The 71,244-nt window shown below is 46.6% G+C and overlaps 1 long non-coding RNA gene across 1 annotated transcript; it reads right to left on the bottom strand.

Moving 5' to 3' along the window:
• Positions 1 to 17,237: 17,237 nt before the first annotated feature.
• Positions 17,238 to 33,112, bottom strand: LOC142568467 (uncharacterized). The gene is made up of 3 exons (XR_012825433.1): positions 32,797 to 33,112; positions 23,014 to 23,072; positions 17,238 to 18,568 (listed from the first exon to the last, which is right to left on the bottom strand). It is a non-coding gene; the product is annotated as an uncharacterized LOC142568467 (long non-coding RNA).
• Positions 33,113 to 71,244: the final 38,132 nt, after the last annotated feature.

The raw sequence follows: 71,244 nt of genomic DNA, 5'->3' as shown, positions 1-71,244 counted from the left end.
TATGCATGCAAATGGTGCTTTTGGCAGAACGCGCACGTGGATTTCTACCAAACGACGTGAAAAGCATGCCGATGCTGCTCTTTTTAGCACCCGCACATGGATTTGTGCCAAAACGCGTTTTAAGCATGCACATGCATCTTTTGTTAGACGCGGACGCAGTTTTCTGCAAAACCACACGATATGCATGCAAATGGTGCTTTTGGCAGAACGCGCACGTGGATTTCTACCAAACGACGTGAAAAGCATGCCGATGCTGCTCTTTTTAGCACCCGCACATGGATTTGTGCCAAAACGCTTTTTACGCATGCACATGCATCTTTTGGTAGACGCGGACGCAGTTTTCTGCAAAACCACACGATATGCATGCAAATGGTGCTTTTGGCAGAACGCGCACGTGGATTTCTACCAAACGACGTGAAAAGCATGCCGATGCTCCTCTTTTTAGCACCCGCACATGGATTTGTGCCAAAAATGTTTTAAGCATGCACATGCATCTTTTGGTAGACGCGGACGCAGTTTTCTGCAAAACCACACGATATGCATGCAAATGGTGCTTTTGGCAGAACGCGCACGTGGATTTCTACCAAACGACGTGAAAAGCATACCGATGCTCCTCTTTTTAGCACCCGCACATGGATTTGTGCCAAAACGCGTTTTAAGCATGCACATGCATCTTTTGGTAGACGTGGACGCAGTTTTCTGCAAAACCACACGATATGCATGCAAATGGTGCTTTTGGCAGAACGCGCACGTGGATTTCTACCAAACGACGTGAAAAGCATGCCGATGCTGCTCTTTTTAGCACCCGCACATGGATTTGTGCCAAAACGCGTTTTAAGCATGCACATGCATCTTTTGGTAGACGCGGACGCAGTTTTCTGCAAAACCACACGATATGCATGCAAATTGTGCTTTTGGCAGAACGCGCACGTGGATTTCTACCAAACGACGTGAAAAGCATGCCGATGCTGCTCTTTTCAGCACCCGCACATGGATTTGTGCCAAAACGCGTGTTAAGCTTGCACATGCATCTTTTGGTAGACGCGGACGCAGTTTTCTGCAAAACCACACGATATGCATGCAAATGGTGCTTTTGGCAGAACGCGCACGTGGATTTCTACCAAACGACGTGAAAAGCATGCCGATGCTGCTCTTTTTAGCACCCGCACATGGATTTGTGCCAAAACGCATTTTAAGCATGCACATGCATCTTTTGGTAGACGCGGACGCAGTTTTCTGCAAGACCATACGATATGCATGCAAATGGTACTTTTGGCAGAACGCGCACGTGGATTTCTACCAAACGACGCGAAAAGCATGCCGATGCTGCTCTGTTTAGCACCCGCACATGGATTTGTGCCATAACGCGTTTTAAGCATGCACATGCATCTTTTGGTCGACGCGGACGCAGTTTTCTGCAAAACCACACGATATGCATGCAAATGGTGCTTTTGGCAGAACGCGCACGTGGATTTCTACCAAACGACGTGAAAAGCATGCCGATGCTGCTCTTCTTAGCACCCGCACATGTATTTGTGCTAAAACGCGTTTTAAGCATGCACATGCATCTTTTGGTAGACGCGGACGCAGTTTTCTGCAAAACCACACGATATGCATGCAAATGGTGCTTTTGGCAGAACGCGCACGTGGATTTCTACCAAACGACGTGAAAAGCATGCCGATGCTGCTCTTTTTAGCACCCGCACATGGATTTGTGCCAAAACGCGTTTTAAGCATGCACATGCATCTTTTGGTAGACGCGGACGAGGTTTTCTGTAAAACCAATCGATATGCATGCAAATGGTGCTTTTGGCAGAACGCGCACGTGGATTTCTACCAAACGACGTGGAAAGCATGCCGATGCTGCTCTTTTTAGCACCCGCACATGGATTTGTGCCAAAACGCGTTTTAAGCATGCACAGGCATCTTTTGGTAGACGCGGACGCAGTTTTCTGCAAAACCACACGATATGCATGCAAATGGTGCTTTTGGCAGAACGCGCACGTGGATTTCTACCAAACGACGTGAAAAGTATGCCGATGCTGCTCTTTTTAGCACCCGCACATGGATTTGTGCCAAAACGCGTTTTACGCATGCACATGCATCTTTTGGTAGACGCGGACGCAGTTTTCTGCAAAACCACACAATATGCATGCAAATGGTGCTTTTGGCAGAACGCGCACGTGGATTTCTACCAAACGACGTGAGAAGCATGCCGATGCTCCTCTTTTTAGCACCCGCACATGGATTTGTGCCAAAACGCATTTTAAGCATGCACATGCATCTTTTGGTAGACGCGGACGCAGTTTTCTGCAAAACCACACGATATGCATGCAAATGGTGCTTTTGGCAGAACGCGCACGTGGATTTCTACCAAACGACGTGAAAAGCATGCCGATGCTGCTCTTTTTAGCACCCGCACATGGATTTGTGCCAAAACGCGTTTTAAGCATGCACATGCATCTTTTGGTAGACGCGGACGCAGTTTTCTGCAAAACCACACGATATGCATGCAAATGGTGCTTTTGGCAGAACGCGCACGTGGATTTCTACCAAACGACGTGAAAAGCATGCCGATGCTGCTCTTTTTAGCACCCGCACATGGATTTGTGCCAAAAAACGTTTTAAGCATGCACATGCATCTTTTGGTAGACGCGGACGCATTTTTCTGCAAAACCACACGATATGCATGCAAATGGTGCTTTTGGCAGAACGCGCACGTGGCTTTCTACCAAACGACGTGAAAAGCATGCCGATGCTGCTCTTTTTAGCACCCGCACATGGATTTGTGCCAAAACGCGTTTTAAGCATGCACATGCATCTTTTGGTAGACGTGGACGCAGGTTTCTGCAAAACCACACGATGTGCATGCAAATGGTGCTTTTGGCAGAACGCGCACGTGGATTTCTACCAAACGACGTGAAAAGCAGGCCGATGCTGCTCTTTTTAGCACCCGCACATGGATTTGTGCCAAAACGCGTTTTAAGCATGCACATGCATCTTTTGGTAGACGCGGACGCAGTTTTCTGCAAAACCACACGATATGCATGCAAATGGTGCTTTTGCCAGAACGCGCACGTGGATTTCTACCAAACGACGTGAAAAGCATGCCGATGCTGCTCATTTTAGCACCCGCACATGGATTTGTGCCAAAACGCGTTTTAAGCACGCACATGCATCTTTTGGTAGACGCGGACGCAGTTTTCTGCAAAACCACACGATATGCATGCAAATGGTGCTTTTGGCAGAACGCGCACGTGGATTTCTACCAAACGACGTGAAAAGCATGCCGATGCTGCTCTTTTTAGCACCCGCACATGGATTTGTGCCAAAACGCGTTTTAAGCATGCACATGCATCTTTTGGTAGACGCGGACGCAGTTTTCTGCAAAACCACACGATATGCATGCAAATGGTGCTTTTGGCAGAACGCGCACGTGGATTTCTACCAAACGACGTGAAAAGCATGCCGATGCTGCTCTTTTTAGCACCCGCACATGGATTTGTGCCAAAAAACGTTTTAAGCATGCACATGCATCTTTTGGTAGACCCGGACGCAGTTTTCTGCAAAACCACACGATATGCATGCAAATGGTGCTTTTGGCAGAACGCGCACGTGGCTTTCTACCAAACGACGTGAAAAGCATGCCGATGCTGCTCTTTTTAGCACCCGCACATGGATTTGTGCCAAAACGCGTTTTAAGCATGCACATGCATCTTTTGGTAGACGCGGACGCAGTTTTCTGCAAAACCACACGATATGCATGCAAATGGTGCTTTTGGCAGAACGCGCACGTGGCTTTCTACCAAACGACGTTAAAAGCATGCCGATGCTGCTCTTTTTAGCACCCGCACATGGATTTGTGCCAAAACGCGTTTTAAGCATGCACATGCATCTTTTGGTAGACGTGGACGCAGGTTTCTGCAAAACCACACGATATGCATGCAAATGGTGCTTTTGGCAGAACGCGCACGTGGATTTCTACCAAACGACGTGAAAAGCATGCCGATGCTGCTCTTTTTAGCACCCGCACATGGATTTGTGCCAAAACGCGTTTTAAGCATGCACATGCATCTTTTGGTAGACGCGGAAGCAGTTTTCTGCAAAACCACACGATATGCATGCAAATGGTGCTTTTGGCACAACGCGCACGTGGATTTCTACCAAACGACGTGAAAAGCATGCCGATGCTGCTCTTTTTAGCACCCGCACATGGATTTGTGCCAAAAGGCGTTTTAAGCATGCACATGCATCTTTTGGTAGACGCGGACGCAGTTTTCTGCAAAACCACACGATATGCATGCAAATGGTGCTTTTGGCAGAACGCGCACGTGGATTTCTACCAAACGACGTGAAAAGCATGCCGATGCTGCTCTTTTTAGCACCCGCACATGGACTTGTGCCAAAACGCGTTTTAAGCATGCACATGCATCTTTTGGTAGACGCGGACGCAGTTTTCTGCAAAACCACACGATATGCATGCAAATGGTGCTTTTGCCAGAACGCGCACGTGGATTTCTACCAAACGACGTGAAAAGCATGCCGATGCTGCTCTTTTTATCACCCGCACATGGATTTGTGCCAAAACGCGTTTTAAGCACGCACATGCATCTTTTGGTAGACGCGGACGCAGTTTTCTGCAAAACCACACGATATGCATGCAAATGGTGCTTTTGGCAGAACGCGCACGTGGATTTCGACCAAACGACGTGAAAAGCATGCCGATGCTGCTCTTCTTAGCACCCGCACATGGATTTGTGCCAAAACGCGTTTTAAGCATTCACATGCATCTTTTGGTAGACGCGGACGCAGTTTTCTGCAAAACCACACGATATGCATGCAAATGGTGCTTTTGGCAGAACGCGCACGTGGATTTCTACCAAACGACGTGAAAAGCATGCCGATGCTGCTTTTTTTAGCACCCGCACATGGATTTGTGCCAAAACGCGTGTTAAGCATGCACATGCATCTTTTGGTAGAGGCGGACGCAGTTTTCTGCAAAACCACACGATATGCATGCAAATGGTGCTTTTGGCAGAACGCGCACGTGGATTTCTACCAAACGACGTGAAAAGCATGCCGATGCTGCTCTTTTTAGCACCCGGACATGGATTTGTGCCAAAACGCGTTTTAAGCATGCACATGCATCTTTTAGTAGACGCGGACGCAGTTTTCTGCAAAACCAGACGATATGCATGCAAATGGTGCTTTTGGCAGATCGCGCACGTGGATTTCTACCAAACGACGTGAAAAGCATGCCGATGCTGCTCTTTTTTGCACCCGCACATGGATTTGTGTCAAAACGCGTTTTAAACACGCACATGCATCTTTTGGTAGACGCGGACGCAGTTTTCTGCAATACCACACGATATGCATGCAAATGGTGCTTTTGGCAGAACGCGCACGTGGATTTCTACCAAACGACGTCAAAAGCATGCCGATGCTGCTCTTCTTAGCACCCGCACATGGATTTGTGCCAAAACGCGTTTTAAGCATGCACATGCATCTTTTGGTAGACGCGGACGCAGTTTTCTGCAAAACCACACGATATGCATGCAAATGGTGCTTTTGGCACAACGCGCACGTGGATTTCTACCAAACGACGTGAAAAGCATGCCGATGCTGCTCTTTTTAGCACCCGCACATGGATTTGTGCCAAAACGCGTTTTAAGCATGCACATGCATCTTTTGGTAGACGCGGACGCAGTTTTCTGCAAAACCACACGATATGCATGCAAATGGTGCTTTTGGCAGAACGCGCAAGTGGATTTCTACCAAACGACGTGAAAAGCATGCCGATTCTGCTCTTTTTAGCACCCGCACATGGATTTGTGCCAAAACGCGTTTTAAGCATGCACATGCATCTTTTGGTAGACGCGGACGCAGTTTTCTGCAAAACCACACGATATGCATGCAAATGGTAGTTTTGGCAGAACGCGCACGTGGATTTCTACCAAACGACGTGAAAAGCATGCCGATGCTGCTCTTTTTAGCACCCGCACATGAATTTCTGCCAAAACGCGTTTTAAGCATGCACATGCATCTTGTGGTCGACGCGGACGCAGTTTTCTGCAAAACCACACGATATGCATGCAAATGGTGCTTTTGGCAGAACGCGCACGTGGATTTCTACCAAACGACGTGTAAAGCATGCCGATGCTGCTCTTTTTAGCACCCGCACATGGATTTGTGCCAAAACGCGTTTTAAGCATGCAAATGCATCTTTCGGTAGACGCGGACGCAGTTTTCTGCAAAACAACACGATATGCATGCAAATGGTGCTTTTGGCAGAACGCGCACGTGGATTTCTACCAAACGACGTGAAAAGCACGCCGATGCTGCTCTTTTTAGCACCCGCACATGGATTTGTGCCAAAACGCGTTTTAAGCATGCACATGCATCTTTCGGTAGGTGCGGACGCAGTTTTCTGCAAAACCACACGATATGCATGCAAAGGTGCTTTTGGCAGAACGCGCACGTGGATTTCTACCAAACGACGTGAAAAACATGCCGATGCTGCTCTTTTTAGCACCCGCACATGGATTTGTGCGAAAACGCGTTTTAAGCATGCACATGCATCTTTTGGTAGACGCGGACGCAGTTTTCTGCAAAACCGCACGATATGCATGCAAATGGTGCTTTTGGCAAAACGCGCACGTGGATTTCTACCAAACGACGTGAAAAGCATGCCGATGCTGCTCTTTTTAGCACCCGCACATGGATTTGTGCCAAAACGCGTTTTAAACATGCACATGCATCTTTTGATAGACGCGGACGCAGTTTTCTGCAAAACCACACGATATGGATGCAAATGGTGCTTTTGGCAGAACGCGCACGTGGATTTCTACCAAACGACGTGAAAAGCATGCCGATGCTGCTCTTTTTAGCACCCGCACATGGATTTGTACGAAAACGCGTTTTAAGCATGCACATGCATCTTTTGGTAGACGCGGACGCAGTTTTCTGCAAAACCGCACGATATGCATGCAAATGGTGCTTTTGGCAAAACGCGCACGTGGATTTCTACCAAACGACGTGAAAAGCATGCCGATGCTGCTCTTTTAGCACCCGCACATGGATTTGTGCCAAAACGCGTTTTAAACATGCACATGCATCTTTTGATAGACGCGGACGCAGTTTTCTGCAAAACCACACGGTATGGATGCAAATGGTGCTTTTGGCAGAACGCGCACGTGGATTTCTACCAAACGACGTGAAAAGCATGCCGATGGTGCTCTTTTTAGCACCCGCACATGGATTTGTGCCAAAACGCGTTTTAAGCATGCACATGCATCTTTTGGTAGACGCGGACGCAGTTTTCTGCAAAACCGCACGATATGCATGCAAATGGTGCTTTTGGCAGAACGCGCGCGTGGATTTCTACGAAACGACGTGAAAAGCATGCCGATGCTGCTCTTTTTAGCACCCGCACATGGATTTGTGCCAAAACGCGTTTTAAGCATGCACATGCACCTTTTTGTAGACGCGGACGCACTTTTCTGCAAAACCGCACGATATGCATGCAAATGGTGCTTTTGGCAGAACGCGCACGTGGATTTCTACGAAACGACGTGAAAAGCATGCCGATGCTGCTCTTTTTAGCACCCGCACATGAATTTGTGCCAAAACGCGTTTTAAGCATGCACATGCATCTTTTGGTAGACGCGGACGCAGTTTTCTGCAAAACCACACGATATGCATGCAAATGGTGCTTTTGGCAGAACGCGCACGTGGATTTCTACCAAACGACGTGAAAAGCATGCCGAGGCTGCTCTTTTTAGCACCCGCACATGGATTTGTGCCAAAACGCGTTTTAAGCATGCACATGCATCTTTTGGTAGATGCGGACGCAGTTTTCTGCAAAACCACACGATATGCATGCAAATGGTGCTTTTGGCAGAACGCGCACGTGGATTTCTACCAAACGACGTGAAAAGCATGCCGATGCTGCTCTTTTCAGCACCCGCACATGGATTTGTGCCAAAAGGCGTTTTAAGCATCCACATGCATCTTTTGCTAGACGCGGACGCAGTTTTCTGCAAAACCACACGATATGCATGCAAATGGTGCTTTTGGCAGAACGCGCACGTGGATTTCTACCAAACGACGTGAAAAGCATGCCGCGTCTGCTCTTCTTAGCACCCGCACATGGATGTGTGCCAAAACGCGTTTTAAGCATGCACATGCATCTTTTGGTAGACACGGACGCAGTTTTCTGCAAAACCGCACGATATGCATGCAAATGGTGCTTTTGGCAGAACGCGCATGTGGATTTCTACCAAACGACGTGAAAAGCATGCCGATGCTGCTCTTTTTAGCACCCGCACATGGATTTGTGCCAAAACGCGTTTTAAGCATGCACATGCATCTTTTGATAGACGCGGACGCAGTTTTCTGCAAAACCACACGATATGCATGCAAATGGTGCTTTTGGCAGAACGCGCACGTGGATTTCTACCAAACGACGTGAAAAGCATGCCTATGCTGCTCTTTTTAGCACCCGCACATGGATTTGTGCCAAAACGCGTTTTAAGCATGCACATGCATCTTTTGGTAGACGCGGACGCAGTTTTCTGCAAAACCACACGATATGCATGCAAATGGTGCTTTTGGCAGAACGCGCACGTGGATTTCTACGAAATGACGTGAAAAGCATGCCGATGCTGCTCTTTTTAGCACCCGCACATGGATTTCTGCCAAAACGCGTTTTAAGCATGCACATGCATCTTTTGGTAGACGCGGACGCAGTTTTCTGCAAAACCACACGATATGCATGCAAATGGTGCTTTTGGCAGAACGCGCACGTGGATTTCTACCAAACGACGTGAAAAGCATGCCGATGCTGCTCTTTTTAGCACCCGCACATGGATTTGTGCCAAAACGCGTTTTAAGCATGCACATGCATCTTTTGGTAGATGCGGACGCAGTTTTCTGCAAAACCACACGATATGCATGCAAATGGTGCTTTTGGCAGAACGCGCACGTGGATTTCTACCAAACGACGTGAAAAGCATGCCGATGCTGCTCTTTTTAGCACCCGCACATGGATTTGTGCCAAAACGTGTTTTAAGCATGCACATGCATCTTTTGGTAGACGCGGAGGCAGTTTTCTGCAAAACCACACGATATGCATGCAAATGGTGCTTTTGGCAGAACGCGCATGTGGATTTCTACCAAACGACGTGAAAAGCATGCCGATGCTGCTCTTCTTAGCACCCGCACATGGATGTGTGCCAAAACGCGTTTTAAGCATGCACATTCATCTTTTGGTAGACACGGACGCAGTTTTCTGCAAAACCGCACGATATGCATGCAAATGGTGCTTTTGGCAGAACGCGCACGTGGATTTCTACCAAACGACGTGAAAAGCGTGCCGATGCTGCTCTTTTTAGCACTCGCACATGGATTTATGCCAAAACGCGTTTTAAGCATGCACATGCATCATTTGGTAGACGCGGACGCAGTTTTCTGCAAAACCACACCACATGCATGCAAATGGTGCTTTTGGCAAAACGCGCACGTGGATTTCTACCAAACGACGTGAAAAGCATGCCGATGCTGCTCTTTTTAGCACCCGCACATGGATTTGTGCCAAAACGCGTTTTAAGCATGCACATGCATCTTTTGATAGACGCGGACGCAGTTTTCTGCAAAACCACACGATATGCTGCAAATGGTGCTTTTGGCAGAACGCGCACGTGGATTTCTACGAAACGACGTGAAAAGCATGCCGATGCTGCTCTTTTTAGCACCCGCACATGGATTTGTGCCAAAACGCGTTTTAAGCATGCACATGCATCTTTTGGTAGACGCGGACGCAGTTTTCTGCAAAACCACACGATATGCATGCAAATGGTGCTTTTGGCAGAACGCGCACGTGGATTTCTACCAAACGACGTGAAAAGCATGCCGATGCTGCTCTTTTTAGCACCCGCACATGGATTTGTGCCAAAACGCGTTTTAAGCATGCACATGCATCTTTTGGTAGACGCGGACGCAGTTTTCTGCAAAATCACACGATATGCATGCAAATAGTGCTTTTGGCAGAACGCGCACGTGGATTTCTACCAAACGACGTGAAAAGCATGCCGATGCTGCTCTTTTTAGCACCCGCACATGGATTTGTGCCAAAACGTATTTTAAGCATGCGCATGCATCTTTTGGTAGACGCGGACGCAGTTTTCTGCAAAACCACACGATATGCATGCAAATGGTGCTTTTGGCAGAACGCGCACGTGGATTTCTACCAAACGACGTGAAAAGCATGCCAATGCTGCTCTTTTTAGCACCCGCACATGGATTTGTGCCAAAACGCGTTTTAAGCATGCACATGCATCTTTTGGTAGACGCGGACGCAGTTTTCTGCAAAATCACACGATATGCATGCAAATGGTGCTTTTGGCAGAACGCGCACGTGGATTTCTACCAAACGACGTGAAAAGCATGCCGATGCTGCTCTTTTTAGCACCCGCACATGGATTTGTGCCAAAACGCATTTTAAGCATGCACATGCATCTTTTGGTAGACGCGGACGCAGTTTTCTGCAAAACCACACGATATGCATGCAAATGGTGCTTTTGGCAGAACGCGCACGTGGATTTCTACCAAACGACGTGAAAAGCATGCCGATGCTGCTCTTTTTAGCACCCGCACATGGATTTGTGCCAAAAGGCGTTTTAAGCATGCACATGCATCTTTTGGTAGACGCGGACGCAGTTTTCTGCAACACCACACGATATGCATGCAAATGGTGCTTTTGGCAGAACGCGCACGTGGATTTCTACCAAACGACGTGAAAGGCATGCCGATGCTGCTCTTTTTAGCACCCGCACATGGATTTGTGCCAAAACGCGTTTTAAGCATGCACATGCATCTTTTGGTAGACGCGGACGCAGTTTTCTGCAAAACCACACGATATGCATGCAAATGGTGCTTTTGGCCGAACGCGCACGTAGATTTCTACCAAACGACGTGAAAAGCATGTCGATGCTGCTCTTTTTAGCACCCGCACATGGATTTGTGCCAAAGCGCGTTTTAAGCATGCACATGCATCTTTTGGTAGACGCGGACGCAGTTTTCTGCAAAACCACACGATATGCATGCAAATGGTGCTTTTGGCAGAACGCGAAACGTGGATTTCTACCAAACGACGTGAAAAGCATGCCGATGCTGCTCTTTTTAGCACCCGCACATGGATTTGTGCCAAAACGCGTTTTAAGCATGCACTTGCATCTTTTGGTAGACGCGGACGCAGTTTTCTGCAAAACCACACGATATGCATGCAAATGGTGCTTTTGGCAGAACGCGCGGGTGGATTTCTACGAAACGACGTGAAAAGCATGCCCATGCTGCTCTTTTTAGCACCCCCACATGGATTTGTGCCAAAACGCGTTTTAAGCATGCACATGCATCTTTTGGTAGACGCGGACGCAGTTTTCTGCAAAACCACACGATATGCATGCAAATGGTGCTTTTGGCAGAACGCGCACGTGGATTTCTACGAAACGACGTGAAAAGCATGCCGATGCTGCTCTTTTTAGCACCCGCACATGAATTTGTGCCAAAACGCGTTTTAAGCATGCACATGCATCTTTTGGTAGACGCGGACGCAGTTTTCTGCAAAACCACACGATATGCATGCAAATGGTGCTTTTGGCAGAACGCGCACGTGGATTTCTACCAAACGACGTGAAAAGCATGCCGATGCTGCTCTTATTAGCACCCGCACATGGATTTGTGCCAAAACGCGTTTTAAGCATGCAGATGCCGCTTTTGGTAGACGCGGACGCAGTTTTCTGCAAAACCACACGATATGCATGCAAATGGTGCTTTTGGCAGAACGCGCACGTGGATTTCTACCTAACGACGTGAAAAGCATGCCGATGCTGCTCTTTTTAGCACCCGCACATGGATTTGTGCCAAAACGCGTTTTAAGCATGCACATGCATCTTTTGGTAGACGCGGACGCAGTTTTCTGCAAAACCACACGATATGCATGCAAATGGTGCTTTTGGCAGAACGCGCACGTGGATTTCTACCAAACGACGTGAAAAGCATGCCGATGCTGCTCTTTTTAGCACCCGCACATGGATTTGTGCCAAAACGCGTTTTAAGCATGCACATGCATCTTTTGGTAGACGCGGACGCAGTTTTCTGCAAAACCACACGATATGCATGCAAATCAACATCTTGAAGGGGCAGCGCGAAAAAACGACGACAGAAGGCAGGAACACACAGGACAGCGCTGAACTCACAACTAACTTTATTCGAAGGCATACATACACTTAAGTACACAACCCATAGCCACGTGCTCTCCCATCCATGGCGTCATATCAGTGCGCAGGCAAAAAACAAAAAAAAAACAAAAAAACACGCGAAACTATTTAATCTAATACTACGTTATGGAGCTGCTTAAAAATTCAAATTCACTATCATGCAAATTTATCGATGGCATGCTTACACAGCGCGACCCTTTTTTTCTGATATAGAAGGCCTCAATAATCTCCCTCGTAATCTGATTTTTGTGCGTGAAAAGTATTGTGGTGTCTTTATATATTGGAGTGCACGCATGCTCAGAGCAATGCCGCGCGACATGCGAGTAGGCATTACCCTACTCGCATGTCGCGCGGCATTGCTCTGAGCATGCGTGCACTCCAATATATAAAGACACCACAATACTTTTCACGCACAAAAATCAGATTACGAGGGAGATTATTGAGGCCTTCTATATCAGAAAAAAAGGGTCGCGCTGTGTAAGCATGCCATCGATAAATTTGCATGATAGTGAATTTGAATTTTTAAGCAGCTCCATAACGTAGTATTAGATTAAATAGTTTCGCGTGTTTTTTTGTTTTTTTTGTTGTTTTTTGTTTTTTTTTTGTTTTTTTTTTTGTTTTTTGCCTGCGCACTGATATGACAACATGGATGGGAGAGCACGTGGCTATGGGTTGTGTACTTAAGTGTATGTATGCCTTCGAATAAAGTTAGTTGTGAGTTCAGCGCTGTCCTGTGTGTTCCTGCCTTCTGTCGTCGTTTTTTCGCGCTGCCCCTTCAAGATGTTGAACCAGTACCAACTCGCCCAAATGTCGATCCTTCTATAATGCATGCAAATGGTGCTTTTGGCAGAACGCGCACGTGGATTTCTACCAAACGACGTGAAAAGCATGCCGATGCTGCTCTTTTTAGCACCCGCACATGGATTTGTGCCAAAACGCGTTTTAAGCATGCACATGCATCTTTTGGTAGACGCGGACGCAGTTTTCTGCAAAACCACACGATATGCATGCAAATGGTGCTTTTGGCAGAACGCGCGGGTGGATTTCTACGAAACGACGTGAAAAGCATGCCGATGCTGCTCTTTTTAGCACCCCCACATGGATTTGTGCCAAAACGCGTTTTAAGCATGCACATGCATCTTTTGGTAGACGCGGACGCAGTTTTCTGCAAAACCACACGATATGCATGCAAATGGTGCTTTTGGCAGAACGCGCACGTGGATTTCTACGAAACGACGTGAAAAGCATGCCGATGCTGCTCTTTTTAGCACCCGCACATGAATTTGTGCCAAAACGCGTTTTAAGCATGCACTTGCATCTTTTGGTAGACGCGGACGCAGTTTTCTGCAAAACCACACGATATGCATGCAAATGGTGCTTTTGGCAGAACGCGCGGGTGGATTTCTACGAAACGACGTGAAAAGCATGCCGATGCTGCTCTTTTTAGCACCCCCACATGGATTTGTGCCAAAACGCGTTTTAAGCATGCACATGCATCTTTTGGTAGACGCGGACGCAGTTTTCTGCAAAACCACACGATATGCATGCAAATGGTGCTTTTGGCAGAACGCGCACGTGGATTTCTACGAAACGACGTGAAAAGCATGCCGATGCTGCTCTTTTTAGCACCCGCACATGAATTTGTGCCAAAACGCGTTTTAAGCATGCACATGCATCTTTTGGTAGACGCGGACGCAGTTTTCTGCAAAACCACACGATATGCATGCAAATGGTGCTTTTGGCAGAACGCGCACGTGGATTTCTACCAAACGACGTGAAAAGCATGCCGATGCTGCTCTTATTAGCACCCGCACATGGATTTGTGCCAAAACGCGTTTTAAGCATGCAGATGCCGCTTTTGGTAGACGCGGACGCAGTTTTCTGCAAAACCACACGATATGCATGCAAATGGTGCTTTTGGCAGAACGCGCACGTGGATTTCTACCTAACGACGTGAAAAGCATGCCGATGCTGCTCTTTTTAGCACCCGCACATGGATTTGTGCCAAAACGCGTTTTAAGCATGCACATGCATCTTTTGGTAGACGCGGACGCAGTTTTCTGCAAAACCACACGATATGCATGCAAATGGTGCTTTTGGCAGAACGCGCACGTGGATTTCTACCAAACGACGTGAAAAGCATGCCGATGCTGCTCTTTTTAGCACCCGCACATGGATTTGTGCCAAAACGCGTTTTAAGCATGCACATGCATCTTTTGGTAGACGCGGACGCAGTTTTCTGCAAAACCACACGATATGCATGCAAATCAACATCTTGAAGGGGCAGCGCGAAAAAACGACGACAGAAGGCAGGAACACACAGGACAGCGCTGAACTCACAACTAACTTTATTCGAAGGCATACATACACTTAAGTACACAACCCATAGCCACGTGCTCTCCCATCCATGGCGTCATATCAGTGCGCAGGCAAAAAACAAAAAAAAAACAAAAAAAACACGCGAAACTATTTAATCTAATACTACGTTATGGAGCTGCTTAAAAATTCAAATTCACTATCATGCAAATTTATCGATGGCATGCTTACACAGCGCGACCCTTTTTTTCTGATATAGAAGGCCTCAATAATCTCCCTCGTAATCTGATTTTTGTGCGTGAAAAGTATTGTGGTGTCTTTATATATTGGAGTGCACGCATGCTCAGAGCAATGCCGCGCGACATGCGAGTAGGCATTACCCTACTCACATGTCGCGCGGCATTGCTCTGAGCATGCGTGCACTCCAATATATAAAGACACCACAATACTTTTCACGCACAAAAATCAGATTACGAGGGAGATTATTGAGGCCTTCTATATCAGAAAAAAAGGGTCGCGCTGTGTAAGCATGCCATCGATAAATTTGCATGATAGTGAATTTGAATTTTTAAGCAGCTCCATAACGTAGTATTAGATTAAATAGTTTCGCGTGTTTTTTGTTTTTTTTTGTTGTTTTTTGTTTTTTTTTTGTTTTTTTTTTGTTTTTTGCCTGCGCACTGATATGACGCCATGGATGGGAGAGCACGTGGCTATGGGTTGTGTACTTAAGTGTATGTATGCCTTCGAATAAAGTTAGTTGTGAGTTCAGCGCTGTCCTGTGTGTTCCTGCCTTCTGTCGTCGTTTTTTCGCGCTGCCCCTTCAAGATGTTGAACCAGTACCAACTCGCCCAAATGTCGATCCTTCTATAATGCATGCAAATGGTGCTTTTGGCAGAACGCGCACGTGGATTTCTACCAAACGACGTGAAAAGCATGCCGATGCTGCTCTTTTTAGCACCCGCACATGGATTTGCGCCAAAACGCGTTTTAAGCATGCACATGCATCTTTTGGTAGACGCGGACGCAGTTTTCTGCAAAACCACACGATACGCATGCAAATGGTGCTTTTGGCAGAACGCGCGGGTGGATTTCTACGAAACGACGTGAAAAGCATGCCGATGCTGCTCTTTTTAGCACCCCCACATGGATTTGTGCCAAAACGCGTTTTAAGCATGCACATGCATCTTTTGGTAGACGCGGACGCAGTTTTCTGCAAAACCACACGATATGCATGCAAATGGTGCTTTTGGCAGAACGCGCACGTGGATTTCTACGAAACGACGTGAAAAGCATGCCGATGCTGCTCTTTTTAGCACCCGCACATGAATTTGTGCCAAAACGCGTTTTAAGCATGCACATGCATCTTTTGGTAGACGCGGACGCAGTTTTCTGCAAAACCACACGATATGCATGCAAATGGTGCTTTTGGCAGAACGCGCACGTGGATTTCTACCAAACGACGTGAAAAGCATGCCGATGCTGCTCTTTTTAGCACCCGCACATGGATTTGTGCCACAACGCGTTTTAAGCATGCACATGCATCTTTTGGTAGACGCGGACGCAGTTTTCTGCAAAACCGCACGATATGCATGCAAATGGTGCTTTTGGCAGAACGCGCACGTGGATTTCTACCAAACGACGTGAAAAGCATGCCGATGCTGCTCTTTTTAGCACCCGCACATGGATTTGTGCCAAAACGCGTTTTAAGCATGCACATGCATCTTTTGGTAGACGCGGACGCAGTTTTCTGCAAAACCACACACTGTAAAAAAAATTTCTTCAGTTTACGGTCAAAGTTGCAGGTAAAACGTTGCCGGACACTTTTCCGTTAAATGAAAAACGGTGTTTCCGTAAAACGGACAGGCCGTAAAAATTATTTCCGTTAAATGGAAAATGGTGTTTCCGTAGAACGGACAGGCCGTAAAAATGATTTCCGTTAAATGGAAAATGGTGTTTCCGTAGAACGGACAGGCCGTAAAAATTATTTCCGTTAAATGGAAAACGGTGAGCTCCGTAGTTGTGATTACAGAATTGACCGTATTTTGCAAATAAGAAAAACGGCGAGTTCCGTAAAACGGAAATGCTGTAAATTGAGCCCCGTAGTTGTGATTATAGTACATGACCGTACTTTGGTAATGAAGAAATGGGGACTTGAATGCTCGTGTTCTCGAGCCAAATTGTTTCGTTCATTGGAATAAGTTCTTTTGGGCAATGAACCACCCAAGTCGTACATTACAACATGGATAACTTGCAACATCATTTAAGATATAGCTGGAAATGGGGCAGAAATCATAGCACACAGGAAATACACCACACAGAACGTGCTGTGTTTGCATGTTTCCTCCTAGTGTCATTGTTTTCTACACCGCTTATTCTTCGTGTCAGTGTTGTCATGTTGCACTTGGGTTCTGCCTCCAACATGTACACAGCATACATACAGATTTGTGTTCGAGAAACAACAAGCCACTTGAATCTGAAAAAACCTGTGTTTATTCTGCTTTACTGAAAAAAGCAGGGTGAGACCGGGCTAGTTTGTATTCCATGCTGAAGTGACCAGCACAAGAGTGAACGCGGGACTCTAAAGAGGTGACAAGAACAGGTGCGAACTTCCAATTGGTGTTTATTATGAAAAGGCATGTATATATACCCTTGTGCACTTGATCATAATCAGTTACAAGAGCGCACTAAGGCCGCCCCAAGGCCTAAGGCGGCCTCCCACATACAGACCCCAGGTATGCAAATTTTTTAATGTCAACGCTAGGGATAATTTGCTAATGCAGTTGCCTTATGCGTTATCTGCCCCCTCAATGATGGGCCTAGTGCTTTCTTGCGCGTTGCTTGCTATGATTTCTGTTTTTTCAGAGTGCATGACATTTGCATGGGGAGTTTTGGATTCCAAGGAAACCCTCTCTCACTTTTGTACTTTTGTATTATGTTCGTGTAGTCTCATATTTAGGCACCTTCCCGTTTGTCCCACGTAACGCTGCCCACAGAAAAGAGGTGTGCTATTCACTACTCCCCCTGAGCATTTCGACGAAACCTTTTCTGTGAGCAATGTTGCATGAAATTGATTCTCTGCTGACAGGGCTGGTTTTGGCACATAACTGAGATAACTTGTTGGGTGCGGGAAAAATGACCGAAACTTCCGCCCTTTGGCCTATTTTCTTTAGTTTATGCAAGATAGCGTGAATGTATGGGATGACTGCTAGATTCCTGCGAACAGTATCACATAGGTGCAACTAAAGAAAATAGGCCAAAGGACTGCAGTCTTGGTCATTTCTTCCGCACCCCGCAAGCTATCTAAGTTATGTGCCAAAACCAGCCCTGTCAGCAGACAATCAAAATCATGCAACATTGTGCAGAGAAAGGGTTTCATCAAATGCTCAAGAGGAATAGTGTATAGCATACCTCTTTCCTGCGGGCAGCGTTACGTGGGACAAATGGGAAGTTCCCTAAACTTGAGACTACAGGAACATAATCGGAGAGTACAAAAAGGGAAAGAAGGTTTCCTTGGAATCCATTGCTCCCAATGCAAATGTAATCGACTGTTTGAAAAAACAGAAATAATAGCAAGCAGTGTGAAAGAAAACACTAGACTCATCATTGAGGCAGCGGCTATTGCAGAATGCAACTGTGTTAGCAAGCCATCCCTATAGCACTGACTGTTAAAGAATTTGAATATCTGGGGTCTGTATGCAGGAAGCCGCCTTAGGCCTTGGTGCGCTCGTTTATTTGTGATGGCCATGTTGACTTGCACGATTGTAACAGATTATGATCAAGTGTGCAAGAGTACATATACATACCTTTTTGTAATGAACACCGGTTGGAAGTTTACGCCTGTCTTTGTCGCCTTTTTAGTGTCCCGTGTCCACTCTTGCGCAAGTCCTTTCCGCATAGACACTAGAAATTGGCTGACTAGAGGAAGGATTGGTTGAGACTTGGAATGACTGGCTGCTTGCAGAGGCCTTCGGCTTTGCCTGAAAAGAAAGAAACACCAATCAATTAAGGCTGTTCAATTATTTACTATCATCATCACTATTGTTACTCAGATAAACAATGATTTCCTATTCACAACTGTCACTACAAGTGCTCTTGTCAAAAGAAATGGTTCAGACTCATCCATGTTGGTATATATTCATTCGTAGCCTTATAGCATAAAAAGCTTCAGATAGAAAGGACCCAAGTCAATTGGTGGTTTGCCTGGAACAGCCAAAGATGTCACGTGCACATTATGACATTCGGAGATTACTTCTCCCATATTTAGGTAGAGCTGCCATGGCCACATACTGCAGACCATAGCTTTCAACTTTCACTGCTCTATTGCTCCATTAAACAACCTTGCAGATTTTACTGTTTCCCAAAACAATGAAGCACTCTTGAAACAAGCGCAAACCATGCATGTTGTTTACTTCCGACCCAGAACAAGCAAGCCAAAGATATTGTCCAGCTGACAGGCTGGTAGAATAGCAACAATACAAAAAAACCATGCTTGCACCACAACTGTGTCACAACAGCCGTCAGCCCCTTTCGGATATGGTTTGTGTCACGGAAGAAGTATCAATGTGGAATATTCTTTTTATTCAAGCAGTGAAAATTGAAAGTTACGGTTGTGAATGCATCAACATACCCTTCCCATCTTCATAAAAAGTTATAATATTGCACTGTGTTCACTGAAAAATTTGCCCTTTTTGTAAAGAAGCCTGCAATTATGCCTGGACCCCATACATGGCTCTGGCAGGCAGTACTGTTTATTCTGTCCATTTCTTGACTTGCAATTCCATAACGAAACAAATAATGCAACATATTTTTTCAGATTGCATTGCTTCATGTGAATGTGCTTAATTCGGGAAATTTCTGAAATGAATAAAGCCTCTCCTAAAAAATTTTAAAGTAGAGTAATTCATTAACATGCCTAAACATGAGCACTTCCCGTAGATTTTGAGAGCCAATGAGGACAGAGCTATTTGCTCAAATTTCTATGACTCATGGCAACAGGATGGCCAAATTCCGTGCTGTTAGTAAATGCAAAGAAAAAAAACTTTGGTCAATTTATGCAATGTTTTTTTCCAAAATTTTTCTTCTTTATACCGTAGTGGGGATACTCTGTGGTAATTAGTTGGAATTAATGCTATTGGCCTGCAGTCTGGTACAAAATATTTTTAAAGCCGCAGCGACAACATTATTTCCTGCGGATCTATCCAAAATGCAGATTCGGTAAAATACAGGGAGAATGCTTCTAACTAAACAGGTAATTCTATATTGCTTTTTGCAGAGACACCTTTTTTTTTTCTTGGAAAACTAAGGTTAATTTCATTGTTGCCAGGCTCGGGCAGCAAAATAAATTTTTAAATCAAAATTAAAAGTGATCGCCAGGCATGTCCAGTTGAATTTATCTGAACATGCCCTACTGTCGGCAGTACACATGTTGCCACTTTTTTAAAGGCCTGCAAGAAGGCACCAGTTACATTTTCTAGGGCAAGAAGGCAATGAAGTATGTTACTTAAGGCAATTAGTCACAGGAGTCCTGGATGAGTAGAAGAAAATTTAAAGACTATAAATTGTTTAGAAGACTTAAGTCACATAAAAGTACCATCATTGCATTGTGCTAAAACTAACCTAAGAGACTGAAACCTGACATGATAAAAATGGAGCTTGAGAATGAAGGCTTGCTCAACAAGCAACAGAACGACAAAAAATGATATGCATGATAAATTTAAAGAAACACGCTGTTGAGGACGGTAAAGAACTAGGCACCATGACGAAATTTGTAAATATGCAAGCATAGGATGGAGTCAGTTGGCGCAAGCCATATATATTTACAGATTACTAGGAAAGGCCTTCGTCCCGCAGTGGACATAATGTATGTGAGAGCACTGTGCCCCTTCGATTATGCAGTCCCAGACTGTCCGCAAACCACCTGCGGCTTCTCGTCTGGCTTGCATTGACAGAAGGGCGCATCTCAGTCATGTGATCCCGCAGCCTGGGACTGTCCAAGGTTTTGTTTGAAAGCACCGTGATTGGAAGTCGCTCTCCTGGCTGCTGTTGTCTGCTATTAGCTGCTTAAATTATGGGGTTTTACGTGCCAAATCCACTTTCTGATTACGAGGCAAGCCGTAGTTGAGGACTCCGGAAATTTCGACCACCTGGGGTTCATTAACGTGCACCTAGATCTAAGTACATGGGTGTTTTCATATTTTGCCCCCATTGATATGCGGCCACCGTGGACGGGATTCAATCCCGTGACCTCGTGCTTTTAGCTACTTGTAGATAGCGCCCTACCCAGCAAATTCAGTAGCGTGGTCATCAAAATGGTGCAGTCTCAGAGGCCATGTCGCCGACACAACCATAATGCTTGCATAATGGAATCGCAGCCTGAGCAAGTTTACATCGTGCTCTTGCTCTTCGGGCCCCTTAACCGCTGTATTTAAGCCAGCTCATTCATTTCCTGTAAAATTTAAGCGTCATTGCCACACAAAAATAAGCAAAAACACGGTTGTGCCACATCACTGTTCACCCACAAAGCACAGGCCGATATCCTCAAAGCTCGTGAAACCGTCTACTAAAGGCCTGACGTGTGTCTAGGACAGAGCGCGTCTACACTGTCCACTAATCCTGCACATCCAAAAGCAAAATTCCGAATTTGGGTAACAGAAGGAATCAGCACACATGTCAACAGCAATCTGTGAAGCTCTGATTATACAGGTTGTCCCACGTAACTTGAGCCAAACAATAAAAATATGCAAATGTGACGTAGCTCGACAGAACCAAGGTAATGTTGTTTGCCGTCACTTGGAGATACTTAGATATTTTTTCATTCCACCACAATAAATATTTCATCTTCGTTAATTCATCAACTTTTCAAATATTATAATTAGATTAGAAGTGTCCATGAGAAAATTGTAGAGCAACATGAAAAGCTCCCCATACAGCTTTTTGTTGTTTGAGACATGCTGCGTAGAAGTGTTTTTTCGAGAAAGAAGCTCGCGAATACACAAAAAGTGCTGCGAATGGACAGTCACGCAACAATTTAGTGTGTATTTGCAGGCTTCTTTCACGCTAGGAAAAACACTTTTATGTAGCATGTATTAATCATAATATTTGGGAAGTTGATTAATTACCGAATACTAATGATTTAATCTGGCAAAATGAAAAAAAAATGAGTATGTCGAAGCGAGGGCAAACAACATTACCTTGGTTCTGTCCAGTTACGTGGCATTTGCATATCTTCAATGTTTGGCTCAAGTTACGTGAAACACCCTGTATGCCACGCCAGCTACCAGCATTAAATATCTACATGCAATATGATATGTTTCCTCGTCCATCAGTTTCACTCATCCGAACAGCGAAATCTACCTGTTTACTATGCATATAGCAATGAGCATGACAGATGTCACGAAACACATCAAGAAAAGCAAGCATTTGCGCCTGATCACTGTGTTTTGCCTTAAAAAACACAAGGACTAAGGTTGCAGCAATTAGACCACTCATGAAAACCTCGCATTATGGCACACAAAGCATCGATTTAACAGAAGCGATAGCTGAGTGCATGATATTTGCTGTCTGGAACGCGCAAAGTGCACATAAACACACAGCCTCTTTTAAAACATAGCGTCAAGCCCGCATGCATCTTTTTAAGACAGCCGCTGTCTGGTAGCTACTTGCATATGTCTGAACAAATATCTGCTGACAGCTCTGAGAGTCCGCAGAGTCTGTGACTTCTGGTAAAATGAATGCGATACTGGCTGCTCTCGGACTGGTGGATGGGGCTTCCGAAGCCGATTGAGAAAATCGAATGCGGGACAGCAGTGCTAAGCAGTCCAGGACTGTCAAGGACTGATAATCGAAGAGGCCCACTAATGCTTTGTGTTGGTATCCTATGTAATCTCTTCATACTGATCAGCTCAAGCTGCATGGCAAAGTCTCTTGTTAGTGCTCTGAAGACAAGCCTCTGGCCCAAACATTGGCTATAGAGACGACCATCGTTCAACAACTGTTGATCTGTTCATAGAAGTGAGAATTCCGCGACAAACTTTTCAATGAAGTAAGCAATATGATGATGAACTTGTTTCACAAAACTTCATAAGTACACCTGACCTTTGACTCATTTTTGCATGTAAGTAAATATTATGAAATTGTCGCTGTGAACAGTTGTCCCCGACTGCTACACTTGTGATAAAAAATTAACCGTATTTGAAAGTTTGTATAATTAGCCAGGAGAGCCGCACTTGCTGGATGGCTCATCATTTAATTTGGAAAAAAATTCAGCAGTGAGCAGCAATTGTATAACTAATGACCTTGAACATCTTTTATAATTATTAATTTGTAAACACCTGTTGTCGAACAGCCCACCTACTGAAGTTTTGAACACATTGTACACAATTATACACATACTACGCGAAATAAGATCTGTAATAGACATTACCAAATACAATATTAGTGTGGCGGCAAGTCAAATGGCTCCTTCCAATGCTTGCGTCCTTCCTGGGAGAACAAAAAACGACATTAGGCTTACACTGACAGCACCAAACCACATAATTTAAGTTGTAAACAAGTGCCCCAGAACATAGGAAGTTCTAATTAGATATGGTCAACCTGCTTGACCATGTCACAGACATTGAATGACAGAATGTACTTTTATGGAGCCTCAACTCTACGAAATACATGCTAATACAAACATGCTAGTACACAGAATCAAATTGGATGCATGAAAATTCTCAGTAAACCTTTATTTCCTAGCAACCACAAGTTGCTCTTTGTGAAGTGCAACAAGTGAGTGTCTAACCTACACTAAGAAGGTGGAAAATTCGGGATCCTTTTTGGTGAATAACTAACCATATCTCTACCGGTACCCAGCAATACAAAGGTGAATTGTAAGTATTATATTGATTAACGAAACAGTTCAGTGCTACCAAGCAAGTACAATAAATTATTTCGAATTCATCTTCATGTCAGGCTAATCAAGTTAATTTTCTTTAGATAACATGAGAGAATGGTTGGAAAAAAATATTGGAATCTGTCAACAATGTTGAAGCAATTTTATTATGGCCTGCAGTTGTTGAAATAAGACCTGGGGCAGGGGGAGAAAAGACAAAGAAGTGTGATAAAACAAAATGGGGCCTGTGCTGTGCAGCTACTAAATGCAGTTTTATTAAATTATGATGTGCAAAACAGCAGATGTAAGAGATGCGAGACCCTCAGGTGGTATTTTGCAATGTTGTTACGGGAAATTGTTTCAAGGAGCATGACTCCTTAACCCTTCAAGGGTCAATGACGTATATTTACGGCAGTGTCTGTAGGTTTAAAAAGCGCGACAATTTTCTAACCTTTTCTTTTCTGTCATGTGCTGCCATTATGTGGAAATACAGGGAATTTCTTTTGCACGCCTCGCTCTCTCAGTTTTCGTTGCATGGTTTGTTTTAGCGCTAGTTCGCTCCTGCGCGTCTATGTACTACCGCTTGCGCATTGGCGTGCGCGTGGGCGGGTGGCTGTTTGGGTTTTGTTTTCGTAGGCAGTTTCGGCTTCTTGCGCTTGCAAAACTGATGGCTATCTCGTTACTAATCGCTCAAAAGGCTACTGCTTGTTTCTCGCTCATTTAGTGCTCGCAGGGGTGCGCATAGGAAGGATGCTGCCGTGCATGCACTTCTGTTGCTCCTTTTTTTTTTTTTTTTTGAGACTCGCGAAAACTAATTGCATCTGGTTGGCGATAAGATGAAGATTAGTGGAAGTTTGTCACACGTTTTGCTTTTTTGATGGGCACACAACCGCACAGTTTTCTTGAGTGCATGCACCTACACAGTTCGATTACACTATGGATGTACTATCATAAGCAATATGAAAGGGAACACAGGAACGCGTGGCAAACAGCCTTGAAACAGACTCTGAGCGATATGCGGATGGCGCTGTGAAAAACGAAGGGGGAAAGGGGAGTGCTCTTCCACTAACTGTTGGCACTCCCACCACGCTGGCATTTCTACAAAGGAGCAGCTTACGTCATGGATCGTCCGACAGCCGATAAGACGGTGATCGTCACCAGTGACTTACACCGATTCACTTTCTTTTCTTTCATTCTCTTTTTTTGTTCGTGCAACCGCTTGATAGTACTCCGAGAAAAAGTTTGCCCTGTATTTCGAACCGATTCTTTATTTGAATCGACGCACTCGGTTGTCAGTGGCACCTCGAACAGCGGCGACGCTCAAACCAATGACGACAGAGGAATAGAATAAAGAGAAATTTAAAAAAAAGAACATTGACAAACTGTCTCTCGTGCGACTGTTGCACGAAGTTCGTTCAGAAAAAATTCACGTCGCACACTGCAGTGGCCCACGCAGAGCAGTCAACTCTGAATTTGCAGCCTCAAGATGCCTCGAGTGCCTCTTAAAGAGCGGGAAGATATAATAGAAATGTCTAAAAGAGGTTATACGCAGCGCAATATTGCTCTCGTGACAAGCCGCCCATTGAAAACGGTCAACCGGATTATCCAGGCTTACCGAGACGAAGGACGCATAAATGATGCGCCGCACCGCACACCACCTCGATCAACAACGAACGACCAAGACCTTTGCATCGTGGCTGCCGTCAGCGACAAGCCATTTCAAAGTGCAAAAGACATTCGAGGTGCTCTTGGCTTGAACAACTTGAGCGACAGCACGGTACGACGAAGGCTTAGAGAAGCAGGACTGCAAAGCCGCATCGCCGCACAGAAACCTCTGCTCACCGCAGCCAACAAAGCGGCTCGCCTGAGGTTCGCTACTGAACACCGCAGCTGGAGTGAGAGTGGGTAGAAGTATGTAGTTTTCTCTGATGAGTCCACGTTCTCGAGCCGCTGGGACCAACGAAAGAGAGTGTGGTGGACCGCAAACACACGCTTTAGTCCACAGAATATCCAGGAGGTGGCCGCCAGTGGACGCGTGTCTGTGAACGTCTGGGGGGGCGATTTCCCACGCAGGCGTAGGCCCACTGGTGAGAATTGATGGGAGGTTCACCAGTGCTGCGTATTGCACTCTGCTCGAGCACCAGATGATCCCCTATGTGTTGAACAGGCTGCACCTGGATGGGTGTTATTTTTTCCAACAGGACTTGTCTCCCGTTCACACATCGAAGGACGTGGCGCGCCTTTTGGAAGAGCGAGGGGTAATGTAACTTCAGTGGTGTGCGAAGGGTGCCGACATGAACATTATAGAGCACGTTTGGGGCCGTATGAAAGTGAATCTTTCGAAGAGCTCACTAGAATTGGCGAACTCCGACCAACTATGGGAAGCAATAGAACATGAGTGGAAGCCCGCCTTCAGCGTGATACCGCACTCATCGAGGCTCTCTACGCATCTTTGCCTCAAAGAATAGAGGCCATCGTTAAGTCGACGGTGGCATGACGCGTTATTAGGCCACCAACGAACAAAGCAAAGGACGAGGATAAGCTGCGATAACGCTATTGCCTTATTTCATTTGCTTCAATATCTTTTTAATATTCGGCAAGCGCCAATAAACTTATTTTGAACTTACCCTTAAAGACAATTTTTTCCCGGTTTAGAAGATTTACCATAAATCAATATCGAAGTCCGGAACAGTGCTATCTTTTGTAATGATTCGACGCAAAAGGTTACCAGTGATGCAATATCGAACAGTGTTATCACTGTCTGCTGGCGATGTGAAATTCCGCACTTTGCAGACACATGGCGGGAGTGCGAACAGTTGTTAGAACAGCGTCCCCCTTTCCACTTTGTTTCCAACGGTGGCCGCTGCGTATCACCCATATAGCTGGGTCTGAGGGTGTTTTCTATGCGTTCCTGTTTTCCCTTAGATATTGCTCATAATAGTACATATTAGTGTAAGAGCAGGAACATTTGAGTCTTGCAAAGTATTCTCGTGTGCACATTTTCAAAGCCTTGAACTATAACAATGTAACAAATTTTTTACTCTTATAGGTTTATTTCCTTTTTTATTATTGTTATTCATGAATAACGAGTACCATATATACCAACGCAAAATAATTTTTTTGTGGCTTTACGGACAACCTAGAAAAATTACGGTAATTTTTTTTCGAAATAAGTCCCTAAGAATTGGAATCTGCAATAAAAAAAATCGACCCTGGGCGGTCAAATATGGCGAAAAAGATCGACCCTCAGAGGGTTAATTATATTCATGTAATCTTTAGAAACGGATGGCATAAAGGACATACTTGTTGACAGTTTTATAGCGAGTCATGAACACGATGCACGCGGGAGTTAAAGAAGCATCTTTAAAGAATGCTCTAGAAACTTGCAAAAAGCAAGTTTCTATAACCTCTCACAACACCGAGCTTCACCTACAAGTGTTGTAACATTTCCTTGCAACGTGCAGCACTGTTTTCACAGACATAGTTTGAATCACTGTGTCACAAGCTCTGGAAACAAAAGTGCATACATAAGTGCTAAACAAGCACATATGATGCCCTACCCCTACTGCACAGACACATTTATCTACACTAACACATGTAGATGGATTATGTCATCCATTTGGTAGCTTCTGATCATGTTCCAAAGCATGAATCTCATAACTGCAAATTCTATAAGAATGTGACACCGACTGATTACTTGGGGACAACACGAAAAGATGGGAGAAGGCCAAACAACACGAGCGCAGGCTAAGACTTTTGGTTAATTGCACACACACACACACACACACACACACACACACACACACACACACACACACACACACACACACACACACACACACACGCACACACACACACAGACACACACACACAAACACACAAACACACAAACACACACACACACAAATATTAGGCCTATTTGTCCTGCCTAGTTGCAGCTGCAGGACAGCGGGATGTTGTAAACAACCACACAGTTGAACTGCTGCATGTGCCTCTTGCTACACTTTGCGCCAAGGCCTGGTCTGATTCACCTTTTTGAACCCAGATTTTGAGACTATGGCTGACCTTCTGAACGTGATCTAACAGTGGTCACACCACTGTAGGCCAATGTTAGACCTGGGTATAGAAGTTCTCCTCGACTTGTTGAGGATGCTATTTCGTGCTTCTGTGACAGAGCTTCACAGCCGAACAGTGCGCTGATGCGAAAGGCAGAATTCCCTCCTTAAAAGACGGGGCATAGATGCAGTGCACATGACACTCACCAAAGAAAACAATGAGGTCAAGAAATGGAAGATCACTGTCTAGTTGTAGTTTTCCAGTAGAACACGTTGTGGGGGCTACTTGGTGAAGAGCTTTCAGAAGATGAAGCGCCAACAGAGACAACACAGTAAGAAAGAACAAAGACAGCACAAGGTGCTACTTGCAACTGTTTATTGAGGTCAAAAGCAGCTGAATATATAGCCATGGGGAGAAGGGGAAGAAAAAAACAGAAGCATTGCTTGTGTGAAGGCGCACGCGCCAGAACACAGAAGATGAAGGGAATCATAAGATTAGCCAAAATTAAAATTTATCTAAAAACATGCATTCATTTGTGTAAATATTCAGACACAGGCATGCTGACACAGGCATCCCCTCTATTCTTAATCTGGTTGGCCTCCAACAGCTCACGTGCCACAGTGTATTTGCTTTTAAGCACGATCGTTGTATCCTGAAGCCTTGCTTCACATACTTGCTTATTCTCATTCCTGCAGGCCTTGCAATGAAGTGGCAAGTTTGAGCCATAACTATTTTTCAGCGGAAGCTTGTGCTCCCACAGGTGTTCGCTGATACATCAGCCAGTTTGTCCGATACACTCTTTCCCACACTTCCACGGTATACGACCGCTTCTTCACACTTCACAAAAGGATTTGTATGTTTAATAGAACACTCTACTTTTAGAGTCATGAGATCCAATCAGGCGGCACAAAGTAGCAAGCTTTCGGGGCGCAGCAAAAACCACAGGAATTTTATATTTTGCGGCGATGTGTTTAAGATTACGCGCCACTTCGTGAGAATATGGTATCGCCACTGGATACGGCAGAAATCCTTGCGGGCACGAGGTCGGTATACCGACCCTGCAATTAATTGTTGCAATATAAGTCTATGCACTCCAAGACTGTTAAACGTGCGATTGCCACTATGTGCCTTGAATTTACCCTTAAAGAATTGTGCTGTCATAAGGCACACAAAACCTTTGACGAACAGATTTTGAAGTTGAAGAAAGCTGGCTTTCCTTGTTTGGTTTTGAGCAAAGTTTCGGAGGCGTTGTTGAAAAAAGTGCAAAAAGAAAGAAACTGAAGCAGTGAAGAAGGTCAAACATTGGAAAAGAAAGCTAAAGCAGTGGTGATACCGTATTCTCACAAAGCAGCACATAATCTTAAACATGTCATCGTGAAATACAAAATTCCTGTGGTTTCTTCCGAGCCCCAAAAACTTGCTATTTTGTGCCGTCTGATTGGATATGATGACTAAGAAAGTAGAGTGTTCTAGTAAACACACAAACCCTTTTGTGAAGTACGGAGAAGGGGTCGTATACTGCATACCGCTGAAGTGTGGGAAGGAGTAAACCAGACAAACTGGCCAATGTATTAATGAACGCCTGCAGGAGCACAAGCTTTCACTCAAAAATGGTTATGGCTCAAACTTGCTGCTTCATTGCAAGGCATGTGAGAATGAGAATAAGCAAGTACGTGAAGCAAGGCTTCCTAATACAACAATCATGTTTAAAAGCAATGACACTGTGGCACGTGAACTTTTGGAGGCCAACCAGACTAAGAAAAGAGGGGACGCCTGTGTCGATACCCAGTCTCCGACTATTTACAGAAATGAACGCATGTTTTTAGATAAGTTTTAGATTTTGGTTAATCTTATGATTCCCTTCATATACATCTTCCATATTTTTGCACATGCGCATTCACATAATCAGTGCTTCTTTTTTTTTTCTTCCCCCTCTCCCCATGGCTATATATTCAATGCTTTTGACCTCAATAAACAGTTGCAAGTAGCACCTTGTCCTGTCTTTGTTCTTTCTGACTGTGCTGTCTCTGTTGGCACTTCATCTATTGAAATGTAGTTTTCCCCTTTCCATGAGCTCATCTAGCACTTTAGAGAAGACAGAAAACAAATAACTCAACCCATTTAGTAGCCTTACTTCACGTCATATAGGGTAGAAAGTTTCCAATGAAGCAGAATACCTTTACTACGCTGGTTCTTACAGCAGCTAGTGTTTTACGACTAGCTGACAGTGTTCTCGGCAGTGAAAAGTCACAATTAAAGTGGTTGAGCAACTATTTAATGTCTCCTACAAAGTGCCACGCATGTTCAAGTAAGCAAAACTACTACTGAAAGGCAAGCTCCACTATCTGGGCCTGAAGATTTTCTGTGGTGAGCATCGAGCTGGAGCTATTCCCTGCACTCAAAGGTGTTTTTAACTTTTCTATTGGTGCACCTGAACACTGAAGCATGTTGTTGCTACAGGAACACCGGAGATCACATTTAACACTTGGTACCACCCCGACGTGGAGGGGAGCTTCCATAACCAAGTACAATGTTTGCTTTTAACAGTGCGTTCGCACTGCCTTTTAGCATGCATTGCCAAGAAGCATTTAATGGAGTTGAACGTAGCTGACGTCTTAGGTCAGACAACTTCGAGTAAGCCAAGGCCTATGACTGTTATGCAATCTGTACAGAAAGGCAACCATCAATTCAAGCAAATTGTTCAGAGAGTTGAAACTACCTTTTTATTTTCAGTGCCAAGCAATCTGGGCACGTACAAAATGTTAACCGGACCAGGGCAACACGTGAAGTTTACATCAAAAAGTATGTGCTGGAGTTCATAGGTACTACGGTTGGTGCTGTTTACAATATCCCACTGTCCTGCAGCCGCAATTATGTAGGACAAACCGGCCGACGACTCAAGGATTATCTTACAAAACATGCACAGACCCTTGACACAACATGGGGGAGCAACATAGCTATTGATGCTGCTTTGTGCAGTTGTACACCAAATTTTTAGCAGTGAAGTATCTTCATGACACATTTTCATAGCAGACATAACTTTCAGAATAGCTCCCACTATGCTAGCGTGTCATCACTTAACCTGCCGGAGCATTCTGAATTGGGCTGCTTGGTGCATGTTTAGAAGGGAACCGAACAGGGCTACAGACAGGACAAAGGGAATATGTTGCTGTGTACAACGCTGTCACTTCATACTGGCAGTAGCACTGTTCGTTCCCTTTTAAATATTCATATCTTTTGGTCGCCTGACCACGCAACGCAGCTGCGAGCTCAGGCTATAATTTTACATTGTTACGTTGCCTTCCAATGTTGCACTTAATTACATCATCGCATACTCACCTGTTATAGTTAGCTCAACACTAGCTCACAGTGAGCTTATTCGTGGCTAATCTTAGTTACCATGGAGCCCATGCATGACAGTGCTAACAATCAGTGTGCAGTGTTGTTGCATACTCATTAAGCCAACACTAGAAAACCAGTTATTTTATTGGTGCGTGTTTTATCTGTTGCCTCAAATCTTTAACTCTGGCACTATAAGTGTTTTTTAAACACCACTCATATGTGCAACCAAGTCAGGTATGAAACAATATCCCTTTCAAGTCGACGTGCTCATACTGAACCAATTTGTTGCCACAGGAAAACAAATCATCAATTATCCTTTGAATGCATCTGCAAAAATTACTCTGCTTGCATAGGCCTCGTCATTCCACCAACATTTGCAGTCACTGTCTATTAAGACTGCATATGCAAGACAGATATACAATAGAATGGCACAGCTTTCCAGAACAAAGAGCACCACTAGACAGACTGCTGTGGCACACTTTCTCAGGCCCGCTGGCTGAGAAACTGAGCACAAACCGGCACACAGACATCCTTCACTGGTGCAATAGCTGCAATTGAAGCAAATAATATCAGGTATTTTCAGACCGGTCGTCCACAGTAAAGCAAAAACATTTTCATTTACAAATACTCTTGCACATAAGCTTGTCACCGAATTACCGATTGCTGTGGTATCGTTTGGTGTCTTCAATTGTATCGTTCAACTCATTTAAAAAAAGACTTCATGAAGCACCTTCTATTCAGCAAAACAGCAGACATTTTGCTCTACATAACTCACAACATGTATTTTAGAATAATTATTGTATTGATGCCTATATGCTGAAAATTAGTCTATGCAACTAGAGACAGTCAGTATTAGAACCAGCCTTTAACATCAGTGTTGACACATCTTTTGATTTTTTATACCAGTTTGGAACATTTGTAACTTTGGATGTCCATTACACACTTTTTGGCACCGCTATTCTGTGTCAAGGTTACGTTAAAAATTACTTATCACATGCACTTGCTTTACAATTAAGCCGCAGATGGGCAAAATTTACGTGGCAATCCACTCCCAGATTACGTTAAATGCTGACGTATTGCGTCAGAACGCTGATAGTCAGCCTGGTAGCTGTCTGAAGTAAAAACAAAACAAAAACAAAAATTCGCGAAACATCTGGTGCCGATTGCCAGCTAGCAAAATAATCAATTTCTTCTCCAGCGACCCTTAATGGGTATCACGCGGACACTTTCAAGTGCGATCGCGCACGATTGCTCGGGCTCGATCCCAAAGTGTTCCAAGGCACCGTGTTACACCAGTGTTACGTAACACTGCAGATCGCACGAGGTTACGGCAGCAAGCACGCTACACCGTCCATTCATTGTGATGTAGGGGCATCGCATGCAACATGCTCTATGAGGTCTTCATACACAAGCAGCCTTTCAATTACGGATATGAACAGAGCGATTATGCACGCCAAGCACACTGCGTCCTAAGCTTAAGGAAAAATAGAATTTCGCTGTGATGCAATGCGTCGCCGAATACGGCTAACATAGTGCTACACCGCGCCGTGAGAGATTGCTAAGGGGAACAGTAACTTCACTTTATTTTGGAATGCCAAGAACACATCACAACACATTGCAAAACTGGAATGCCAACGTCAGTAAACCAGCTGCCACATACAGCCGATAACGAACTGCTACAGACGACATCGTCGCTGATGTTGCCTACGCGCCTCAATGTACTCTATATGAAATCAGCACAACAAACGCTACACCATTTATCACAGACTCGCAATGCCGCGGCTTTATCAATCCTCATGGCCAAGCGGGACTGTCGTTACAGGGCATTGACAGGGCATGCTCACACAACACAGTTCAGCCCGTCACCGGCCATCGCGGTGCATTTCGCACGCGCGACGTGCACCAACAACAAAAAAGGACACTTAAATCACTTACTTGCGTAGAAGTCCATCGTCGATTCCTTCTTATTCTCTCAGTGAAATCCCAAATGCAACAGGTATACCACCACCGCACACCGCCATTTCCAGCCGCTGTCCACTCTGTACTGTTGAGGCGGAGAAATGCAACCCGTCGTGTAGAAGCGATGAAGGGTGGTAAGCAGCGCCACCGCTGAAACCTCTTCCGTTTGTGCGTGCGTACTACGATTCGCCTATGAATAATGTTCAAGCAGCGTTACCTATGGTGATATTAGGTAACTGCTGGTAAACGTGGGCGGTGTCTTTTCTTTATATTCGTTGCGTGTTGATTTTTCGCTCTTAACATGCTCAGTTGCCCTCCACATGAAATTACGGACGGTTCTCCGTATTTCAAAAACAGAGCTCACGTCCGTTTTTTTACGGAGAATTCCGCCGTTTTTCATGAAACTGAACGGTCTACGTAATTTTTACGGCAGGTTTGACCGTAAAATTACGGAAATTTTTTACAGTGCACGATATGCATGCAAATGGTGCTTTTGGCAGAACGCGCGCGTGGATTTCTACCAAACGACGTGAAAAGCATGCCGATGCTGCTCTTTTTAGCACCCGCACATGGATTTGTGCCAAAACGCGTTTTAAGCATGCACATGCATCTTTTGGTAGACGCGGACGCAGTTTTCTGCAAAACCACACGATATGCATGCAAATGGTGCTTTTGGCAGAACGCGCACGTTGATTTCTACCAAACGACGTGAAAAGCATGCCGATGCTGCTCTTCTTAGCACCCGCACATGGATGTGTGCCAAAACGCGTTTTAAGCATGCACATGCATCTTTTGGTAGACACGGACGCAGTTTTCTGCAAAACCGCACGATATGCATGCAAATGGTGCTTTTGGCAGAACGCGCACGTGGATTTCTACCAAACGACGTGAAAAGCATGCCGATGCTGCGCTTTTTAGCACCCGGACATGGATTTGTGCCAAAACGCGTTTTAAGCATGCACATGCATCTTTTGGTAGACGCGGACGCAGTTTTCTGCAAAACCACACGATATGCATGCAAATGGTGCTTTTGGCAGAACGCGCACGTGGATTTCTACCAAACAACGAGAAAAGCATGCCGATGCTGCTCTTTTTAGCACCGGCACATGGATTTGTGCCAAAACGCGTTTTAAGCATGCAGATGCCGCTTTTGGTAGACGCGGACGCAGTTTTCTGCAAAACCACACGATATGCATGCAAATGGTGCTTTTGGCAGAACGCGCACGTGGATTTCTACCAAACAACGAGAAAAGCATGCCGATGCTGCTCTTTTTAGCACCGGCACATGGATTTGTGCCAAAACGCGTTTTAAGCATGCACATGCATCTTTTGGTAGACGCGGACGCAGTTTTCTGCAAAACCACACGATATGCATGCAAATGGTGTTTTTGGCAGAACGCGCACGTGGATTTCTACCAAACGACGTGAAAAGCATGCCGATGCTGCTCTTTTTAGCACCCGCACATGGATTTGTGCCACAACGCGTTTTAAGCATGCACATGCATCTTTTGGTAGACGCGGACGCAGTTTTCTGCAAAACCGCACGATATGCATGCAAATGGTTCTTTTATGCAGAACGCGCACGTGGATTTCTACCAAACGACGTGAAAAGCATGCCGATGCTGCTCTTTTTAGCACCCGCACATGGATTTGTGCCAAAACGCGTTTTAAGCATGCACATGCATCTTTTGGTAGACGCGGACGCAGTTTTCTGCAAAACCACACGATATGCATGCAAATGGTGCTTTTGGCAGAACGCGCGCGTGGATTTCTACCAAACGACGTGAAAAGCATGCCGATGCTGCTCTTTTTAGCACCCGCACATGGATTTGTGCCAAAACGCGTTTTAAGCATGCACATGCATCTTTTGGTAGGCGCGGACGCAGTTTTCTGCAAAACCACACGATATGCATTCAAATGGTGCTTTTGGCAGAACGCGAGCGTGGATTTCTACCAAACGACGTGAAAAGCATGCCGATGCTGCTCTTTTTAGCACCCGCACGTGGATTTGTGCCAAAACGCGTTTTAAGCATGCACATGCATCTTTTGGTAGACGCGGAAGCAGTTTTCTGCAAAACCACACGATATGCATGCAAATGGTGCTTTTGGCAGAACGCGCATGTGGATTTCTACCAAACGACGTGAAAAGCATGCCGATGCTGCTCTTTTTAGCACCCGCACATGGATTTGTGCCAAAACGCGTTTTAAGCATGCACATGCATCTTTTGGTAGACGCGGACGCAGTTTTCTGCAAAACCACACGATATGCATGCAAATGGTGCTTTTGGCAGAACGCGCACGTGGATTTCTACCAAACGAAGTGAAAAGCATACCGATGCTGCTCTTTTTAACACCCGCACATGGAGTTGTGCCAAAACGCGTTTTAAGCATGCACATGCATCTTTTGGTAGACGAGGACGCAGTTTTCTGCAAAACCACACGATATGCATGCAAATGGTGCTTTTGGCAGAACGCGCACGTGGATTTCTACCAAACGACGTGAAAAGCATGCCGATGCTGCTCTTTTTAGCACCCGCACATGGATTTGTGCCAAAACGCGTTTTAAGCATGCACATGCATCTTTTGGTAGGCGCGGACGCAGTTTTCTGCAAAACCACACGATATGCATGCAAATGGTGCTTTTGGCAGAACGCGCACGTGGATTTCTACCAAACGACGTGAAAAGCATGCCGATGCTGCTCTTTTTAGCACCCGCACATGGATTTGTGCCAAAACGCGTTTTAAGCATGCACACGCATCTTTTGGTAGACGCGGACGCAGTTTTCGGCAAAACCACACGATATGCATGCAAATGGCGCTTTTGGCAGAACGCGCACGTGGATTTCTACCAAACGACGTGAAAAGCATGCCGATGCTGTTCTTTTTAGCACCCGCACATGGATTTGTGCCACAACGCGTTTTAAGCATGCACATGCATCTTTTGGTAGACGCGGACGCAGTTTTCTGCAAAACCGCACGATATGCATGCAAATGGTGCTTTTGGCAGAACGCGCACGTGGATTTCTACCAAACGACGTGAAAAGCATGCCGATGCTGCTCTTTTTAGCACCCGCACATGGATTTGTGCCAAAACGCGTTTTAAGCATGCACATGCATCTTTTGGTAGACGCGGACGCAGTTTTCTGCAAAACCACACGATATCCATGCAAATGGGGCTTTTGGCAGAACGCGCACGTGGATTTCTACCAAACGACGTGAAAAGCATGCCGATGCTGCTCTTTTTAGCACCCGCACATGGATTTGTGCCAAAACGCGTTTTAAGCATGCACATGCATCTTTTGGTAGACGCGGACGCAGTTTTCTGCAAAACCACACGATATGCATGCAAATGGTGCTTTTGGCAGAACGCGCACGTGGATTTCTACCAAACGACGTGAAAAGCATGCCGATGCTGCTCTTCTTAGCACCCGCACATGGATTTGTGCCAAAACGCGTTTTAAGAATGCACATGCATCTTTTGGTAGACGCGGACGCAGTTTTCTGCAAAACCACACGATATGCATGCAAATGGTGCTTTTGGCAGAACGCGCACGTGGATTTCTACCAAACGACGTGAAAAGCATGCCGATGCTGCTCTTTTTAGCACCCGCACATGGATTTGTGCCAAAACGCGTTTTAAGCATGCACATGCATCTTTTGGTAGACGCGGAAGCAGTTTTCTGCAAAACAACACGATATGCATTCAAATGGTGCTTTTCGTAGAACGCGCGCGTGGATTTCTACCAAACGACGTGAAAAGCATGCCGATGCTGCTCTTTTTAGCACGCGCACATGGATTTGTGCCAAAACGCGTTTTAAGCATGCACATGCATCTTTTGGTAGACGCGGAAGCAGTTTTCTGCAAAACAACACGATATGCATTCAAATGGTGCTTTTCGTAGAACGCGCACGTGGATTTCTACCAAACGACGTGAAAAGCATGCCGATGCTGCTCTTTTTAGCACCCGCACATGGATTTGTGCCAAAACGCGTTTTAAGCATGCACATGCATCTTTTGGTAGACGCGGACGCAGTTTTCTGCAAAACGGCACGATATGCATGCAAATGGTGCTTTTGGCAGAACGCGCACGTGGATTTCTACCAAACGACGTGAAAAGCATGCCGATGCTGCTCTTTTTAGCACCCGCACATGGATTTGTGCCAAAACGCGTTTTAAGCATGCACATGCATCTTTTGGCAGACGCGGACGCAGTTTTCTGCAAAACCACACGATATGCATGCAAATGGTGCTTTTGGCAGAACGCGCGGGTGGATTTCTACGAAACGACGTGAAAAGCATGCCGATGCTGCTCTTTTTAGCACCCCCACATGGATTTGTGCCAAAACGCGTTTTAAGCATGCACATGCATCTTTTGGTAGACGCGGACGCAGTTTTCTGCAAAACCACACGATATGCATGCAAATGGTGCTTTTGGAAGAACGCGCACGTGGATTTCTACGAAACGACGTGAAAAGCATGCCGATGCTGCTCTTTTTAGCACCCGCACATGAATTTGTGCCAAAGCGCGTTTTAAGCATGCACATGCATCTTTTGGTAGACGCGGACGCAGTTTTCTGCAAAACCACACGATATGCATGCAAATGGTGCTTTTGGCTGAACGCGCACGTGGATTTCTACCAAACGACGTGAAAAGCATGCCGATGCTGCTCTTATTAGCACCCGCACATGGATTTGTGCCAAAACGCGTTTTAAGCATGCACATGCCGCTTTTGGTAGACGCGGACGCAGTTTTCTGCAAAACCACACGATATGCATGCAAATGGTGCTTTTGGCAGAACGCGCACGTGGATTTCTACCAAACGACGTGAAAAGCATGCCGATGCTGCTCTTTTTAGCACCCGCACATGGATTTGTGCCAAAACGCGTTTTAAGCATGCACATGCATCTTTTGGTAGACGCGGACGCAGTTTTCTGCAAAACCACACGATATGCATGCAAATGGTGCTTTTGGCCGAACGCGCACGTGGATTTCTACCAAACGACGTGAAAAGCATGCGGATGCTGCTGTTTTTAGCACCCATACATGGATTTGTGCCAAAACGCGTTTTAAGCATGCACATGCATCTTTTGGTAGACGCGGACGCAGTTTTCTGCAAAACCGCACGATATGCATGCAAATGGTGCTTTTGGCAGAACGCGCACGTGGCTTTCTACCAAACGACGTGAAAAGCATGCCGATGCTGCTCTTTTTAGCACCCGCACATGGATTTGTGCCACAACGCGTTTTAAGCATGCACATGCATCTTTTGGTAGACGCGGACGCAGTTTTCTGCAAAACCGCACGATATGCATGCAAATGATGCTTTTGGCAGAACGCGCACGTGGATTTCTACCAAACGACGTGAAAAGCATGCCGATGCTGCTCTTTTTAGCACCCGCACATGGATTTGTGCCAAAACGCGTTTTAAGCATGCACATGCATCTTTTGGTAGACGCGGACGCAGTTTTCGGCAAAACCACACGATATGCATGCAAATGGTGCTTTAGGCAGAACGCGCACGTAGATTTCTACCAAACGACGTGAAAAGCATGCCGATGCTGCTCTTTTTAGCACCCGCACATGGATTTGTGCCAAAACTTGTTTCAAGCATGCACATGCATCTTTTGGTAGACGCGGACGCAGTTTTCTGCAAAACCATACGATATGCATGCAAATGGTGCTTTTGGCAGAACGCGCGGGTCGATTTCTACGAAACGACGTGAAAAGCATGCCGATGCTGCTCTTTTTAGCACCCGCACATGGATTTGTGCCAAAACGCGTTTTAAGCATGCACATGCATCTTTTGGTAGACGCGGACGCAGTTTTCTGCAAAACGGCACGATATGCATGCAAATGGTGCTTTTGGCAGAACACGCACGTGGATTTCTACCAAACGACGTGAAAAGCATGCCGATGCTGCTCTTTTTAGCACCCGCACATGGATTTGTGCCAAAACGCGTTTTAAGCATGCACATGCATCATTTGGTAGACGCGGACGCAGTTTTCTGCAAAACCACACGATATGCATGCAAATGGTGCTTTTGGCAGAACGCGCACGTGGATTTCTACCAAACGACGTGAAAAGCATGCCGATGCTGCTCTTTTTAGCACCCGCACATGGATTTGTGCCAAAACGCGTTTTAAGCATGCACATGCATCTTTTGGTAGACGCGGACGCAGTTTTCTGCAAAACCATACGATATGCATGCAAATGGTGCTTTTGGCAGAACGCGCGGGTCGATTTCTACGAAACGACGTGAAAAGCATGCCGATTCTGCTCTTTTTAGCACCCCCACATGGATTTGTGCCAAAACGCGTTTTAAGCATGCACATGCATCTTTTGGTAGACGCGGACGCAGTTTTCTGCAAAACCACACGATATGCATGAAAATGGTGCTTTTGGCAGAACGCGCACGTGGATTTCTACGAAACGACGTGAAAAGCATGCCGATGCTGCTCTTTTTAGCACCCGCACATGATTTTGTGCCAAAACGCGTTTTAAGCATGCACATGCATCTTTTGGTAGACGCGGAAGCAGTTTTCTGCAAAACCACACGATATGCATGCAAATGGTGCTTTTGGCCGAACGCGCACGTGGATTTCTACCAAACGACGTGAAAAGCATGCGGATGCTGCTGTTTTTAGCACCCACACATGGATTTGTGCCAAAACGCGTTTTAAGCATGCACATGCATCTTTTGGCAGACGCGGACGCAGTTTTCTGCAAAACCGCACGATATGCATGCAAATGGTGCTTTTGGCAGAACGCGCACGTGGATTTCTACCAAACGACGTGAAAAGCATGCCGATGCTGCTCTTTTTAGCACCCGCACATGGATTTGTGCCACAACGCGTTTTAAGCATGCACATGCATCTTTTGGTAGACGCGGACGCAGTTTTCTGCAAAACCGCACGATATGCATGCAAATGGTGCTTTTGGCAGAACGCGCACGTGGATTTCTACCAAACGACGTGAAAAGCATGCCGATGCTGCTCTTTTTAGCACCCGCACATGGATTTGTGCCAAAACTTGTTTTAAGCATGCACATGCATCTTTTGGTAGACGCGTTAGCAGTTTTCTGCAAAACCACACGATATGCATGCAAATGGTGCTTTTGGCAAAACGCGCACGTGGATTTCTACCAAACGACGTGAAAAGCATGCCGATGCTGCTCTTTTTAGCACCCGCACATGGATTTGTACCAAAACGCGTTTTAAGCATGCACATGCATCCTTTGGTAGACGCGGACGCAGTTTTCTGCAAAACCACACGATATGCATGCAAATGGTGCTTTTGGCAGCACGCGCACGTGGCTGTCTACCAAACGACGTGAAAAGCATGCCGATGCTGCTCTTTTTAGCACCCGCACATGGATTTGTGCCACAACGCGTTTTAAGCATGCACATGCATCTTTTGGTAGACGCGGACGCAGTTTTCGGCAAAACCACACGATATGCATGCAAATGGTGCTTTAGGCAGAACGCGCACGTAGATTTCTACCAAACGACGTGAAAAGCATGCCGATGCTGCTCTTTCTAGCACCCGCACATGGATTTGTGCCAAAACTTGTTTCAAGCATGCACATGCATCTTTTGGTAGACGCGGACGCAGTTTTCTGCAAAACCACACGATATGCATGCAAATGGTGCTTTTGGCAGAACGCGCACGTGGATTTCTACCAAACGACGTGAAAAGCATGCCGATGCTGCTCTTTTTAGCACCCGCACATGGATTTGTGCCAAAACGCGTTTTAAGCATGCACATGCATCTTTTGGTAGACGCGGACGCAGTTTTCGGCAAAACCACACGATATGCATGCAAATGGTGCTTTAGGCAGAACGCGCACGTAGATTTCTACCAAACGACGTGAAAAGCATGCCGATGCTGCTCTTTCTAGCACCCGCACATGGATTTGTGCCAAAACTTGTTTCAAGCATGCACATGCATCTTTTGGTAGACGCGGACGCAGTTTTCTGCAAAACCACACGATATGCATGCAAATGGTGCTTTTGGCAGAACGCGCACGTGGATTTCTACCAAACGACGTGAAAAGCATGCCGATGCTGCTCTTTTTAGCACCCGCACATGGATTTGTGCCAAAACGCGTTTTAAGCATGCACATGCATCTTTTGGTAGACGCGGACGCAGTTTTCTGCAAAACGGCACGATATGCATGCAAATGGTGCTTTTGGCAGAACACGCACGTGGATTTCTACCAAACGACGTGAAAAGCATGCCGATGCTGCTCTTTTTAGCACCCGCACATGGATTTGTGCCAAAACGCGTTTTAAGCATGCACATGCATCATTTGGTAGACGCGGACGCAGTTTTCTGCAAAACCACACGATATGCATGCAAATGGTGCTTTTGGCCGAACGCGCACGTGGATTTCTACCAAACGACGTGAAAAGCATGCGGATGCTGCTGTTTTTAGCACCCACACATGGATTTGTGCCAAAACGCGTTTTAAGCATGCACATGCATCTTTTGGCAGACGCGGACGCAGTTTTCTGCAAAACCGCACGATATGCATGCAAATGGTGCTTTTGGCAGAACCCGCACGTGGATTTCTACCAAACGACGTGAAAAGCATGCCGATGCTGCTCTTTTTAGCACCCGCACATGGATTTGTGCCACAACGCGTTTTAAGCATGCACATGCATCTTTTGGTAGACGCGGACGCAGTTTTCTGCAAAACCGCACGATATGCATGCAAATGGTGCTTTTGGCAGAACGCGCACGTGGATTTCTACCAAACGACGTGAAAAGCATGCCGATGCTGCTCTTTTTAGCACCCGCACATGGATTTGTGCCAAAACTTGTTTTAAGCATGCACATGCATCTTTTGGTAGACGCGTTAGCAGTTTTCTGCAAAACCACACGATATGCATGCAAATGGTGCTTTTGGCAAAACGCGCACGTGGATTTCTACCAAACGACGTGAAAAGCATGCCGATGCTGCTCTTTTTAGCACCCGCACATGGATTTGTACCAAAACGCGTTTTAAGCATGCACATGCATCCTTTGGTAGACGCGGACGCAGTTTTCTGCAAAACCACACGATATGCATGCAAATGGTGCTTTTGGCAGCACGCGCACGTGGATTTCTACCAAACGACCTGAAAAGCATGCCGATGCTGCTCTTTTTAGCACCCGCACATGGATTTGTGCCAAAACGCGTTTTAAGCATGCACATGCATCTTGTGGTAGACGCGGACGCAGTTTTCTGAAAAACCACACGATATGCATGCAAATGGTGCTTTTGGCAGAACGCGCACGTGGATTTCTACCAAACGACGTGAAAAGCATGCCGATGCTGCTCTTTTTAGCACCCGCACATGGATTTGTGCCAAAACGCGTTTTAAGCCTGCACATGCATCTTTTGGTAGACGCGGACGCAGTTTTCTGCAAAACCACACGATATGCATGCAAATGGTGCTTTTGGCAGAACGCGCACGTGGATTTCTACCAAACGACGTGAAAAGCATGCCGATGCTGCTCTTTTTAGCACCCGCACATGGATTTGTGCCAAAACGCGTTTTAAGCATGCACATGCATCTTTTGGTAGACGCGGACGTAGTTTTCTGCAAAACCACACGATATGCATGCAAATGGTGCTTTTGGCAGAACGCGCACGTGGATTTCTACCAAACGACGTGAAAAGCATGCCGATGCTGCTCTTTTTAGCACCCGCACATGGATTTGTGCCAAAACGCGTTTTAAGCATGCACATGCATCTTTTGGTAGACGCGGACGCAGTTTTCTGCAAAACCACACGATATGCATGCAAAGGGTGCTTTTGGCAGAACGCGCGCGTGGATTTCTACCAAACGACGTGAAAAGCATGCCGATGCTGTTCTTTTTAGCACCCGCACTTGGATTTGTGCCTAAACGCGTTTTAAGCATGCACATGCATCTTTTGGTAGACGCCGACGCAGTTTTCTGCAAAACCACACGATATGCATGCAAATGGTGATTTTGGCAGAACGCGCACGTGGATTTCTACCAAACGACGTGAAAAGCATGCCGATGCTGCTCTTTTTAGCACCCGCACATGGATTTGTGCCAAAACGCGTGTTAAGCATGCACATGCATCTTTTGGTAGACGCGGACGCAGTTTTCTGCAAAACCACACGATATGCATGCAAATGGTGCTTTTGGGAGAACGCTCACGTGGATTTCTACCAAACGACGTGAAAACATGCCGATGCTGCTCTTTTTAGCAACCGCACATGGATTTGTGCCAAAACGCGTTTTAAGCATGCACATGCATCTTTTGGTAGACGCGGACGCAGTTTTCTGCAAAACCACACGATATGCATGCAAATGGTGCTTTTGGCAGAACGCGCACGTGGATTTCTACCAAACGAAGTGAAAAGCATACCGATGCTGCGCTTTTTAGCACCCGCACATGGAGTTGTGCCAAAACGTGTTTTAAGCATGCACATGCATCTTTTGGTAGACGAGGACGCAGTTTTCTGCAAAACCACACGATATGTATGCAAATGGTGCTTTTGGCAGAACGCGCACGTGGATTTCTACCAAACGACGTGAAAAGCATGCCGATGCTGCTCTTTTTAGCACCCGCACATGGATTTGTGCCACAACGCGTTTTAAGCATGCACATGCATCTTTTGGTAGACGCGGGCGCAGTTTTCTGCAAAACCGCACGATATGCATGCAAATGGTGCTTTTGGCAGAACGCGCACGTGGATATCTACCAAACGACGTGAAAAGCATGCCGATGCTGCTATTTTTAGCACCCGCACATGGATTTGTGCCAAAACGCGTTTTAAGCATGCACACGCATCTTTTGGTAGACGCGGACGCAGTTTTCGGCAAAACCACACGATATGCATGCAAATGGTGCTTTTGGCAGAACGCGCACGTGGATTTCTACCAAACGACGTGAAAAGCATGCCGATGCTGTTCTTTTTAGCACCCGCACATGGATTTGTGCCACAACGCGTTTTAAGCATGCACATGCATCTTTTGGTAGACGCGGACGCAGTTTTCTGCAAAACCGCACGATATGCATGCAAATGGTGCTTTTGGCAGAACGCGCACGTGGATTTCTACCAAACGACGTGAAAAGCATGCCGATGCTGCTCTTTTTAGCACCCGCACATGGATTTGTGCGAAAACGCGTTTTAAGCATGCACATGCATCTTTTGGTAGACGCGGACGCAGTTTTATGCAAAACTACACGATGTGCACGCAAATGGTGCTTTTGGCAGAACGCGCACGTGGATTTCTACCAATCGACGTGAAAAGCATGCCGATGCTGCTCTTTTTAGCACCCGCATATGGATTTGTGCCAAAACGCGTTTTAAGCATGCACATGCACCTTTTGGTAGACGCGGACGCAGTTTTCTGCAAAACCACACGATATGCATGCAAATGGTGCTTTTGGCAGAACGCGCACGTGGCTTTCTACCAATCGACGTGAAAAGCATGCCGATGCTGCTCTTTTTAGCACCCGCACATGGATTTGTGCCAAAACGCGTTTTAAGCATGCACATGCATCTTTTGGTAGACGCGGACGCAGTTTTCTGCAAAACCGCACGATATGCATGCAAATGGTGCTTTTGGCAGAACGCGCACGTGGATTTCTACCAAACGACGTGAAAAGCATGCCGATGATGCTCTTTTTAGCACCCGCACATGGATTTGTGCCAAAACGCGTTTTAAGCATGCATATGCATCTTTTGGTAGACGCGGACGCAGTGTTCTGCAAAACCACACGATATGCAAGGAAATGGTGCTTTTGGCAGAACGCGCACGTGGATTTCTACCAAACGACGTGAAAAGCATGCCGATGCTGCTCTTTTTAGCACCCGCACATGGATTTGTGCCAAAACGCGTTTTAAGCATGCACATGCATCTTTTGGTAGACGCGGACGCAGTTTTCTGCAAAACCACACGATATGCATGCAAATGGTGCTTTTGGCAGAACGCGCACGTTGATTTCTACCAAACGACGTGAAAAGCATGCCGATGCTGCTGTTTTTGGCACCCACACATGGATTTGTGCCAAAACGCGTTTTAAGCATGCACATGCATCTTTTGGTAGACGCGGACGCAGTTTTCTGCAAAACCACACAATATGCATGCAAATGGTGCTTTTGGCAGAACGCGCACGTGGATTTGTACCAAACGACGTGAAAAGCATGCCGATGCTGCTCTTTTTAGCACCCGCACATGGATTTGTGCCACAACGCGTTTTAAGCATGCACATGCATCTTTTGGTAGAGGCGGACGCAGTTTTCTGCAAAACCACACGATATGCATGCAAATAGTGCTTTTGGCCGAACGCGCACGTGTATTTCTACCAAACGACGTGAAAAGCATGCCGATGCTGCTCTTTTTAGCACCCGCACATGGATTTGTGCCAAAACGCGTTTTAAGCATGCACATGCATCTTTGGTAGACGCGGACGCAGTTTTCTGCAAAACCGCACGATATGCATGCAAATGGTGCTTTTGGCAGAACGCGCTCGTGGATTTCTACCAAACGACGTGAAAAGCATACCGATGCTGCTCTTTTTAGCACCCGCACATGGATTTGTGCCAAAACGCGTTTTAAGCATGCACATGCATCATTTGGTAGACGCGGACGCAGTTTTCTGCAAAACCACACGATATGCATGCAAATGGTGCTTTTGGCAGAACGCGCACGTGGATTTCTGCCAAACGACGTGAAAAGCATGCCGATGCTGCTCTTTTTAGCACCCGCACATGGATTTGTGCCAAAACGCGTTTTAAGCATGCACATGCATCTTTTGGTAGACGCGGACGCAGTTTTCTGCAAAACCACACGATATGCATGCAAATGGTGCTTTTGGCAGAACGCGCACGTGGATTTCTACCAAACGACGTGAAAAGCATGCCGATGCTGCTCTTTTTAGCACCCGCACATGGATTTGTGCCAAAACGCGTTTTAAGCATGCACATGCATCTTTTGGTAGACGCGGACGCAGTTTTCTGCAAAACCACACGATATGCATGCAAATGGTGCTTTTGGCAGAACGCGCACGTGGATTTCTACCAAACGACGTGAAAAGCATGCCGATGCTGCTCTTTTTAGCACCCGCACATGGATTTGTGCCAAAACGCGTTTTAAGCATGCACATGCATCTTTTGGTAGACGCGGACGCAGTTTTCTGCAAAACCACACGATATGCATTCAAATGGTGCTTTTGGCAGAACGCGAGCGTGGATTTCTACCAAACGACGTGAAAAGCATGCCGATGCTGCTCTTTTTAGCACCCGCACGTGGATTTGTGCCAAAACGCGTTTTAAGCATGCACATGCATCTTTTGGTAGACGCGGACGCAGTTTTCTGCAAAACCACACGATATGCATGCAAATGGTGCTTTTGGCAGAACGCGCATGTGGATTTCTACCAAACGACGTGAAAAGCATGCCGATGCTGCTCTTTTTAGCACCCGCACATGGATTTGTGCCAAAACGCGTTTTAAGCATGCACATGCATCTTTTGGTAGACGCGGACGCAGTTTTCTGCAAAACCACACGATATGCATGCAAATGGTGCTTTTGGCAGAACGCGCACGTGGATTTCTACCAAACGAAGTGAAAAGCATACCGATGCTGCTCTTTTTAGCACCCGCACATGGATTTGTGCCAAAACGCGTTTTAAGCATGCATATGCATCTTTTGGTAGACGCGGACGCCATTTTCTGCAAAACCATACGATATGCATGCAAATGGTGCTTTTGGCAGAATGCGCACGTGGATTTCTACCAAACAACGTGAAAAGCATGCCGATGCTGCTCTTTTTAGCACCCGCACATGGATTTGTGCCAAAACGCGTTTTAAGCATGCACATGCATCTTTTGGTAGACGCGGACGCAGTTTTCTGCAAAACCACACGATATGCATGCAAATGGTGCTTTTGGCAGAACGCGCACGTTGATTTCTACCAAACGACGTGAAAAGCATGCCGATGCTGCTGTTTTTGGCACCCACACATGGATTTGTGCCAAAACGCGTTTTAAGCATGCACATGCATCTTTTGGTAGACGCGGACGCAGTTTTCTGCAAAACCACACAATATGCATGCAAATGGTGCTTTTGGCAGAACGCGCACGTGGATTTGTACCAAACGACGTGAAAAGCATGCCGATGCTGCTCTTTTTAGCACCCGCACATGGATTTGTGCCACAACGCGTTTTAAGCATGCACATGCATCTTTTGGTAGAGGCGGACGCAGTTTTCTGCAAAACCACACGATATGCATGCAAATAGTGCTTTTGGCCTAACGCGCACGTGTATTTCTACCAAACGACGTGAAAAGCATGCCGATGCTGCTCTTTTTAGCACCCGCACATGGATTTGTGCCAAAACGCGTTTTAAGCATGCACATGCATCTTTGGTAGACGCGGACGCAGTTTTCTGCAAAACCGCACGATATGCATGCAAATGGTGCTTTTGGCAGAACGCGCACGTGGATTTCTACCAAACGACGTGAAAAGCATGCCGATGCTGCTCTTTTTAGCACCCGCACATGGATTTGTGCCAAAACGCGTTTTAAGCATGCACATGCATCATTTGGTAGACGCGGACGCAGTTTTCTGCAAAACCACACGATATGCATGCAAATGGTGCTTTTGGCAGAACGCGCACGTGGATTTCTGCCAAACGACGTGAAAAGCATGCCGATGCTGCTCTTTTTAGCACCCGCACATGGATTTGTGCCAAAACGCGTTTTAAGCATGCACATGCATCTTTTGGTAGACGCGGACGCAGTTTTCTGCAAAACCACACGATATGCATGCAAATGGTGCTTTTGGCAGAACGCGCACGTGGATTTCTACCAAACGACGTGAAAAGCATGCCGATGCTGCTCTTTTTAGCACCCGCACATGGATTTGTGCCAAAACGCGTTTTAAGCATGCACATGCATCTTTTGGTAGACGCGGACGCAGTTTTCTGCAAAACCACACGATATGCATGCAAATGGTGCTTTTGGCAGAACGCGCACGTGGATTTCTACCAAACGACGTGAAAAGCATGCCGATGCTGCTCTTTTTAGCACCCGCACATGGATTTGTGCCAAAACGCGTTTTAAGCATGCACATGCATCTTTTGGTAGACGCGGACGCAGTTTTCTGCAAAACCACACGATATGCATTCAAATGGTGCTTTTGGCAGAACGCGAGCGTGGATTTCTACCAAACGACGTGAAAAGCATGCCGATGCTGCTCTTTTTAGCACCCGCACGTGGATTTGTGCCAAAACGCGTTTTAAGCATGCACATGCATCTTTTGGTAGACGCGGACGCAGTTTTCTGCAAAACCACACAATATGCATGCAAATGGTGCTTTTGGCAGAACGCGCACGTGGATTTGTACCAAACGACGTGAAAAGCATGCCGATGCTGCTCTTTTTAGCACCCGCACATGGATTTGTGCCACAACGCGTTTTAAGCATGCACATGCATCTTTTGGTAGAGGCGGACGCAGTTTTCTGCAAAACCACACGATATGCATGCAAATAGTGCTTTTGGCCGAACGCGCACGTGTATTTCTACCAAACGACGTGAAAAGCATGCCGATGCTGCTCTTTTTAGCACCCGCACATGGATTTGTGCCAAAACGCGTTTTAAGCATGCACATGCATCTTTGGTAGACGCGGACGCAGTTTTCTGCAAAACCGCACGATATGCATGCAAATGGTGCTTTTGGCAGAACGCGCTCGTGGATTTCTACCAAACGACGTGAAAAGCATACCGATGCTGCTCTTTTTAGCACCCGCACATGGATTTGTGCCAAAACGCGTTTTAAGCATGCACATGCATCATTTGGTAGACGCGGACGCAGTTTTCTGCAAAACCACACGATATGCATGCAAATGGTGCTTTTGGCAGAACGCGCACGTGGATTTCTGCCAAACGACGTGAAAAGCATGCCGATGCTGCTCTTTTTAGCACCCGCACATGGATTTGTGCCAAAACGCGTTTTAAGCATGCACATGCATCTTTTGGTAGACGCGGACGCAGTTTTCTGCAAAACCACACGATATGCATGCAAATGGTGCTTTTGGCAGAACGCGCACGTGGATTTCTACCAAACGACGTGAAAAGCATGCCGATGCTGCTCTTTTTAGCACCCGCACATGGATTTGTGCCAAAACGCGTTTTAAGCATGCACATGCATCTTTTGGTAGACGCGGACGCAGTTTTCTGCAAAACCACACGATATGCATGCAAATGGTGCTTTTGGCAGAACGCGCACGTGGATTTCTACCAAACGACGTGAAAAGCATGCCGATGCTGCTCTTTTTAGCACCCGCACATGGATTTGTGCCAAAACGCGTTTTAAGCATGCACATGCATCTTTTGGTAGACGCGGACGCAGTTTTCTGCAAAACCACACGATATGCATTCAAATGGTGCTTTTGGCAGAACGCGAGCGTGGATTTCTACCAAACGACGTGAAAAGCATGCCGATGCTGCTCTTTTTAGCACCCGCACGTGGATTTGTGCCAAAACGCGTTTTAAGCATGCACATGCATCTTTTGGTAGACGCGGACGCAGTTTTCTGCAAAACCACACGATATGCATGCAAATGGTGCTTTTGGCAGAACGCGCATGTGGATTTCTACCAAACGACGTGAAAAGCATGCCGATGCTGCTCTTTTTAGCACCCGCACATGGATTTGTGCCAAAACGCGTTTTAAGCATGCACATGCATCTTTGGTAGACGCGGACGCAGTTTTCTGCAAAACCACACGATATGCATGCAAATGGTGCTTTTGGCAGAACGCGCACGTGGATTTCTACCAAACGAAGTGAAAAGCATACCGATGCTGCTCTTTTAGCACCCGCACATGGATTTGTGCCAAAACGCGTTTTAAGCATGCATATGCATCTTTTGGTAGACGCGGACGCCATTTTCTGCAAAACCATACGATATGCATGCAAATGGTGCTTTTGGCAGAACGCGCACGTGGATTTCTACCAAACAACGTGAAAAGCATGCCGATGCTGCTCTTTTTAGCACCCGCACATGGATTTGTGCCAAAACGCGTTTTAAGCATGCACATGCATCTTTTGGTAGACGCGGACGCAGTTTTCTGCAAAACCACACGATATGCATGCAAATGGTGCTTTTGGCAGAACGCGCACGTTGATTTCTACCAAACGACGTGAAAAGCATGCCGATGCTGCTGTTTTTGGCACCCACACATGGATTTGTGCCAAAACGCGTTTTAAGCATGCACATGCATCTTTTGGTAGACGCGGACGCAGTTTTCTGCAAAACCACACAATATGCATGCAAATGGTGCTTTTGGCAGAACGCGCACGTGGATTTGTACCAAACGACGTGAAAAGCATGCCGATGCTGCTCTTTTTAGCACCCGCACATGGATTTGTGCCACAACGCGTTTTAAGCATGCACATGCATCTTTTGGTAGAGGCGGACGCAGTTTTCTGCAAAACCACACGATATGCATGCAAATAGTGCTTTTGGCCTAACGCGCACGTGTATTTCTACCAAACGACGTGAAAAGCATGCCGATGCTGCTCTTTTTAGCACCCGCACATGGATTTGTGCCAAAACGCGTTTTAAGCATGCACATGCATCTTTGGTAGACGCGGACGCAGTTTTCTGCAAAACCGCACGATATGCATGCAAATGGTGCTTTTGGCAGAACGCGCACGTGGATTTCTACCAAACGACGTGAAAAGCATGCCGATGCTGCTCTTTTTAGCACCCGCACATGGATTTGTGCCAAAACGCGTTTTAAGCATGCACATGCATCATTTGGTAGACGCGGACGCAGTTTTCTGCAAAACCACACGATATGCATGCAAATGGTGCTTTTGGCAGAACGCGCACGTGGATTTCTGCCAAACGACGTGAAAAGCATGCCGATGCTGCTCTTTTTAGCACCCGCACATGGATTTGTGCCAAAACGCGTTTTAAGCATGCACATGCATCTTTTGGTAGACGCGGACGCAGTTTTCTGCAAAACCACACGATATGCATGCAAATGGTGCTTTTGGCAGAACGCGCACGTGGATTTCTACCAAACGACGTGAAAAGCATGCAGATGCTGCTCTTTTTAGCACCCGCACATGGATTTGTGCCAAAACGCGTTTTAAGCATGCACATGCATCTTTTGGTAGACGCGGACGCAGTTTTCTGCAAAACCACACGATATGCATGCAAATGGTGCTTTTGGCAGAACGCGCACGTGGATTTCTACCAAACGACGTGAAAAGCATGCCGATGCTGCTCTTTTTAGCACCCGCACATGGATTTGTGCCAAAACGCGTTTTAAGCATGCACATGCATCTTTTGGTAGACGCGGACGCAGTTTTCTGCAAAACCACACGATATGCATTCAAATGGTGCTTTTGGCAGAACGCGAGCGTGGATTTCTACCAAACGACGTGAAAAGCATGCCGATGCTGCTCTTTTTAGCACCCGCACGTGGATTTGTGCCAAAACGCGTTTTAAGCATGCACATGCATCTTTTGGTAGACGCGGGCGCAGTTTTCTGCAAAACCACACGATATGCATGCAAATGGTGCTTTTGGCAGAACGCGCATGCGGATTTCTACCAAACGACGTGAAAAGCATGCCGATGCTGCTCTTTTTAGCACCCGCACATGGATTTGTGCCAAAACGCGTTTTAAGCATGCACATGCATCTTTTGGTAGACGCGGACGCAGTTTTCTGCAAAACCACACGATATGCATGCAAATGGTGCTTTTGGCAGAACGCGCACGTGGATTTCTACCAAACGAAGTGAAAAGCATACCGATGCTGCTCTTTTTAGCACCCGCACATGGAGTTGTGCCAAAACGCGTTTTAAGCATGCACATGCATCTTTTGGTAGACGAGGACGCAGTTTTCTGCAAAACCACACGATATGCATGCAAATGGTGCTTTTGGCAGAACGCGCACGTGGATTTCTACCAAACGACGTGAGAAGCATGCCGATGCTGCTCTTTTTAGCACCCGCACATGGATTTGTGCCACAACGCGTTTTAAGCATGCACATGCATCTTTTGGTAGACGCGGACGCAGTTTTCTGCAAAACCGCACGATATGCATGCAAATGGTGCTTTTGGCAGAACGCGCACGTGGATTTCTACCAAACGACGTGAAAAGCATGCCGATGCTGCTCTTTTTAGCACCCGCACATGGATTTGTGCCAAAACGCGTTTTAAGCATGCACATGCATCTTTTGGTAGACGCGGACGCAGTTTTCTGCAAAACCACACGATATGCATGCAAATGGTGCTTTTGGCAGAACGCGCACGTGGATTTCTACCAAACGACGTGAAAAGCATGCCGATGCTGCTCTTTTTAGCACCCGCACATGGATTTGTGCCAAAACGCGTTTTAAGCATGCACATGCATATTTTGGTAGACGCGGACGCAGTTTTCTGCAAAACCACACGATATGCATTCAAATGGTGCTTTTGGCAGAACGCGAGCGTGGATTTCTACCAAACGACGTGAAAAGCATGCCGATGCTGCTCTTTTTAGCACCCGCACGTGGATTTGTGCCAAAACGCGTTTTAAGCATGCACATGCATCTTTTGGTAGACGCGGACGCAGTTTTCTGCAAAACCACATGATATGCATGCAAATGGTGCTTTTGGCAGAACGCGCATGTGGATTTCTACCAAACGACGTGAAAAGCATGCCGATGCTGCTCTTTTTAGCACCCGCACATGGATTTGTGCCAAAACGCGTTTTAAGCATGCACATGCATCTTTTGGTAGACGCGGACGCAGTTTTCTGCAAAACCACACGATATGCATGCAAATGGTGCTTTTGGCAGAACGCGCACGTGGATTTCTACCAAACGAAGTGAAAAGCAAACCGATGCTGCTCTTTTTAGCACCCGCACATGGATTTGTGCCAAAACGCGTTTTAAGCATGCACATGCATCTTTTGGTAGAGGCGGACGCAGTTTTCTGCAAAACCACACGATATGCATGCAAATAGTGCTTTTGGCCGAACGCGCACGTGTATTTCTACCAAACGACGTGAAAAGCATGCCGATGCTGCTCTTTTTAGCACCCGCACATGGATTTGTGCCAAAACGCGTTTTAAGCATGCACATGCATCTTTGGTAGACGCGGACGCAGTTTTCTGCAAAACCGCACGATATGCATGCAAATGGTGCTTTTGGCAGAACGCGCACGTGGATTTCTACCAAACGACGTGAAAAGCATGCCGATGCTGCTCTTTTTAGCACCCGCACATGGATTTGTGCCAAAACGCGTTTTAAGCATGCACATGCATCATTTGGTAGACGCGGACGCAGTTTTCTGCAAAACCACACGATATGCATGCAAATGGTGCTTTTGGTAGAACGCGCACGTGGATTTCTGCCAAACGACGTGAAAAGCATGCCGATGCTGCTCTTTTTAGCACCCGCACATGGATTTGTGCCAAAACGCGTTTTAAGCATGCACATGCATCTTTGGTAGACGCGGACGCAGTTTTCTGCAAAACCACACGATATGCATGCAAATGGTGCTTTTGGCAGAACGCGCACGTGGATTTCTACCAAACGACGTGAAAAGCATGCCGATGCTGCTCTTTTTAGCACCCGCACATGGATTTGTGCCAAAACGCGTTTTAAGCATGCACATGCATTTTGTGGTAGACGCGGACGCAGTTTTCTGCAAAACCACACGATATGCATGCAAATGGTGCTTTTGGCAGAACGCGCACGTGGATTTCTACCAAACGACGTGAAAAGCATGCCGATGCTGCTCTTTTTAGCACCCGCACATGGATTTGTGCCAAAACGCGTTTTAAGCATGCACATGCATCTTTTGGTAGACGCGGACGCAGTTTTCTGCAAAACCACACGATATGCATTCAAATGGTGCTTTTGGCAGAACGCGAGCGTGGATTTCTACCAAACGACGTGAAAAGCATGCCGATGCTGCTCTTTTTAGCACCTGCACGTGGATTTGTGCCAAAACGCGTTTTAAGCATGCACATGCATCTTTTGGTAGACGCGGACGCAGTTTTCTGCAAAACCACACGATATGCATGCAAATGGTGCTTTTGGCAGAACGCGCATGTGGATTTCTACCAAACGACGTGAAAAGCATGCCGATGCTGCTCTTTTTAGCACCCGCACATGGATTTGTGCCAAAACGCGTTTTAAGCATGCACATGCATCTTTTGGTAGACGCGGACGCAGTTTTCTGCAAAACCACGCGATATGCATGCAAATGGTGCTTTTGGCAGAACGCGCACGTGGATTTCTACCAAACGAAGTGAAAAGCATACCGATGCTGCTCTTTTTAGCACCCGCACATGGAGTTGTGCCAAAACGCGTTTTAAGCATGCACATGCATCTTTTGGTAGACGAGGACGCAGTTTTCTGCAAAACCACACGATATGCATGCAAATGGTGCTTTTGGCAGAACGCGCACGTGGATTTCTACCAAACGACGTGAGAAGCATGCCGATGCTGCTTTTTTTAGCACCCGCACATGGATTTGTGCCACAACGCGTTTTAAGCATGCACATGCATCTTTTGGTAGACGCGGACGCAGTTTTCTGCAAAACCGCACGATATGCATGCAAATGGTGCTTTTGGCAGAACGCGCACGTGGATTTCTACCAAACGACGTGAAAAGCATGCCGATGCTGCTCTTTTTAGCACCCGCACATGGATTTGTGCCAAAACGCGTTTTAAGCATGCACACGCATCTTTTGGTAGACGCGGACGCAGTTTCCGGCAAAACCACACGATATGCATGCAAATGGTGCTTTTGGCAGAACGCGCACGTGGATTTCTACCAAACGACGTGAAAAGCATGCCGATGCTGTTCTTTTTAGCACCCGCACATGGATTTGTGCCACAACGCGTTTTAAGCATGCACATGCATCTTTTGGTAGACGCGGACGCAGTTTTCTGCAAAACCGCACGATATGCATGCAAATGGTGCTTTTGGCAGAACGCGCACGTGGATTTCTACCAAACGACGTGAAAAGCATGCCGATGCTGCTCTTTTTAGCACCCGCACATGGATTTGTGCCAAAACGCGTTTTAAGCATGCACATGCATCTTTTGGTAGACGCGGACGCAGTTTCTGCAAAACCACACGATATCCATGCAAATGGTGCTTTTGGCGGAACGCGCACGTGGATTTCTACCAAACGACGTGAAAAGCATGCCGATACTGCTTTTTTTAGCACCCGCACATGGATTTGTGCCAAAACGCGTTTTAAGCATGCACATGCATCTTTTGGTAGACGCGGACGCAGTTTTCTGCAAAACCACACGATATGCATGCAAATGGTGCTTTTGGCAGAACGCGCACGTGAATTTCTACCAAACGACGTGAAAAGCATGCCGATGCTGCTCTTTTTAGCACCCGCACATGTATTTGTGCCAAAACTCGTTTTAAGCATGCACATGCATCGTTTGGTAGACGCGGACGCAGTTTTCTGCAAACCACACGATATGCATGCAAATGGTGCTTTTGGCAGAACGCGCACGTGGATTTCTACCAAACGACGTGAAAAGCTTGCCGATGCTGCTCTTTTTAGCACCCGCACATATTTTTGTGCCAAAACGCGTTTTAAGCATGCACATGCATCTTTTGGTAGACGCGGACGCAGTTTTCTGCAAAACCACACAATATGCATGCAAATGGTGCTTTTGGCAGAACGCGCACGTGGATTTGTACCAAACGACGTGAAAAGCATGCCGATGCTGCTCTTTTTAGCACCCGCACATGGATTTGTGCCACAACGCGTTTTAAGCATGCACATGCATCTTTTGGTAGAGGCGGACGCAGTTTTCTGCAAAACCACACGATATGCATGCAAATAGTGCTTTTGGCCGAACGCGCACGTGTATTTCTACCAAACGACGTGAAAAGCATGCCGATGCTGCTCTTTTTAGCACCCGCACATGGATTTGTGCCAAAACGCGTTTTAAGCATGCACATGCATCTTTGGTAGACGCGGACGCAGTTTTCTGCAAAACCGCACGATATGCATGCAAATGGTGCTTTTGGCAGAACGCGCACGTGGATTTCTACCAAACGACGTGAAAAGCATGCCGATGCTGCTCTTTTTAGCACCCGCACATGGATTTGTGCCAAAACGCGTTTTAAGCATGCACATGCATCATTTGGTAGACGCGGACGCAGTTTTCTGCAAAACCACACGATATGCATGCAAATGGTGCTTTTGGCAGAACGCGCACGTGGATTTCTGCCAAACGACGTGAAAAGCATGCCGATGCTGCTCTTTTTAGCACCCGCACATGGATTTGTGCCAAAACGCGTTTTAAGCATGCACATGCATCTTTTGGTAGACGCGGACGCAGTTTTCTGCAAAACCACACGATATGCATTCAAATGGTGCTTTTGGCAGAACGCGCACGTGGATTTCTACCAAACGACGTGAAAAGCATGCCGATTCTGCTCTTTTTAGCACCCGCACATGGATTTGTGCCAAAACGCGTTTTAAGCATGCACATGCATCTTTTGGTAGACGCGGACGCAGTTTTCTGCAAAACCACACGATATGCATGCAAATGGTGCTTTTGGCAGAACGCGCACGTGGATTTCTACCAAACGACGTGAAAAGCATGCCGATGCCGCTCTTTTTAGCACCCGCACATGGATTTGTGCCAAAACGCGTTTTAAGCATGCACATGCATCTTTTGGTAGACGCGGTTGCAGTTTTCTGCAAAACCACACGATATGCATGCAAATGGTGCTTTTGGCAGAACGCGCACGTGGATTTCTACCAAACGAAGTGAAAAGCATACCGATGCTGCTCTTTTTAGCACCCGCACATGGATTTGTGCCAAAACGCGTTTTAAGCATGCATATGCATCTTTTGGTAGACGCGGACGCAGTTTTCTGCAAAACCACACGATATGCATGCAAATGGTGCTTTTGGCAGAACGCGCACGTGGATTTCTACCAAACGACGTGAAAAGCATGCCGATGCTGCTCTTTTTAGCACCCGCACATGGATTTGTGCCAAAACGCGTTTTAAGCATGCACATGCATGTTTTGGTAGACGCGGACGCAGTTTTCTGCAAAACCACACGATATGCATGCAAATGGTGCTTTTGGCAGAACGCGCACGTTGATTTCTACCAAACGACGTGAAAAGCATGCCGATGCTGCTGTTTTTGGCACCCACACATGGATTTGTGCCAAAACGCGTTTTAAGCATGCACATGCATCTTTTGGTAGACGCGGACGCAGTTTTCTGCAAAACCGCACGATATGCATGCAAATGGTGCTTTTGGCAGAACGCGCACGTGGATTTCTACCAAACGACGTGAAAAGCATGCCGATGCTGCTCTTTTTAGCACCCGCACATGGATTTGTGCCAAAACGCGTTTTAAGCATGCACATGCATCTTTTGGTAGACGCGGACGCAGTTTTCTGCAAAACCACACGATATCCATGCAAATGGTGCTTTTGGCAGAACGCGCACGTGGATTTCTACCAAACGACGTGAAAAGCATGCCGATGCTGCTCTTTTTAGCACCCGCACATGGATTTGTGCCAAAACGCGTTTTAAGCATGCACATGCATCTTTTGGTAGACGCGGACGCAGTTTTCTGCAAAACCACACGATATGCATGCAAATGGTGCTTTTGGCAGAACGCGCACGTGGATTTCTACCAAACGACGTGAAAAGCATGCCGATGCTGCTCTTTTTAGCACCCGCACATGGATTTGTGCCAAAACGCGTTTTAAGCATGCACATGCATCTTTTGGTAGACGCGGACGCAGTTTTCTGCAAAACCACACGATATGCATTCAAATGGTGCTTTTGGCAGAACGCGAGCGTGGATTTCTACCAAACGACGTGAAAAGCCATGCCGATGCTGCTCTTTTTAGCACCCGCACATGGATTTGTGCCAAAACGCGTTTTAAGCATGCACATGCATCTTTTGGTAGACGCGGACGCAGTTTTCTGCAAAACCACACGATATGCATGCAAAAAATGGTGCTTTTGGCAGAACGCGCACGTGGATTTCTACCAAACGACGTGAAAAGCATGCCGATGATGCTCTTTTTAGCACCCGCACGTGGATTTGTGCCAAAACGCGTTTTAAGCATGCACATGCATCATTTGGTAGACGCGGACGCAGTTTTCTGCAAAACCACACGATATGCATGCAAATGGTGCTTTTGGCAGAACGCGCACATGGATTTCTACCAAACGACGTGAAAAGCATGCCGATGCTGCTCTTTTTAGCACCCGCACATGGATTTGTGCCAAAACGCGTTTTAAGCATGCACATGCATCTTTTGGTAGACGCGGACACAGTTTTCTGCAAAACCGCACGATATGCATGCAAATGGTGCTTTTCGCAGAACGAGCACGTGGATTTCTACCAAACGACGTGAAAAGCATGCCGATGCTGCTCTTTTTAGCACCCGCACATGGATTTGTGCCAAAACGCGTTTTAAGCATGCACATGCATCATTTGGTAGACGCGGACGCAGTTTTCTGCAAAACCACACGATATGCATGCAAATGGTGCATTTGGCAGAACGCGCGCGTGGATTTCTGCCAAACGACGTGAAAAGCATGCCGATGCTGCTCTTTTTAGCACCCGCACATGGATTTGTGCCAAAACGCGTTTTAAGCATGCACATGCATCTTTTGGTAGACGCGGACGCAGTTTTCTGCAAAACCACACGATATGCATGCAAATGGTGCTTTTGGCAGAACGCGCACGTGGATTTCTACCAAACGACGTGAAAAGCATGCCGATGCTGCTCTTTTTAGCACCCGCACATGGATTTGTGCCAAAACGCGTTTTAAGCATGCACATGCATCTTTTGGTAGACGCGGACGCAGTTTTCTGCAAAACCACACGATATGCATGCAAATGGTGCTTTTGGCAGAACGCGCACGTGGATTTCTACCAAACGACGTGAAAAGCATGCCGATGCTGCTCTTTTTAGCACCCGCACATGGATTTGTGCCAAAACGCGTTTTAAGCATGCACATGCATCTTTTGGTAGACGCGGACGCAGTTTTCTGCAAAACCACACGATATGCATTCAAATGGTGCTTTTGGCAGAACGCGAGCGTGGATTTCTACCAAACGACGTGAAAAGCATGCCGATGCTGCTCTTTTTAGCACCCGCACATGGATTTGTGCCAAAACGCGTTTTAAGCATGCACATGCATCTTTTGGTAGACGCGGACGCAGTTTTCTGCAAAACCACATGATATGCATGCAAATGGTGCTTTTGGCAGAACGCGCACGTAGATTTCTACCAAACGACGTGAAAAGCATGCCGATGCTGCTCTTTTTAGCACCCGCACATGGATTTGTGCCAAAACGCGTTTTAAGCATGCACATGCATCTTTTGGTAGACGCGGACGCAGTTTTCTGCAAAACCACACGATATGCATGCAAATGGTGCTTTTGGCAGAACGCGCACGCGGATTTCTACCAAACGACGTGAAAAGCATGCCGATGCTGCTCTTTTTAGCACCCGCACATGGATTTGTGCCAAAACGCGTTTTAAGCATGCACATGCATCTTTTGGTAGACGCGGACGCAGTTTTCTGCAAAACCACACGATATGCATGCAAATGGTGCTTTTGGCAGAACGCGCATGTGGATTTCTACCAAACGACGTGAAAAGCATGCCGATGCTGCTCTTTTTAGCACCCGCACATGGATTTGTGCCAAAACCCGTGTTAAGCATGCACATGCATCTTTTGGTAGACGCGGACGCAGTTTTCTGCAAAACCACACGATATGCATGCAAATGGTGCTTTTGGCACAACGCGCACGTGGATTTCTACCAAACGACGTGAAAAGCATGCCGATGCTGCTCTTTTTAGCACCCGCACATGGATTTGTGCCAAAACGCGTTTTAAGCATGCACATGCATCTTTTGGTAGACGCGGACGCAGTTTTCTGCAAAACCACACGATATGCATGCAAATGGTGCTTTTGGCAGAACGCGCACGTGGATTTCTACCAAACGACGTGAAAAGCATGCCGATGCTGCTCTTTTTAGCACCCGCACATGGATTTGTGCCAAAACGCGTTTTAAGCATGCACATGCATCTTTTGGTAGACGCGGACGCAGTTTTCTGCAAAACCACACGATATGCATGCAAATGGTGCTTTTGGCAGAACGCGCACGTGGATTTCTACCAAACGACGTGAAAAGCATGCCGATGCTGCTCTTTTTAGCACCCGCACATGGATTTGTGCCAAAACGCGTTTTAAGCATGCAAATGCATCTTTTGGTAGACGCGGACGCAGTTTTCTGCAAAACCACACGATATGCATGCAAAGGGTGCTTTTGGCAGAACGCGCGCGTGTATTTCTACCAAACGACGTGAAAAGCATGCCGATGCTGTTCTTTTTAGCACCCGCATTGGATTTGTGCCTAAACGCGTTTTAAGCATGCACATGCATCTTTTGGTAGACGCGGACGCAGTTTTCTGCAAAACCACTCGATATGCATGCAAATGGTGCTTTTGGCAGAACGCTCACGTGGATTTCTACCAAACGACGTGAAAAGCATGCCGATGCTGCTCTTTTTAGCACCCGCACATGGATTTGTGCCAAAACGCGTTTTAAGCATGCACATGCATCTTTTGGTAGACGCTGACGCAGTTTTCTGCAAAACTACACGATGTGCACGCAAATGGTGCTTTTGGCAGAACACGCACGTGGATTTCTACCAAACGACGTGAAAAGCATGCCGATGCTGCTGTTTTTAGCACCCGCACATGGATTTGTGCCAAAACGCGTTTTAAGCATGCACATGCATCTTTTGGTAGACGCGGACGCAGTTTTCTGAAAAACCACACGATATGCATGCAAATGGTGCTTTTGGCAGAACGCGCACGTGGATTTCTACCAAACGACGTGAAAAGCATGCCGATGATGCTCTTTTTAGCACCCGCACGTGGATTTGTGCCAAAACGCGTTTTAAGCATGCACATGCATCATTTGGTAGACGCGGACGCAGTTTTCTGCAAAACCACACGATATGCATGCAAATGGTGCTTTTGGCAGAACGCGCACATGGATTTCTACCAAACGACGTGAAAAGCATGCCGATGCTGCTCTTTTTAGCACCCGCACATGGATTTGTGCCAAAACGCGTTTTAAGCATGCACATGCATCTTTTGGTAGACGCGGACACAGTTTTCTGCAAAACCGCACGATATGCATGCAAATGGTGCTTTTCGCAGAACGAGCACGTGGATTTCTACCAAACGACGTGAAAAGCATGCCGATGCTGCTCTTTTTAGCACCCGCACATGGATTTGTGCCAAAACGCGTTTTAAGCATGCACATGCATCATTTGGTAGACGCGGACGCAGTTTTCTGCAAAACCACACGATATGCATGCAAATGGTGCATTTGGCAGAACGCGCGCGTGGATTTCTGCCAAACGACGTGAAAAGCATGCCGATGCTGCTCTTTTTAGCACCCGCACATGGATTTGTGCCAAAACGCGTTTTAAGCATGCACATGCATCTTTTGGTAGACGCGGACGCAGTTTTCTGCAAAACCACACGATATGCATGCAAATGGTGCTTTTGGCAGAACGCGCACGTGGATTTCTACCAAACGACGTGAAAAGCATGCCGATGCTGCTCTTTTTAGCACCCGCACATGGATTTGTGCCAAAACGCGTTTTAAGCATGCACATGCATCTTTTGGTAGACGCGGACGCAGTTTTCTGCAAAACCACACGATATGCATGCAAATGGTGCTTTTGGCAGAACGCGCACGTGGATTTCTACCAAACGACGTGAAAAGCATGCCGATGCTGCTCTTTTTAGCACCCGCACATGGATTTGTGCCAAAACGCGTTTTAAGCATGCACATGCATCTTTTGGTAGACGCGGACGCAGTTTTCTGCAAAACCACACGATATGCATTCAAATGGTGCTTTTGGCAGAACGCGAGCGTGGATTTCTACCAAACGACGTGAAAAGCATGCCGATGCTGCTCTTTTTAGCACCCGCACATGGATTTGTGCCAAAACGCGTTTTAAGCATGCACATGCATCTTTTGGTAGACGCGGACGCAGTTTTCTGCAAAACCACATGATATGCATGCAAATGGTGCTTTTGGCAGAACGCGCACGTAGATTTCTACCAAACGACGTGAAAAGCATGCCGATGCTGCTCTTTTTAGCACCCGCACATGGATTTGTGCCAAAACGCGTTTTAAGCATGCACATGCATCTTTTGGTAGACGCGGACGCAGTTTTCTGCAAAACCACACGATATGCATGCAAATGGTGCTTTTGGCAGAACGCGCACGCGGATTTCTACCAAACGACGTGAAAAGCATGCCGATGCTGCTCTTTTTAGCACCCGCACATGGATTTGTGCCAAAACGCGTTTTAAGCATGCACATGCATCTTTTGGTAGACGCGGACGCAGTTTTCTGCAAAACCACACGATATGCATGCAAATGGTGCTTTTGGCAGAACGCGCATGTGGATTTCTACCAAACGACGTGAAAAGCATGCCGATGCTGCTCTTTTTAGCACCCGCACATGGATTTGTGCCAAAACCCGTGTTAAGCATGCACATGCATCTTTTGGTAGACGCGGACGCAGTTTTCTGCAAAACCACACGATATGCATGCAAATGGTGCTTTTGGCACAACGCGCACGTGGATTTCTACCAAACGACGTGAAAAGCATGCCGATGCTGCTCTTTTTAGCACCCGCACATGGATTTGTGCCAAAACGCGTTTTAAGCATGCACATGCATCTTTTGGTAGACGCGGACGCAGTTTTCTGCAAAACCACACGATGTGCACGCAAATGGTGCTTTTGGCAGAACGCGCACGTGGATTTCTACCAAACGACGTGAAAAGCATGCCGATGCTGCTCTTTTTAGCACCCGCACATGGATTTGTGCCAAAACGCGTTTTAAGCATGCACATGCATCTTTTGGTAGACGCGGACGCAGTTTTCTGCAAAACCACACGATATGCATGCAAATGGTTCTTTTGGCAGAACGCGCACGTGGACTTCTACCAAACGACGTGAAAAGCATGCCGATGCTGCTCTTTTTAGCACCCGCACATGGATTTGTGCCAAAACGCGTTTTAAGCATGGACATGCATCTTTTGATAGACGCGGACGCAGTTTTCTGCAAAACCACACGATATGCATGCAAATGGTGCTTTTGGCAGAACGCGCACGTGGATTTCTACCAAACGACGTGAAAAGCATGCCGATGCTGCTCTTTTTAGCACCCGCACACGGATTTGTGCCAAAACGCGTTTTAAGCATGCATATGCATCTTTTGGTAGACGCGGACGCAGTTTTCTGCAAAACCACACGATATGCATGCAAATGGTGCTTTTGGCAGAACGCGCACGTGGATTTCTACCAAACGACGTGAAAAGCATGCCGATGCTGCTCTTTTTAGCACCCGCACATGGATTTGTGCCAAAACGCGTTTTAAGCATGCACATGCATCTTTTGGTAGACGCGGACGCAGTTTTCTGCAAAACCACACGATATGCATGCAAATGGTGCTTTTGGCAGAACGCGCACGTGGATTTCTACCAAACGACGTGAAAAGCATGCCGATGCTGCTCTTTTTAGCACCCGCACATGGATTTGTGCCAAAACGCGTTTTAAGCATGCACAAGCATCTTTTGGTAGACGCGGACGCAGTTTTCTGCAAAACCACACGATATGCATGCAAATGGTGCTTTTGGGAGAACGCGCACGTGGATTTCTACCAAACGACGTGAAAAGCATGCAGATGCTGCTCTTCTTAGCACCCGCACATGGATTTGCGCCAAAACGCGTTTTAAGCATGCACATGCATCTTTTGGTAGACGCGGACGCAGTTTTCTGCAAAACCACACGATATGCATGCAAATGGTGCTTTTGGGAGAACGCGCACGTGGATTTCTAGCAAACGACGTGAAAAGCATGCCGATGCTGCTCTTTTTAGCACCCGCACATGGATTTGTGCCAAAACGCGTTTTAAGCATGCACATACATCTTTTGGTAGACGCGGACGCAGTTTTCTGCAAAACCACACGATGTGCACGCAAATGGTGCTTTTGGCAGAACGCGCACGTGGATTTCTACCAAACGACGTGAAAAGCATGCCGATGCTGCTCTTTTTAGCACCCGCACATGGATTTGTGCCAAAATGCGTTTTAAGCATGCACATGCATCTTTTGGTAGACGCGGACGCAGTTTTCTGCAAAACCACACGATATGCATGCAAATGGTGCTTTTGGCAGAACGCGCACGTGGATTTCTACCAAACGACGTGAAAAGCATGCCGATGCTGCTCTTTTTAGCACCCGCACATGGATTTGTGCCAAAACGCGTTTTAAGCATGCACATGCATCTTTTGGTAGACGCGGACGCAGTTTTCTGCAAAACCACACGATATGCATGCAAATGGTGCTTTTGGCAGAACGCGCACGTGGATTTCTACCAAACGACGTGAAAAGCATGCCGATGCTGCTCTTTTTAGCACCCGCACATGGATTTGTGCCAAAACGCGTTTTAAGCATGCACATGCATCTTTTGGTAGACGCGGACGCAGTTTTCTGCAAAACCACACGATATGCATGCAAATGGTGCTTTTGGCAGAACGCGCACGTGGATTTCTACCAATCGACGTGAAAAGCATGCCGATGCTGCTCTTTTTAGCACCCGCACATGGATTTGTGCCAAAACGCGTTTTAAGCATGCACATGCATCTTTTGGTAGACGCGGACGCAGTTTTCTGCAAAACCGCACGATATGCATGCAAATGGTGCTTTTGGCAGAACGCGCACGTGGATTTCTACCAAACGACGTGAAAAGCATGCCGATGATGCTCTTTTTAGCACCCGCACATGGATTTGTGCCAAAACGCGTTTTAAGCATGCACATGCATCATTTGGTAGACGCGGACGCAGTTTTCTGCAAAACCACACGATATGCATGCAAATGGTGCTTTTGGCAGAACGCGCACGTGGATTTCTACTAAACGACGTGAAAAGCATGCCGATGCTGCTCTTTTTAGCACCCGCACATGGATTTGTGCCAAAACGCGTTTTAAGCATGCACATGCATCTTTTGATAGACGCGGACGCAGTTTTCAGCAAAACCACACGATATGCATGCAAATGGTGCTTTTGGCAGAACGCGCACGTGGATTTCTACCAAACGACGTGAAAAGCATGCCGATGCTGCTCTTTTTAGCACCCGCACATGGATTTGTGCCAAAACGCGTTTTAAGCATGCACATGCATCTTTTGGTAGACGCGGACGCAGTTTTCGGCAAAACCACACGATATGCATGCAAATGGTGCTTTAGGCAGAACGCGCACGTGGATTTCTACCAAACGATGTGAAAAGCATGCCGATGCTGCTCTTTTTAGCACCCGCACATGGATTGGTGCCAAAACGCGTTTTAAGCATGCACATGCATCTTTTGGTAGACGCGGACGCAGTTTTCTGCAAAACCACACGATATGCATGCAAATGGTTCTTTTGGCAGAACGCGCACGTGGACTTCTACCAAACGACGTGAAAAGCATGCCGATGCTGCTCTTTTTAGCACCCGCACATGGATTTGTGCCAAAACGCGTTTTAAGCATGGACATGCATCTTTTGATAGACGCGGACGCAGTTTTCTGCAAAACCACACGATATGCATGCAAATGGTGCTTTTGGCAGAACGCGCACGTGGATTTCTACCAAACGACGTGAAAAGCATGCCGATGCTGCTCTTTTTAGCACCCGCACATGGATTTGTGCCAAAACGCGTTTTAAGCATGCATATGCATCTTTTGGTAGACGCGGACGCAGTTTTCTGCAAAACCACACGATATGCATGCAAATGGTGCTTTTGGCAGAACGCGCACGTGGATTTCTACCAAACGACGTGAAAAGCATGCCGATGCTGCTCTTTTTAGCACCCGCACATGGATTTGTGCCAAAACGCGTTTTAAGCATGCACATGCATCTTTTGGTAGACGCGGACGCAGTTTTCTGCAAAACCACACGATATGCATGCAAATGGTGCTTTTGGCAGAACGCGCACGTGGATTTCTACCAAACGACGTGAAAAGCATGCCGATGCTGCTCTTTTTAGCACCCGCACATGGATTTGTGCCAAAACGCGTTTTAAGCATGCACATGCATCTTTTGGTAGACGCGGACGCAGTTTTCTGCAAAACCACACGATATGCATGCAAATGGTGCTTTTGGCAGAACGCGCACGTGGATTTCTACCAAACGACGTGAAAAGCATGCAGATGCTGCTCTTCTTAGCACCCGCACATGGATTTGCGCCAAAACGCGTTTTAAGCATGCACATGCATCTTTTGGTAGACGCGGACGCAGTTTTCTGCAAAACCACACGATATGCATGCAAATGGTGCTTTTGGGAGAACGCGCACGTGGATTTCTAGCAAACGACGTGAAAAGCATGCCGATGCTGCTCTTTTTAGCACCCGCACATGGATTTGTGCCAAAACGCGTTTTAAGCATGCACATACATCTTTTGGTAGACGCGGACGCAGTTTTCTGCAAAAGCACACGATGTGCACGCAAATGGTGCTTTTGGCAGAACGCGCACGTGGATTTCTACCAAACGACGTGAAAAGCATGCCGATGCTGCTCTTTTTAGCACCCGCACATGGATTTGTGCCAAAATGCGTTTTAAGCATGCACATGCATCTTTTGGTAGACGCGGACGCAGTTTTCTGCAAAACCACACGATATGCATGCAAATGGTGCTTTTGGCAGAACGCGCACGTGGATTTCTACCAAACGACGTGAAAAGCATGCCGATGCTGCTCTTTTTAGCACCCGCACATGGATTTGTGCCAAAACGCGTTTTAAGCATGCACATGCATCTTTTGGTAGACGCGGACGCAGTTTTCTGCAAAACCACACGATATGCATGCAAATGGTGCTTTTGGCAGAACGCGCACGTGGATTTCTACCAAACGACGTGAAAAGCATGCCGATGCTGCTCTTTTTAGCACCCGCACATGGATTTGTGCCAAAACGCGTTTTAAGCATGCACATGCATCTTTTGGTAGACGCGGACGCAGTTTTCTGCAAAACCACACGATATGCATGCAAATGGTGCTTTTGGCAGAACGCGCACGTGGATTTCTACCAATCGACGTGAAAAGCATGCCGATGCTGCTCTTTTTAGCACCCGCACATGGATTTGTGCCAAAACGCGTTTTAAGCATGCACATGCATCTTTTGGTAGACGCGGACGCAGTTTTCTGCAAAACCGCACGATATGCATGCAAATGGTGCTTTTGGCAGAACGCGCACGTGGATTTCTACCAAACGACGTGAAAAGCATGCCGATGATGCTCTTTTTAGCACCCGCACATGGATTTGTGCCAAAACGCGTTTTAAGCATGCACATGCATCATTTGGTAGACGCGGACGCAGTTTTCTGCAAAACCACACGATATGCATGCAAATGGTGCTTTTGGCAGAACGCGCACGTGGATTTCTACTAAACGACGTGAAAAGCATGCCGATGCTGCTCTTTTTAGCACCCGCACATGGATTTGTGCCAAAACGCGTTTTAAGCATGCACATGCATCTTTTGATAGACGCGGACGCAGTTTTCAGCAAAACCACACGATATGCATGCAAATGGTGCTTTTGGCAGAACGCGCACGTGGATTTCTACCAAACGACGTGAAAAGCATGCCGATGCTGCTCTTTTTAGCACCCGCACATGGATTTGTGCCAAAACGCGTTTTAAGCATGCACATGCATCTTTTGGTAGACGCGGACGCAGTTTTCGGCAAAACCACACGATATGCATGCAAATGGTGCTTTAGGCAGAACGCGCACGTGGATTTCTACCAAACGATGTGAAAAGCATGCCGATGCTGCTCTTTTTAGCACCCGCACATGGATTGGTGCCAAAACGCGTTTTAAGCATGCACATGCATCTTTTGGTAGACGCGGACGCAGTTTTCTGCAAAACCACACGATATGCATGCAAATGGTGCTTTTGGCCGAACGCGGACGTGTATTTCTACCAAACGACGTGAAAAGCATGCCGATGCTGCTCTTTTTAGCACCCGCACATGGATTTGTGCCAAAACGCGTTTTAAGCATGCACATGCACCTTTTGGTAGACGCGAACGTAGTTTTCTGCAAAACCGCACGATATGCATGCAAATGGTGCTTTTGGCAGAACGCGCACGTGGATTTCTACCAAACGACGTGAAAAGCATGCCGATGCTGCTCTTTTTAGCACCCGCACATGGATTTGTGCCAAAACGCGTTTTAAGCATGCACATGCATCATTTGGTAGACGCGGACGCAGTTTTCTGCAAAACCACACGATATGCATGCAAATGGTGCTTTTGGCAGAACGCGCACGTGGATTTCTACCAAACGACGTGAAAAGCATGCCGATGCTGCTCTTTTTAGCACCCGCACATGGATTTGTGCCAAAACGCGTTTTAAGCATGCACATGCATCTTTTGATAGACGCGGACGCAGTTTTCTGCAAAACCACACGATATGCATGCAAATGGTGCTTTTGGCAGAACGCGCACGTGGATTTCTACCAAACGACGTGAAAAGCATGCCGATGCTGCTCTTTTTAGCACCCGCACATGGATTTGTGCCAAAACGCGTTTTAAGCATGCATATGCATCTTTTGGTAGACGTGACGCAGTTTTCTGCAAAACCACACGATATGCATGCAAATGGTGCTTTGGGCAGAACGCGCACGTGGATTTCTACCAAACGACGTGAAAAGCATGCCGATGGTGCTCTTTTTAGCACCCGCACATGGATTTGTGCCAAAACGCGTTTTAAGCATGCACATGCATCTTTTGGTAGACGCGGACGCAGTTTTCTGCAAAACCACACGATATGCATGCAAATGGTGCTTTTGGCAGAACGCGCACGTGGATTTCTACCAAACGACGTGAAAAGCATGCCGATGCTGCTCTTTTTAGCACCCGCACATGGATTTGTGCCAAAACGCGTTTTAAGCATGCACATGCATCTTTTGGTAGACGCGGACGCAGTTTTCTGCAAAACCACACGATATGCATGCAAATGGTGCTTTTGGCAGAACGCGCACGTGGATTTCTACCAAACGACGTGAAAAGCATGCAGATGCTGCTCTTCTTAGCACCCGCACATGGATTTGTGCCAAAACGCGTTTTAAGCATGCACATGCATCTTTTGGTAGACGCGGACGCAGTTTTCTGCAAAACCACACGATATGCATGCAAATGGTGCTTTTGGGAGAACGCGCACGTGGATTTCTAGCAAACGACGTGAAAAGCATGCCGATGCTGCTCTTTTTAGCACCCGCACATGGATTTGTGCCACAACGCGTTTTAAGCATGCACATGCATCTTTTGGTAGAGGCGGACGCAGTTTTCTGCAAAACCGCACGATATGCATGCAAATGGTGCTTTTGGCAGAACGCGCACGTGGATTTCTACCAAACGACGTGAAAAGCATGCCGATGCTGCTCTTTTTAGCACCCGCACATGGATTTGTGCCAAAACGCGTTTTAAGCATGCACATGCATCTTTTGGTAGACGCGGACGCAGTTTTCGGCAAAACCACACGATATGCATGCAAATGGTGCTTTAGGGAGAACGCGCACGTGGATTTCTACCAAACGATGTGAAAAGCATGCCGATGCTGCTCTTTTTAGCACCCGCACATGGATTTGTGCCAAAACGCGTTTTAAGCATGCACATGCATCTTTTGGTAGACGCGGACGCAGTTTTCTGCAAAACCACACGATATGCATGCAAATGGTGCTTTTGGCCGAACGCGGACCTGTATTTCTACCAAACGACGTGAAAAGCATGCCGATGCTGCTCTTTTTAGCACCCGCACATGGATTTGTGCCAAAACGCGTTTTAAGCATGCACATGCATCTTTTGGTAGACGCGGACGTAGTTTCTGCAAAACCGCACGATATGCATGCAAATGGTGCTTTTGGCAGAACGCGCACGTGGATTTCTACCAAACGACGTGAAAAGCATGCCGATGCTGCTCTTTTTAGCACCCGCACATGGATTTGTGCCAAAACGCGTTTTAAGCATGCACATGCATCATTTGGTAGACGCGGACGCAGTTTTCTGCAAAACCACACGATCTGCATGCAAATGGTGCTTTTGGCAGAACGCGCACGTGGATTTCTACCAAACGACGTGAAAAGCATGCCGATGCTGCTCTTTTTGCAGCCGCACATGGATTTGTGCCAAAACGCGTTTTAAGCATGCACATGCATCTTTTGATAGACGCGGACGCAGTTTTCTGCAAAACCACACGATATGCATGCAAATGGTGCTTTTGGCAGAACGCGCACGTGGATTTCTACCAAACGACGTGAAAAGCATGCCGATGCTGCTCTTTTTAGCACCCGAACATGGATTTGTGCCAAAACGCGTTTTAAGCATGCATATGCATCTTTTGGTAGACGCGGACGCAGTTTTCTGCAAAACCACACGATATGCATGCAAATGGTGCTTTTGGCAGAACGCGCACGTGGATTTCTACCAAACGACGTGAAAAGCATGCCGATGCTGCTCTTTTTAGCACCCGCACATGGATTTGTGCCAAAACGCGTTTTAAGCATGCACATGCATCTTTTGGTAGACGCGGACGCAGTTTTCTGCAAAACCACACGATATGCATGCAAATGGTGCTTTTGGCAGAACGCGCACGTGGATTTCTACCAAACGACGTGAAAAGCATGCAGATGCTGCTCTTCTTAGCACCCGCACATGGATTTGTGCCAAAACGCGTTTTAAGCAAGCACATGCATCTTTTGGTAGACGCGGACGCAGTTTTCTGCAAAACCACACGATATGCATGCAAATGGTGCTTTTGGGAGAACGCGCACGTGGATTTCTAGCAAACGACGTGAAAAGCATGCCGATGCTGCTCTTTTTAGCACCCGCACATGGATTTGTGCCAAAACGCGTTTTAAGCATGCACATGCATCTTTTGGTAGACGCGGACGCAGTTTTCTGCAAAACCACACGATGTGCACGCAAATGGTGCTTTTGGCAGAACGCGCACGTGGATTTCTACCAAACGACGTGAAAAGCATGCCGATGCTGCTCTTTTTAGCACCCGCACATGGATTTGTGCCAAAACGCGTTTTAAGCATGCACATGCATCTTTTGGTAGACGCGGACGCAGTTTTCTGCAAAACCACACGATATGCATGCAAATGGTGCTTTTGGCAGAACGCGCACGTGGATTTCTACCAAACGACGTGAAAAGCATGCCGATGCTGCTCTTTTTAGCACCCGCACATGGATTTGTGCCAAAACGCGTTTTAAGCATGCACATGCATCTTTTGGTAGACGCGGACGCAGTTTTCTGCAAAACCACACGATATGCATGCAAATG

The sequence above is a fragment of the Dermacentor variabilis genome, unplaced genomic scaffold (assembly GCF_050947875.1).
Source record: "Dermacentor variabilis isolate Ectoservices unplaced genomic scaffold, ASM5094787v1 scaffold_182, whole genome shotgun sequence".
Classification (NCBI taxonomy): Eukaryota; Metazoa; Arthropoda; class Arachnida; order Ixodida; family Ixodidae; genus Dermacentor; species Dermacentor variabilis.
This window is presented reverse-complemented; position numbering and strand designations above follow the sequence as displayed.